This window comes from Aotus nancymaae, unplaced genomic scaffold (genome assembly GCF_030222135.1).
Source record: "Aotus nancymaae isolate 86718 unplaced genomic scaffold, 86718_ANA_hifiasm-v0.15.2.pri h1tg000033l, whole genome shotgun sequence".
Classification (NCBI taxonomy): domain Eukaryota; kingdom Metazoa; phylum Chordata; class Mammalia; order Primates; family Aotidae; genus Aotus; species Aotus nancymaae.
The window spans coordinates 23,262,072-23,334,160 of record NW_026988447.1 but is presented as its reverse complement, the minus strand read 5'-3'; the positions used below and the strand labels follow the sequence as shown (position 1 = coordinate 23,334,160).

The 72,089-nt window shown below is 37.3% G+C and overlaps 1 protein-coding gene across 2 annotated transcripts; it reads right to left on the bottom strand.

Annotated features, from left to right (window-relative positions):
• Positions 1–19,734: 19,734 nt before the first annotated feature.
• On the bottom strand, positions 19,735–48,388 carry GYPA (glycophorin A (MNS blood group)). Of its 2 annotated transcripts, XM_021666729.2 has the most exons (7): positions 48,152–48,385; positions 29,214–29,312; positions 28,434–28,529; positions 27,523–27,561; positions 25,154–25,239; positions 22,957–23,035; positions 19,735–20,573 (listed from the first exon to the last, which is right to left on the bottom strand). In XM_021666729.2, exons 1-7 carry the CDS (start codon positions 48,186–48,188, stop codon positions 20,557–20,559), a joined length of 453 nt encoding a protein of 150 aa, XP_021522404.1. In that variant the 5' UTR covers positions 48,189–48,385; the 3' UTR covers positions 19,735–20,556. The 2 variants fall into 2 exon arrangements, with proteins under 2 accessions (XP_021522404.1, XP_021522405.1); XM_021666730.2 differs by lacking the exon at positions 29,214–29,312 and having other exon boundaries at positions 48,152–48,388.
• Between the last annotated feature and the right edge of the window lie 23,701 nt (positions 48,389–72,089).

The following is a 72,089-nucleotide window of genomic DNA, read 5'->3' as shown; positions in this document are numbered from 1 at the left end:
AACATTCTCCATTCCTATCTTCCTCTCATAGAAAAGTAGATTACTACATTTATTCTAAATTTCTGTGTCTGTTGAGGGAGCCTTTACTTACTAATACTAAAAGACCAATCTGTATTTTCTTTTAGTACTTTCCTGTTTTTATTTTATATCTTAACCTTAATCATGTGAAATGTTTTATGTTGTAAAGAATGAGTAGTAGAGATCTCTTTTCTTTACTATCTGACAAGTTTTCTGAATACAGTGAAAAATTACCTGTTTTATTGATTTGAAGGCTGCTTTGTTCATGACACTAAATTATCACATGTATTTGAATTTACAGATAAATTCTGTTGTATTTTACTTATCTAAATATACATTTCTTTACCCAGAATGTTCTTTTAATTAGTGCTTAATATAGCTCTACATTATGATTATAATTCCTAGCTGAAGAAGTTCTCACTCATTATTCTTAATTTGTAATTTTTCTGGCTATTAACACAGATTTAGTCTTCTAGATGGGGGCTGTTCAACCTTGGCACTATTGGTATTTTGGACTGGATAAATAAAGGCATGAGTGGGATCCTTCTAGTTTCCTCTACTTACTTTTTATAGCTCTGCTTGGTGCCCTCAGGTGGGAATACTGTGCTAACTGCTCAGTATCTTCTTTCTTTTTAGCCCAAAGCAGATACTCTGCAGAGTTTCTTGTATGAGGTTGGGGTTGTTTCTTAATTTCAGAGTAGATTATTGTTTATTCTATGCTGCATTCTTTTTCTTCATTTAAGCAGATTTCAAATAGATGGAATTTGTAAACATTTTTTTAAGCCTCCATCTTCTCTAGACGTTTTAAATTTTTTAATTAAGAAATATTTAAATTACCATTTTTACTTATCTGTTTTTAATTGCTCTGCTATTTTTGGTATTTACAAGCGATTTATTATTTTATCATTTTTATTAGGTAAGAGACGCTAATGGCGAGTTTGAGGTTTGATAGGAGCTATTTTATTAGAAATAAATGAGGAACTATGGCAAGAATGGACAGTGATTTTTACTTTTTATTCAATTGTTTTGGCTTCTTACAGGCTCATGACACTTTCCTTAGAGGTTACCACAAACAACTAAAGTAAAATAACTGTATTTCTCTCCTTGCAGTTAAACTGCAAACAGTTCTTTTTACAAGAACTGTGATTGCCTCTAGCAAGCAGTCTCAAGTACTTGATATATAAACACAATATTGCCCCCTTTTTTTCTCACTTGAAGTTTGTAGAATAAACCACTAAAAATTTCATAGTATCTGAGGAGAATGGATCTCTCCAGATAATGTTTTCTTGGCTGGGGCCAATATAGGCAGCATGCAGTCAGTCCCCTCTACCTGCCATAGAACTTCATCTACGAAGCATTGCTTTCATCAGTCTTCACATGGTGGGATGACACTGGCAAAAGCTGAGGTCTTGCTACACATCTCTTTCAAAGTTTTCCTTCAATGCCATTTTGCTTTTAGTCATTTTTTTCTTTATATTTTCACAGCAGTCATTTATTTCGTTTCATTCTATTTGACTCATCCAAATGTTTAACTTGGTTTTATAAATGTAACTTTATTTTCAGCTTAACTGTAGATTCAATTTTCTTGTAGTTGCTGGTGTAAGGGAAAAAAAAATGTACCAGTCTTATATAATAAAGAAGTTCGGATGAGTGTGTGTGGGAGTGTGTGATATAGGAACAAGCAACCAGTATATAACAACATATGCCTGCCCTCTATGCTTTTAATACTTGTTAGAATTTTAGTTTCTATGAGTATCTCAAAGGTTCTGGAATATATACCAAATTTCCTTCTAAAAGATTGTTCCAAGTTACACTACCATAATAACAATAAGAATTCACTGCAGGCTTAGCACATTGGATATTATATTGAAATACCACTTTGTAGGTTTCATAGCTAATGAAGAAATTTTATATTGCTTTAATTTCCATTTTAAAAAGCAGTGAGGCTAAAAATGATGCAATTTGAAACATATGTGCATAAGTTGAATAGAAGTTTATTAGTCAGAAGGTGGAATGAATTTTGAACAAGTTAAATGTTTTGAAAACAGTATGAATGTACCGAATATTTTTGATTGCTCTAGCAAATTGTATAGGTCATAAGAAAATGCTCCAGCAAATTGTATAGGTCATAAGAAAATGTTTGAACCTTTCCAGACAGTCAGTCATTATATGAGTTTGTTCTCATGTTGCTATAAAGAACTGCCTAAGACTGGGTAATTTACAAAGAAAATAGGTTTTATTGACTCACAGTTCTGCATGGCTGAGAGAGCCTCAGGAAGCTTACAATCATGGCAGAGGGGGAAGCAAACACATCCTTCTTCACATGATGGCAGAAGTAAAGGGGATAACCCCTTATAAAACCATCAGATCTTGTGAGAATTTACTTACTATCATGAAAATAGCATAGGGGAAACCACCCCAATGATTCAATTACCTTCCACTGGGTTCCTCCCACAACAAATGGGGATTGTGGGAACTACAATTCAAGATGAGATTTGGGTAGGGACACAGCCAAACCACATCATTATGCCCCTGGCCCCTCCCAAATCTCATGTCCTCACATTTCAAAACACAATCATACCTTCCAACAGTCTCCCAAAATCTTAAGTCATTCTAGTATTAATTCAAAAGTCCAAGTCCAAAGTCTCATCTGAGACGGGGCAAGTCCCTTCCACCTATAAGCCTGTAAAATCAAAAGCGAGTTAGTTATGTCCTAGATATGATGGGAGTATAGGCATTTGTTAAATGCACCTATTCCAAATAGGAGAAATTGGCCAAAACACAGGGGCTACAGGCCCATGCAAGTTTGTAGTCCAGTGGGGCAGTAATTAAATCTTAAAACACCTAAATAATCTCTTTTGACTCCATGTCTCACATCCAGGTAATGCTGATGTATGAGGTAGGCTCCCACAGTCTTGGGAAGCTCCACCCCTGTGGCTTTGCATGGTACAGCTCCACTCCCAGCTGCTTTCACAAGCTGATGTTGAGTGTCTGTGGCATTTTTAGGCACAACAGTGCAAGTTGTCAGTGAATCTATTGTTCTGGGTCTGGAGGATGGTGGCCCTCTTCTCGCAGCTCCATTAGGCAGTGCCTCAGTGGGGACTCTGTGTGGAGTCTTTGACTGCACATTTCCTTTTGCACTGCCCTAGCAGAGGTTCTCCATGGGGGTTTCCTCATCTGCAGAAAACTTCTGCCTGGACATCCAGATGTTTCTATACATCCTCTATAATCTAGGTGGAGGTTCCTAAACCTCAATTCTTGACTTCTCTTTGCTCACAGGCTCAACAGCATATGGAAGCCACCAAGGCTTGGGGCTTGCACCCTCTGAAGCCACAGCCTGAACTGTACCTTGGGCCCTTTTAGCTGCAGCTGGAGCTGAACTAGCTGGGATACAGGGCACTGTGTCCCAAGGCTGCACAGAGCCAGGGGGTGCGGGGTCCCTAGGCCCATGAAATGATTTTTCCCTTCTAGACCTGTGATGGGAGGGGCTGTTGTGAAGGTCTCTGGCATGCTCTACAGACATTTTCCTCCTTGTCTTGGTGATTAACATTCAACACCTCATTACATATGCAAATTTCTGCAGCTGGCTTGAATTTCTCCCCAGAAAATGTTTTTTTATGTCCTATCTCATCACGAGGCTGAGAATTTTCCAAATTTTTACCCTCTGCTTTCTCTTGAATGCTTTGCTACTTAGAAATCTCTTCTACCAGATACCCTAAATTATCTCTCTCGAGTTCAAAGTTCCACAGATCTCTAGAGTAGGGGCATAATGCTGCCAGTCTCTTTGCTAAAGCATAACAAGAGTCACCTTTGCTCAGGTTCCCAACAAGTTCCTCATCTCCACTGAGACCACCTCAGCCTGGACTTCATTGTCCATATTACTATCAGAATTTTGGTCAAAGCCACTCAACAAGTCTCTAGGAAGTTCTAAACTTTCTCACATTTTCCTGTCTTCTTCTGAGCCCTCCAAACTGTTCCAATCACTTCTGCATTTTTGGGTATCTTTGTAGCAGCACCCCACTTCTGGTAACAACTTGCTTTATTAGTCTGTTCTCATGCTGCTACAAAGAAATGATCAATACTGTGTATTTATAAATTAATTGTTCTACAGTTCTGCATGGCTGGGAAGGTCTCAAGATACTTACAGTCATGGCCAAAGGGGAAGCAAACGTGTATTTCTTACACAGTGGGAGGAAGGAGAAGAATGAGAGCTGAGTGAAAGAGGAAGCTCTTTTATATAACTATGAGATCATGTGATAATTTACTCACTATCATGAGAATATCAAAGGGGAAACCACCCCAATGATTCAATTACCTCCCACTGGGTTCCTCCCATGATGCATGGGGATTATTGGAACTACAATTCAAGATGAGATTTGGGTGGGGACACAGCCAAACCATATCAGTCATTTCACATATTGAGTTATTTCTCTCTTCTATTCACTATTCCCCCGCAGAGAGGGGCCCATAATCACTGCCTTCAAGGAGTCTACATCCTGGTGTCTTTATGGTTATGGGTTGCATATAATAAACAGGTAAACCAATGTTACAGGATGTTGTGAGAATATTCCTATTCTTCCATACTTAGCCACTAGGACCACAGCTGAAACCAAGAGGCACTGAGTACCACCTCACACTAAAGAGAACTACTGAGTTTGTGCTCACTGTTGGGGCCAGACCTCTTTGCAAGGCTTTTTTAGGCTTTACACAATGTGACCCTCTACTAGCCTAGGCTTAAGGAGAGAAATGCAGAGGGAAAGAGATTCACTGGAGTCTCTTGTCAGTGACCTGGTGGTGAATATATTGTAACAGGTGAATCCCATTTCACCTAATGAAGAAAAGGAGAAGGAGGCTCTTCATTCTTAGAATCAAAGCAGGAACAGGAAAGGGAAAAGCTAGGAGAAAAGCTTTTAAAGACTAGAAATGCCTTCAAGAAGGTGAGAGAGACTAATACTTTGTTTACTGTTAGCAGGCTGTCCGGGAAGCCTTTTGCCAATATAACCCTATCCCTACATAAGTAGGGGGAAGGGAATTGTGGATGGACAGCAGAGCTCTAGGAAAGACAGCGATTGAGCAGCTGGACTCCATCCATTTTGTGGGTAAGGATCCTGGAGTATTCAAAGGATCAAACGGAATGTAACTGAAGAGTTATCTTGCTGATCTTACCCAGAAGGACATTCCCCTAGGCAAGGGGACTTGTAAGTATCCTGAGACCTTCTCAGTTATGCAAAATTGTAGATCAATTAAACCTCTTTCTTTTATAAATTACATAGGCTTGGGCAATTCTATATAGCAGCATGAAAACAGATTAATACAGAACAGATTAATACAATAAGAGGCATGGAATAAAGATTTGGTGATGAGAATTGAGCAAGAATAGAAAAGGCAGAGCTGGAGTTTAATCCCCACGTCACGGTAAGGCCCTCTGAAATTCTCCCTATGCCTTTGAGAGACTCAGCATTTAGATTGTGACTCCTTAAGTCCATTAGTGGCCAGTGTATGTAAGCTATGTCAGCAGCTACAGCTGTCAGGCCCAGGATTACACCATGAACAGTAAAGTAAAAAGATGTTCTTTTTCTGATCCCAATCCCAGAGGAACAAAAACCTAGAAAAAAAGAAGAAGGTAGCTATAGAGCTTTCATTTAGATATAAGATTGGCATTTTGAAATTTTAATAACAAAAAAGACTAGAAAGTTTTATATTTCCCCAAGATATTTCTAGGAAATAGGAATAAGGAACAGGAAAAGTGTATTCCATACAGTATAAGTGAATTTAAAAAAATTAGTATTTCTTTAGCCTACTGAATTGAGACTTGCCAATAACCAGATATACAAATAAAGAGGGTAGTTCTAGGAGCTGAGTGCCATGAAAAAAATACAGGAAAAAAATGAGAGAGAAATTAATGGGAAGGAGACTACAAGCTGCTTTGCCTTGGGTAGGCAGGGAAAATCTGTTTCATTTAATGAAATTTTACTGAGTTTTTCTGTGTTCTAGTCATTATTCTGGGCTCTGAAGATACAAAGTAGACAAAACAGATGAAAAATACAGTCACCAGAAATCTTTGAAGGTGTGAGACAGGAATAATATGGAAGCACTCAAGCAAAGATATGAAGCAGAAAAGGAGAGAAAATTAGAACCAAGTTCCTGAGAAAGGAGCAAGCTTAGTATGTTGGAGTTTTGGGAAAAGGTTCGTGGCTGCCACCTAATGACAGGAGAGAGTGGGAGATGGTTGAAGGGGGCGGGCCAGGTGAGCTGAGCATGTGGACAGGTTACATCTTCAGGATCATGCTAAGAAGTGGTGATTTATTCTGGTACAGTAAAAACCCTACTGGAGATTTTAAACAGGAGAAATACATAATCTAATTTATAGTTTAAAAAATAACTCTGTGATAGAGGGAATATAAAAAACAAGAGTAGAAACAGCGAGACAAGCTGTGGGGCTGTTACTATATTCCATGCCATCTCATCCATTCTTTTTAGTAAGAATAAATGAGGCTGGTCATCTTTTACTGATTCCTTTTTAAAATTTCAAAATACTCAGGGATGGGGATTCTTTAGAAAATTAAAATATTCAGCATTTTTATGCTTTGGTGGGCCTAGAAAAAATTTAAGAGACTTAGGCTAAGAAAGACTTGCATTAAACTGATTACTGTTGATTTAAAGGTCATAGTGTTGAGCTGAGAATGGAAATAATTTTCACCTGGTTGGCAATATTTGAAATCATTTCTCAACTTCAGTTTTGTCCAGTTGACTAATAAAGGTCTAAAATTTCCTTTATTTGCTTTTGTCAGAGCAAATTATGTTACAATACCACCACCTACGAGAGAGAAGAGTCATGAGAAGAGTCAAGGACAATCTATGAATAACTTAAGTGGAAGCTGACATTACATATTCTCTAATATATGATGCTCTGATAGCATTTGACAAGACCATTTGGAAGAGACCCAGACGGAGACAAGAATCCTAGTTAATATGCTCCTGCTCCACTGAGTGATGTTCATCGGCTGATAATGTGAACTCAAACTGAACTCTTGTCATAACATTTGGAAAGAGGGAAGTTTGAGAAATTGTATATTCTTCACTGTGAAATGATTGACCTGAGCAAGAAATCAATTCTAAGAATAACTCTAAGGGACAGATAAGTTCAGGACCAAGCTTGTAAAAATGAGAACCACTCAAAAAATCTCAAATTTTATTCCTAAACCTATCTGTGCTGAAGAACTTTTCGGATACTTCTTGCAGGACTGGAAATTCTTGCCTCTAATTTAAACAATGACAGTTCTCCATAAGCCACAACTGAATGTTCACTGGAACATGTTAGACATGCGACATAGTTGAAGAACTCATAGATTAGGATGACTGCTTGCATCAATTATAAAACCCCATGTAGACTAATGTAACTCTATCTGTTAGGGGTATGTGTGTTAGCAACTGTCTTGTTGCCACACACATATATATATATATCATGTTACACCATGAACAGTGTGTATATATATATATCTCTTTAATTTGGAAAATGTTAATGTCTTTTATTATTTTTCTCTTTAAAATGTAATACAGGTTTATTACAGAAAATTAAGAAGCTAGAAAAAATATAAAGAAAAAGACAATAATTAGCTATAATCCCACTGAGTGAAATTGAACTCTATACATATGCTGTGTATATGTATATGCCTGGCATCTCCCCCACCCCACAGCCCCCACTACCCACAGAAAGAAGTTTTAATGTAGAACTGTCTGTAATCTTTTAAATATGCAACAAACACCATTCCTTGTCATCAAATCTACCAGATTTTATCATAGTGTGACTGTAAAGTAATGCCTTGAGGTTTCTGAAATACGTTAGAATTTATACATTCAAAGCAGTTACCTTGAGAGGTAATAATATACATTTATTCAAATGCAGATGCTGATCACGTCAGATTTGTGACAATCTTCTTACTGTTCACTTAGGGGAGGCATACAGCACATGGCCAGAGTCTGCTTTACACCCTGTTTTTAGGATGGGAGAAAAGAGACCTCACCTTGAGAGGTAATAATATACATTTATTCAAATGCGGATGCTGATCACATCAGATTTGTGACAATCTTCTTACTGTTCACTTAGGGGAGGCATACAGCACATGGCCAGAACCTGCTTTACACCCTGTTTTTTAGGATGGGAGAAAAGAGACCTCAGAGTCTCCTCCTCCTGACTCCTGGCGTAAGGCAGTCAGAGTCCCTCACGGATTTCTGACCCAGCCATCTCAGTAGGATCTGCTGTGTCCTGGAGGTGATAATTGCTCTCTGGAGTTCATTTGGACGTCAGGCCCTTCTCTATGTGCTCCTACCTGTGTGCCTGTGATTCTCTTTACTGTTGAGAAGGGACCTTAACTCCAAGCAGGTGAACTGTAATTAAGATCAATGGATACTAAAGTAAGCCTATCAAACATCTGGTTTTTGACAAAAATTTGAATAGAACTTGGTCCTTCCCCTCAAAGATCTCACAGTATAATAAACTTATCGTTGCTTTTTTAAACACAGTGCAATTTCAGCAGTCAGGCACCTTGGGTACTTGACTGAATCTTGTTCCTTTCCAATATATTTCACACGAGACTTCATGTTATCCTGCACAACTACTAGTGAGAGTCCAGGCTGAAGTCTTTATTCTGCTTCTGCATATTCTCTGCTGCTGGCTTTGTTCAGACCCTTGTTTCTTCTCATCTATCCTACTGTAATGAGCTTTACATTTTAAACATAGGTTGGAATAACAAATCATGACTGTAATACATGCAAATAGTTTGTATTTTATTTTACTTGTATTTGGAAGTAGAGAATACAGTAATGGTGAGGCACGGGAATAACCAAGGGTTGGGGCATAAGCAAGAGAACAGCAGGTGCAGCCATTTCTAGGCAAGATTGGGCCATGCAGGCCACATCTTCACTCCTGTGATAAGAAGACAGAAGTTTCCACTTTTGTCTCTGCTTGACCGTGAGCTAAGCCTCCACTTCAGCCTCTGATTGGTTGCAGCCCAATCCTTCATTGGGTATAACCAATTGGGGGCTTCTAAAGGGCACCTAGGGGTGTTGCCAAGTCCTTTTGGCTTTATAAAAACCCTAATTGGGGCTGGGAAAGTGGCTCACACCTGTGATCTCAGCACTTTGGAAGGCTGAGGTGGGTGGATTACCCGAGGTCAGGAGTTTCAGACCAGCCTGGCCAACGTGGCAAAACCCCGTCTCTACTAAAAATACAAAAAAAAAAAAAAAAAAAGAAAACATTAGATGAGCATGGCGATGGGCGCCTGTAATCCCAGCTACTCAGGAGGCTGAGATAGGAGAATTGCTTGATGCCGGGAGGCAGAGGTTGCAGTGAGCCGAGATTGTGCCATTGCACTCCAGCCTGGGCAACAAAGTGGGACCCTGTCTCAAAAAAACCAAGAAACAAAAAACCCTGATTGGAGTGGCTTTGAACCCCTTGCTTAAGCCCACTCCCACTCTGTGAATAGCCTTCAATAGATCTGTGCTTTCATTACTCCATTCTTCTGTTGCTTTGTCTTTCATTGCTTTGTTCCGTTACTTTGTGCAATTTGTTCAGTTCTTTGTTCAACACGCCAAGAACCTGGACAACTCTACTGGGTAACAATGGTTACCAGAGATGCTGGGGTAGGGGACATGGGGAAAGGAAACTTGTGAATATTTTTAAAATCAAAATTGTAAGGAATTATGATAAAAATTATTAACAGTGAACATTAATCACTAACATTATACCAAGTACCATTCTCGATGATTTCTAAGTATTAACTCAATTGTCACTATTGCTCTTTGAGAAGGTACTAGTGTTATCATTGCTCCATTTTACAAATAAGAAGCGCCCCAGAGAGATTAACTTAACATTCACAACGAGTAAGTGGCAGAACTTGGATTCACACACATGTACTCTGGCCAAAAGAAACTGTGTTTTTAACCACTATGATACTCTGCAACAGTTTTCTCTTCCAACCTCTAGTCACTGTTCCTCTTATGCCCTAGAAGCTAACACTCACACAGGCAGTCTTGGTGTTTTCCAGGTAGTTCATTCAACCTTGGGGGGAAACTTTATTGTTCAAATCACCTTTTTTGCCCCTTTGTACTTCATCAGTCAATATTCTTTCATTTGCTTTTAGTTTCCCAAATCTTTATTGAAATTACTCACCTATTGTTATTCTCACTTCTGTATGTATTTGAGATGGAAGATAGCTCTGTCACCAGGCTGGAGTGCAGTAGCACTATCTTGGCTCACTGCAACCTCTGCCTCCCAGGTTCAAGCAATTCCCCTGCCTCAGCCTCCAGAGTAGCTAGGATTACAGGCAGGTGCCACCATACCCAGCCGATTTTTTTTTTTTTTTTGGCTAGGGTGGTCTCGATCTCCTGACTTCATGATTCACCCACTTTGGTCTCCCAGAGTGCTGGGATTACAGGCATGAGTCACCATGCCCAGCCTCCATATGCTTTAACATATGTTTCTAGTGTATGCTTCACATTTCCCTGAGTCTGAGTGCCTCTCTCTAATTGCTAACCCTTTAAGTCCTCTTGAAACCCATAGCTGAATATGATCTCCCTTCCTCAGCTCAACTGCTAGAGGACTGGTGGTACCTAACCAGTGGTGTGTATCATGTTTTCTCTTTTGTTATAATAATACCTATTTTTTTCTCTTTTTTTGAGACAGGGTCTCACTGGGTGGCCCAGGCTGGAGTTCAGTGGTGTAATCTCACCTTACTGTAATCCCCAACTCTGGGGCTCAGGTGATCTTCCCACCTCAGCCTCCCACATAGCTAGGATCACAGGCATGCCCCATCACACCTTGCTAATTTTTGTATTTGTAGTAGAGGCAGGTTTTGCCATGTTGCCCAACCTGGTCTGAACTCCTTGGCTCAATAGGCCCTCCTGCCTTGGCCTCCCAAGATACTTCTTACGAGTATTAGGAGATCCTTTTTGTGGGGTAAAAGGAACATGAAGTTTGAAATCAGGTGTCATAACAAAATCCTGATATATATGGCATTAAGTTAGTATTTGGGTGTTAGGAGACAAAGAATTAGATAATAAATGCTATAAAGCAGCCCATTTATGCTATGCTGAAGTAAGTTATTTAGTAAGTTTTGTCTACAATAACTTGGAAAAAATGCTACGTGTCTTCTACATCTGTAGTTTAGGACAGCTTAGAAAGAGCCCATATTTTATTGTTTGCTGACTGCTACTGCTTTTAGTAATATTGTAAGAAAAAATGAGTTCAGGAAAGTATTGGCTGATTTTCAAAAAGAAATAAAAGATATCAAAGTGTTAGAAAAGCCAAATACTTCTAGTCCTAAAACTGTAGGAGATAAGACTGAAAAAGGCTTAAAGGTAAAATACATATCAATGTTTCTCATTAACCGAAGGAACTCAGCCCTATGGCTAAGATCACAACAAGAATATAGCTTTCATCTTCGCCCATTATTTCACATGCCTCAAAGACCCTGCCATTAAGTTAAAGGCAAGTGCTCAAAAAAAGAAGACATTTAAAACTGTATCTCTGAAATAATTTTTGGGTATAGTTAGGCAAATAGAGCTCAGTGAAAGCAAATTGACTAGAAATCACAGGTTTCTAAAAGAATTGTATTGCCAAAGTAACTATGAGGCTGGCTTGAAAAGCCTTTGCCTATTTCCTCTATAAAACAAACCTAGCACCATAACACAATGTGTTGGAAAATCTGAACAGCTTGCAGAGAGGGCACACTTCTGGCCATAGGATTAAATGACCAAGGAAGAAACTTTCAAAGGGCAAAGGCAAGAGCCATGGTTAACAAAGGGAATTTCTTCTACTTCCTGGAAAGGACTCTTCACAGTGTTTGCCCAGTAGATTCTCTTATTGCTATGGACCTATGACTGATGTGGGTTTCACATTCATCTCTCTTTTGAATGGTCATTTTTATTGCCCATATCTTAACCCAGCTCTACCAATGTGTTTTGGGTATGGTAGTGGGCAGGTTACTTTACTTTTCTTAGTTTACGGGTTGTTTGGCCATGGGAAACTGCATTTCAACCTAGGGAGAAAACTGTACATCCCCAAAAAAACTACATGCTATCAGCTTAGATACATAAATGATGATATAAAGGATAATCACTTTCCCCACTGGCCTAGTGTAATATTCCTATACCATTAACTGAGAAACAAATAAACTTCTTGTATGAAAGCAAAATTATACTTTGAGTCTTAAATTACCTAGTTAACACTATATACAATCAATTAGGTGGGATAAAGTAGCAATAATCTCAGGCTGTGAAAATACTCAAACTCAAATGGGTAGCAACAAACAGGCTGGGTAGGTGTGGAATCAGGAGCATGTCAAAGCTTGAGGATACAGCAAAGTATTTGCTTACAAGAAGAGGGCTAGCCAAGTGGGCAGAAACCAGACAGACGAGTTAGGTTTCGGATCCAGTTTTCAATCCTGATAGAGGAATTACAGGAAAAGTCATTCTTATAAACGCAAAAATCAACATTGGTCACTTTGCTTCAAGAAACCTTGAGTTATCAAGAAAACCATTTTTACTTCCCCTTTCACTTTCTCAAGGATCTGTCTGCAGAATCCTTGGGAAAAAACTCTAGGTTTGTCTTAGTTTTGATTTCAGGAGGAGTAAACTCATCTATGTAATAACCACTTCGGTGGACTCTAGTCTACACACAGTGAAGGAGCGAGACATGAAGATGCTCTGTCATTGTCTCAGTCAAGGCTTTCATGGAACACTGGAAGTAAGAGAAGAGTGAACAAATTGCATGATACTTGAGGTCATGCGGTGTACCTGTATCAAACAAGAATAAGGGAAGAAAGCTGAGAACCTGGATCTCCCATATATTAGAATTTTTGTAAAATCCTTGAGGTGAGTACACAAAAGCAAATTCTTAAAGGTTTTCCAAAAAACAGTTTATTACATGGTTATCATATTTCAGAGGATTCTGTTTGGCTTTAGAAGTGAAGAGCTATATGTGTCAGAGGATGTGAACAACTTACAGGTCCTCTATCTTTTGCTCAAATGGTCCCAGTGAGAGGTGAGGGCTTCATTTGCTTTTATTTTAGGTTTTCTTCATAAGCTGTATTAGTCCATTCTCATGCTGCTATAAAGAACTGCCTGAGATGGGGTGGTTTATAAAGGAAATAGGTTTAATTGATTTACAATTCTGCATGGCTGGGGAGGCTTCAGGAAACCTACAATCATGGTGGAAGTCACCTCTTCACAGGGTGGTAGGAGAGAGAATGAGTGTCAAGCGAAGGGGTAAGCCCCGTGTAAAACCATCAGATCTTGTGAGAACTCACTATCACGAGAACAGCATGAGCAGCATGAGGTAACTATCTTCATGATTAAATTATCGCCCACAGGGTCCCTTTCACGACAAATGGAGATTACAGGAACTAAAATTCAAGATGAGATTTGAGTGAGGACATAGCCAAACCACATCATAAGTCCTGGTGGGAACCATGGTCATTACTATATAAGATGGCTATTACCATTCTAGAAATAGACTCTTTCCTAGAGTGACTTACTTTGACGGAGAAGCAACAGAGGCACAATTTTCTGCCTTCTGTGGCTGAGAGCACACTCTCCTGTCACTTCCTCAGGTGTTAAAATGGAGAAGTAGACTGATTTTTCAAACTCGGATTTGAACGATGAATTTAAATGTATTGATCTGATGAAGGATTATATACACACTTGCTCCTAATATTATGCCAAACTGGCATATTCAACATATATATTTATTTATTTTATTTATTTATTTATTTATTTTTATACTTTAAGTTCTGGGATACATGTGTAGAATGTACAGGTTTGTTACATAGGTATACATGTGCCGTCGTGGTTTGCTGCATCTATCAACCCGTCATCTAGGTGTTAAGCCCCATTTATATTTTTATTGAGGTAAAATATACACATATAATTTGCCATCTTTACCATTTTGCATATACACCTCAGTGGTAATAAACACAATTGTTTTCTTTATTTTCATTCCATCATCCCCTCCCCCCCCTCCTTCCCACTACCAATCTACTTTTTGTCTTCATGAAGTCCACATGTTTAACTCTCACATATGAGTGAGAATATGTGACATTTGTCTAATATATTTTAATATAAAAAAAGTTTTAGAAACACTTCACATTCAAAAAGTGGGATCACATTTTTTCCGAGGTGTATGGACTAAGTTATCTTATTGTTGAGTTAGGAAACAGAGATACTTCTGGCTTTCCTTCTTTTTGAAACATTTATCCTTCAGCTTTCAAGGCTTATTTTTGCAGAGTCACAGCACATTTTAAGCACACCCCAAAAAACATATGTTTCATGAGATATGGACATGAGGCAATACCAAGATGTCTCTGGTCTTCAGTTTTGAAGTAGAGCTCTAGCTTAGAAATATTCATCAGGAACCAGAAATGTTAGTACTGCATTGTAAGTCAGTAGCGCTAGTTTTATAACAAAAACAAGAAGAAAGAAACTACTGAGTGTTGAAGTTTTTTCGGGGCTTTAAAATTTATGCACTATATGTATATATATATATATATATATATATATTAGTTCAGAATAACTACTATGTTTTCTATTTTTTATTAAAAATTCATTTATACACACATTTTCACTTGTAAATAAAGTCTACATGTACTTTTAAATTGGCTACATAATAGTCTATTTGGTTAATATGCTAATATGTAAATTATGACATAGACATTACTAAGTTAGTAAACATTCGAGTTATTTTCTTTTTGCTGTTTTTAGATGCTATTAATATGTAAAGTCATTAAAAATAATAATTTACACATTTTTTTGTAATTTTACTGGAGCACATTCTTCAAAATAGAAATATTGGGCCAGAAATATATAGACAAGTTTGTGAATTTTGGAATACATTGCTCTATTGCCTTTAAGTCAATTTACAGTTACTAATAATGTGTAAGTCTTTTTTCCCATTATGCCTTATCTATGTCATTAACAAATGCTTTTGCTACATTAATACTTCTATCTGTATAATGGTTGTATTAAGTAAACAGACTTATAGAATTCAGTTAAAAATAAATTGAGTCATCTCTCCTGTGTCCTTTTAAACGTCTTCTGTAGAACTAGTCAGTCCTTGCATTGTTCCTCTGCCCAAACACCCCATCACTCTTCTGGTCACCATTAGTTAATACAAATGGCTCCCCAGTTTGTAATTAAAATATCTCTTCCAATGCAATAATCAACATTTCCATTCTTATTTAAAATTAATGTTTTTATTCCTTCTTTTCCCTGGATTTAAAAAAGGAATGATGTGGTCAACTTCTCCCTCACCCAAAACTGGAGCCTTTATTCCTTTTCTTCCATCTTGCTACTCAAAATTTTCAAACCCTCTGGCATTGGAACATGGGAAGGAAAAAAATAGGTGAAGGAGTAGGAAAGTTCTGACTAGACCAATATTTCACAATGATCCCACATTTTCTCTTGGCAGAGATTTACATTTGAACCTTTCTCTTATAGGTGCTCTTGTGGGTTCTTCAGAATTTTCCCATCCATGTCTGTTTCAGTTGTTTGCCTACATCCTTCTTCCATCCTTCATGGGTAAACAAAGTATTAAATGTCTGGCAACACTTCTACTTTCTTTCTTTTAAAAGCTATTGACCTCTCTAGGAAGTTATTTCCAACATGACCAAAGATAACCCACAGGAACAATTTTTTTTTCCAGTTGGTGTGTAAAGAGCCCACAAGAAACTCATTTTTCTATTGCCTCTTAAAACTCTAGGAATGCTTGTCATCCTCAGCTTTCCAATCTCTTCTTAATATACTTTCAGGGCAGGATTGGGACCATCATTTTGCTCTTTGGTTTTCTCAAGTGAGAGTCAGAATTCTCTAACATTCCAAGGACACATTTAAGTTCTCCCAAGACCTTCTAGAGCTCTTGACAAAGTGAAGAGAGGAAAACCTCCTCACCTCTCCTCCTTAGGAGAGGTCTTGAAGACAGACAAACAGCTCTCTTCTCTACACTCCCTTTTGTCCAGTCACCAACTCCTTACACTTTTATACCTTTGCTGTTGGCAAGAGTTGTAGAATTGTGCAATTTTTAGACATTTCCTTTGTCAATTCTGTATTAAGTCTTACATGTCAACCTAGAATGCAGTTTTTATTGGATATAAGGTGTCAGCCCAATCAGCTATTTTAATTTTCTATTACTTTAGCTAAGACTCTTTCTATCATAAATGACAAAAAGCCGAATTTCAAAAACTGGCTTAAGCAAAGAAGGGACTTATTGGCTCCCATAACTGAGAAGAGGTCATGTTTGCTTAGACACAGCTGGATGCACAGCTCTTCAGGACCTAGCTCACTTTTCCATTTTTCTTCCATTCCTCTCCCTCTCTTCTCCAGCTGTCCTTCATGTGATGACTTTATGTTCAGACAGGGTGTGCTGATGCATCAAACCTAGCCTGCTTTCCGTCTTCCACATGGTCTACATCACTTTTCAGTGTTCAAATTTGGAACCATAAGTGTATTAAATTTCACAATCAGTCAGATGATGAACGCTCTCACCTTCCCTTTCCCATGGTTCCCTGGCCTGGCTGTGATACCTGTGCACAAGTATTTTGTACCATTCTCACCCCAGGCTGCTCAGCCAGTTGTCAATTTTAAGATCCCCCAGGCTATGGTCACACTTTTGACATTTTAAGTGTAGATTTAAGAAGAAATATTATCATACTTTTTAATAAGTAATTTCTTTTTATGGGTAATTAGGAAATAAATATATTTTAAAAAATGAATAATCATAACTCAGGGTACAAAACTATAACTGTATTTTCTCTATAATTGGATTTATTTTCTTTATTTTCTTTTTTCTTTTTTTGAGTTGGAGTCTTGCTCTGGCACACAGGCTGGAGTGCAGTGGCGTGATCTCGGCTCATAGCCACCTCCGCCTCCCAGGCTCAAGTGATTTTGCTGCCTCAGCCTCCTGAATAGCTAGGATTTCAGGCTTGCACCATCATGACCAGCTAATTTTTGTATTTTTAGTAGAAACAGTGTTTTACCATGTTGGCCAGGCTGGTCTTGAACTCCTGACATCAGGTGATCCACCCACCTCAGCTTCCCAGACTGCTGGGATACAGGCATGAGTCAACGGACCTCACTGGATTTATTTCTATTTTCAAAACCTACCTGTTGTGCCTTTTGCAGACAAGTAATATAGTACCTTATAGGTAAACTACTAAAACACAACTGTGCTTATCCTTTTATTTTTCTTCCTCTCATATTAATTATGGCTTAATACTAAGCTCCACAGCTATATACAAATTCAGTACAGCACGTTTACATTCTTTAAAGATAAATTAGGACTAGTTCTAAAAAGCTGCTTATTTGTCCATACAAAAGCAGATGGTGTATATAATCATGTGTGAGTCATCTTTTGCTGTAATATTCCTCTTTCCATCAAAAAGCATTTGTACTCTTCCTCCTTATGTGTTAATCTTGGTTTAGTTTCTACGCAAAATTAAAAAGAAAAAAATCCAGGGGCTTTAGTCTGAGGGAAACTGTTGTGGAGAATATCACTCTACACATTACATCAACGTGTAAATAATAAACCAGACACTCTTCAGATTTAAGATCATACGGGAGAGAATTGCAAAAGTTGCACGTGACTGACACGAGGATTATCTCTCATTACATGAGAGATGTAGTAATTTTTTCCCTTTGAACTGATATTAATAGTTTCTTCATGTTTTACTTTTTTTGTATAAATATATAAGTATACATAAATATATAAATCTTGTGACATTTCTGCAAGGCAGTTATTCTCATCGTCATATTTCAGATGATTTCAGATAAAGAAACAAAAGTTGTGTTCAAATGCTGGCTCCAAACCCGGTTCTCTTTTCACATTACCCCAGACCAAACCTTCAAGATGTCACTGTGTATCATACCATTTTAAATATTAATATAGGCTTCATCGAGACCATCCTGGTCAACATGGTGAAACCCCGTCTCTACTAAAAATACAAAAAATTAGCTGGGCATAGTGGCGCGTGCCTGTAATCCCAGCTACTCAGGAGGCTGAGGCAGGATAATTGCCTGAACCCAGGAGGCGGAGGTTGCGGTGAGCCGAGATCGCGCCATTGCACTCCAGCCTGGGTAACCAGAGCGAAACTCCATCTAAAAAAAAAAAAAAAAAAAAAAAATATATATATATATATATATATAGGCTTCATGAAATAAGAAGCAAATTTTGTTACGCCTCTTAGGAGTTACAAAAGTGCATTAAACTTCTTCCTCTTAATGAATCATATTTAAGTAGGTTGTGGAATTCAGATCATAGTAGTGCTACAAAATATGTATAAGTGCTGTGAGGATTCAGAGGGCATGTTTAGATCTAGATGCCAAAAGGGGGTTAGCAGTTGGCAGTGCACATGCCCCCTAAATACCGCCTAGGGCATAAATGCATTAGAGCTGGTTGAGAGGCCTATGTATTTTAAATCTAAATTTAGATTTAAATAAATCTAAAAAATTTTTTTAGATAACATTTGGCTTTTAGGAGTTTCTTCGGAGAAATTTGCTGCATTTGATAGTATAAATGTTTAGAATAAATCAGAGGGCTATTATTCAATCACTGTATATCAATATCACCAAAATACCCCTTTCCCCATGTCATTGTTTGGCTCTCCATTCAGAGTTGCTTTCAGAGTTGTTTTTGTTGCAAAAAAGGGTCATTCTTTCTTCACCATGTCTCTCAGTTTTCTGCATTTATTTTCTCCGTCGTTTAGACCTTTTGCTCACAACTACACAAGCAAACACTCAGGGCTGAAGAGTAAAATTCCATAATCAGAATCACCAAACCCTCCCATCCCAGCCCCAATTTCAAGAAATCCAACATGAGCCATCCATGGAGTCATGGTATCTTCACAGGAAAGATTTCATAAAAGGGAAATGGTCATTTCTTCTCTGACAAATATAAAATTTAACTATGAAAAGTTCATTGCTATGGTTTGAATGTCACCTCTGGAAACTTTGTTGAAATTTAATTGCCATTGTAACAGTGTTGGGAAGGACCTTTAAAGTCATGGTTAGGTCATGAGGGCTCCATTCTCATAAATGGACTAATGCCTTATAGCGGGAGTGGGCTTCTGATAAAAGGATGTGTTTGGCTTCATTTCCTCTCTCTTCATCTTAAACTTTTGCTTGCCTTTCTGCTTTGTTATCATGCAGTAAGAAGGTCCTTAACAGATACAAGGCAGATGTCAGTGCCATGCCCTTGGCCTTCCCAGCCTCCAAAACTAGGAAGAAAATTAATTTCTTCTCTTTATAAATTACCCAGTCTGTGGTATTCTGTTATAATAGCAGAAAATGGACTAAGACATTCATATATAGAAATACAGAGAAATTGCTTGGAAAAGTTAAGGAGTTTACAGTAATTTGTACTTTAATTATTCACTAAATTCTGTAGCTCTGGTTAAGATGGCACATTCACTCTGATCTCTTCTGGTCTTTGACTTGTAAATTACTTTAGCGAAAAGGTTAGTCTCATGCTCTCTTGTTTCAACACGTTGTTTTTATTAAAAATGTAAATTTAAAATTACCTTGGCATTTGGGTCATTAATTGGATTAAATTAACCTAATAATCTTCTTAAAATTACTTTTAAAAAACGTATCAAGAATTGTTCTCTTCTTAGTCTCATTTTTCATTTTAAGTAGTCAATTTAGTACAAAAACACTCTCTGAAGATACAAATAGGCTAAAATTTGATTTTTTAATTTATTAAAAAATAAATTTCAGTTGCCAGGCCTGAAAATATAGAAAAAATTTACTTTATTATCACACAACAAAGTCATATAGATTTTTATTAGTTTGGAAATAAAGTATCACAGGAAGGTTTTTTTTTTTTTAAGTTTCACTATAAATGAGTGACAGCTGTGTAGTCACAGACCTTAGTCTCTATATCTAGAAATTTCTTTTAAAATTTATTAAGCTTTATTAGTGTGAACAAAATATCATCATCATTCATGTAATAGTATATCATCATCATCATCATCATCATTCATGTAATAATATTATATCTTACCTGTTCAGCAATGAAGGAAATAAATGATAGGACTTTAGTGTCCCATTCATTTATTTAAAACAATGAAACCAGACTCAAAAGTTTACAATAGGAAGAAAACCTAAACTTCATTTAGGTATTTCAAGCTTTCATTTGACAGCACCATTATTACAATACAATAGAATAGATTAAGTTAGTATTAAACAAATGTAAATGAATTCAACTAAAGTTTTGGATCAGAATTCTCAATCAATTCTAAAAATTATGCTAATATACAAAAGCAAAGATGCAAGGAAACATTTGTTCTTTATCTGGAAATATTAATGAGCAGAGTATTTTTTTCCATCATTGAGTCACTGGAACTCATTATAATGAAAATTGCATTCTGAAATTGTACAATTTAGGTAGGTACATAATTTATTGCAGTGTCCAATTCACATGTTAATTTTTCACTTGACTGAAGTCTTATGTCTTCTTGTGTTCTTTCCACATTTGGTTCGGTGAACAGATTCTCATTGATCAACTTTCTCTAGAAGGATTATAGTACAAAAAATACAAGACCAAAATATGAGACATAGTTATGTTAAACACAACAGGAAATTAATGCACAGCATAAATTTTAGAATTCTACGTTCTTACAGAGTTGTCCTTGAACATAATTACTAGGAAACAAAAGGAATTTCCTTACTGATTAGCTCTATTGAAGTTTTGTGTAAAAAAAAATAGAGAATTTCTTAGCATATCTATTACATCTATTCTAAAAGCTTTAGGTAAAGAATAAATATAATTGCTCTGTTCCTAGTTTCTACAGAGATAAGAAACTAACAGCCAAACTTGTATAGAGGCAAAATATAATGTGAAGCAAGTAAACGATAAGTTGAATGACATACACATGTTAATATTTAAGGCATGTTTCTAAGTCTGTCATGTGTTTTTTAAGAATGACTTCTTTCCCACCCTCCGCCAATGAAATCTGCACAAAAGCTTATGGCCATGTTCCTCTCTGATTCTGAGGTGTGAAAGAAGGGTACTTTCACACCCATCTTTTAAGACTAATCTCAGGTGATTTCATCTCCAGAAGCCTTGGATACCTGTCCCAGTCTCTGGGACAAGTGGAGCTGTTGCTGCCACTACTGTAGAATGTGTTCACTGGAATGACATTCTGTTTTTTTCCATTAGTCTCTCAGCTTCTAAAGGATGAAGACTCATATTGGTATATCTAATGTGAGTGTGGTGCCTACCCCACTGTATGCATTTAGCAAATGTTTGTTGCACTTAACTGAATTAAACTACAAGGACATCTTAATGCACTGTGGTATATTAAATTGGCCCAAAGATTTGAGATGCCCAAGATTGTATGAAAAAAAAATGACAGGGGAAACACTAAACACTAAATTTGTTACTAGAATAAATAAGTGGCTAAAAGCGTATAGAAATTTAAGTTTAAAAAATAGATTTTCAGTTGTAATTGTTCTATTTAAAAAACTGCATCAAGACTTTTTTTTTTTTTTTGGAACCAGGTAGAATGCAAATAAAATGAATATTTTGCAGATACTTGTTCCAGCTGCCAGTCCAATAACAAGATCACCTTAGTAAATGAAGTGACTCTGGTATATGACTCAAAACTTTTGTTGTTTCAAGTATCTGCGGATTGGATTTTATTAATCCTTTTAGCTGAGAATCATATCTATGCCATTCATTTTCACACAGCAGGAACTTCTTAGGACTAAAACCTTGTGTAACAGTCATTGTTAAGCTTTAAGAATTCACATGATAGTGTGATGTGGCAAATCCTGCATATAACCTGTGTAGCTGTGATGGATCTTTAAAACTCTCTCTGTTCTATGACTCCAAAGTCTAGAAAACCTAGACTGGTCCAGGGTTAAAATTAAAATCCAGAAACGTACCTGACCTCTGATCTATCAGAAAATTATGGGAGAAAAATCAATTGATTTTGTAGAAGGCAGAATAAAATCTCCTTTACTTAAGGAATAAAGCTCATTCCAGAGACTTATTCTTGGTGGCTATCTCCCAAAATAGATGTCATTTGGGTTTATGTTTTAGACAAAGTTCAATAGGAACGATATACTTTCTTAGTTCATACCAGGGGCCATAGTGAATAAAACAAATGTAATTGGCTAGTTATTTAGACCAACAGTAGAGGCAGCAGCCATTACTCAGCTCTTAGGAATTGGTCTCATGCTGATATGAAGGCTCTCAGCATTTTGGGAGTTTACGTTTTTTTCCCCAAAGGAATACTAACATCTGATTTTTTTTTAATGTAAAAACTTCCCACTTTTAAAGGTTGACAATAAATGTTCTCTTCAAAAAGCACTATGTGGTAATACTGTTCTGGATAAACAAAATGTATCCATGACCTTTCACATGCTTTGTACCTACTTAGCAGCTGGGAGTGGAGATGAAAGCATGTGCTAGCTGGCTTGCTATATTGATAACAGCTAACAGGTGTGAGGACTTATGATGACCAAGAACAGTTTTCAAAGCTTTACCAGTTGTAGCTCATTTAATTCTCATTAAAATTAAACTCTGTGAGGTTGACACTATCACTATCTCTATATTAAGTGAGGTTAGTAGCTTGCTGAAGGTTACACAGTTAGTAAGTGTTGGAGCATGGATTCAAATCCAAATCTGATTTTAGATCTGAGGCTATTGCACATACTGACCATAGAGTTTCCTATACACATAACCAAACAAAACACTTTGTGTCTAAAGGAGAATCTCACTACGCTGCAGACAAACTCTTACATTTCTAAAACATCAAAGAGGTAGAATTAATGAAATAGAATAGAAATGAATCATAGCTGGTTTCCCCCTCCCTCAAATCAGAAAGAAGTAACCCTCTAGTTAGTTTTCTTTCCTAAAAGGCAAAAGGTGCAAACATTAACACCAACCTGGATTTTCTATTTCAACAGAGCTTAAAGGCACATCTGTGTCAGGTGAGGAGGGAGGTTGTACATCGAATGAGCTTTTCTATGAAGAAATACCAGAAAAATATTAATGTCACAGTTTTCTAACCTTAAGACAGTAAAAAGTAAAATGTCTCAGCTTAAAAATATTTTTTTCTAATTTTTTTCTTTTGATTGAAATCCCCTTTGCAGAGATTTTGTGGTTGTTGTTACTAGTTGCTATTTGATGGGTATTTATAAGCATTGATTTCAACTTGTATTTGTGTTCCTCTATGGTATTTGGTATTTCAGTAGGGAAAATATTACCCCAAACACTGACACTTACCTATTTCCCTTCGGTAATAAATAGTGAAAGTGAAAATAAAAATAAAGTGTGTGATCTCTGGATCTTGTTGACCAGAACCAAAGTCATCCATAAACATTTAGAAAATTATCCGAACTTTGCCAACTAAATATTTCCTTGACTTTTTCGGGTTTTAGAACATTGACCAAGAGAGAAAACAACTTTGCCATATAGGCCCATGTAAGAAGATGATTTTTCTCTTTTATACTCCAGGCAAGAGACGTTATCTCATACTAAAGTCCTTACCAAATCTCTCATGCAAGAGTAGTCATTCTCAGTTACTTTTCTTTGATTAACAAAAAGTATTATTTAAGGAAGATATATTTACATGGAATAATGAAAATCAGTCATAGGATTGGATGGTTGTAGAAGTTAACTGTTAGAAGCAGTTAAAAAAGAAAAGAGGCAAAGGAACTTTATGTAGATTTACTATCATTCTCTTTCTGATGGTCCCACAATTGCAGTGTTGTTACCCCTCTCAGTTAGCCTTTTTAAAAGAATTATATAGTGGTTATGGTCTCAAAAATCACAGAGAGATTAATCATAGGGATGAATAAAACATAACTGTATCAATCTCCTGTGACTCAGTACTTCTGATCTAAGATTACAGAGACAGCGACAGCATCATAAACACACACACACACACACACACACACACGCACATTGTATCTTAAATGTCATGAATAGAAAGTGATAGCAAAAGTTATACACTTCAACAAGCTGTGTTGTATGGATTTAAAAATAGCATTAGTGGGCTGGGAGTGGTGGCTCGTGCCTGTAATCCCAGCACTTTGGAGGCCATGGCAGGTGGATCACTTGAGGCCAGGAGTTCGAGACCAGCCTGGTCAACACAGTGAAACCCCATCTCTACTATTAAAAAAATACAAAAATTAGCCAGGCATTGTGTCCCACACCTGTAGTCTCAGCTACTATGGAGGCTGAAGCATGAGAATCATTTAAACCTGGGAGGTGGAGGCTGTAGTGAGCAGAGATTGCGCCATTGCACTTGAGCCTGGGTGACAGAGGAAAATTCTGTCTCAAAAAAAAAAAAAAGAAAAAAAATATATATACATTTTAAAAGCCCTAGTGATTCAAAAAAAATCACTGATTTTAAGAATTCATGGGTGGAAATTTGAAAAATTTGTTTCAGACTATGTGAGAATAAAAAAAAAGCCAAAGTTTTATTTTGTTTATTTATTTTTATTTATTTATGTATTTATTGAGACAGGGTCTCATTCTGTTGCCCAGGCTGGAGTGCAGTGGCATGATCACAGCTCACTGCAGCCTTGATTTCCCGGGCTCAAGTGATCCTCCCATTTCAGCCTCCTGAGTAGCTGATACCACAGATGTGCACCACCCCACCTTTCTAATTTTCATTTTTTTGGTATAGGTTGGGTTTCACCTTGTTTCCCAGGCTGGTCTCAAACTCCTGGGTTTAAGTAATCCTCTGACCTTGGCCTCCCCCAAAGTTTTAAACATATGTAAATATTTTCTTTTAAATAATTAATATGCAAATAGAGTAAATACTATAAGTAGAATCTTAGTATTTCCTCAATATCCATCAAAATATATAAACGTAAGTTAGACAAAAAACTAGGGAGAGATCTTTCATTGGGAAAATGGGGGATAGAGTTATATTTAGAGGCTCCCTTTAATTGGGCAAATGCAAAAGACAAAATTCTGCTAGAGTAATGCAGTGACTTCTATGTGTCCAGTTGAAAAAGATGGAGTTTAATGCAGTTCTGTTTCTCTTTTTAGTTTAATTGAACTCAGAGGAATAAACTCTCCTAGAACTAGTCACATTGGTACTTAGAGCAAAATTAAAAACTGAATTCTCACCTTTCTCAGCCGGCGAATACAATAAGAAATAAAGAGGATCATTCCAACAACAGTAGCCATCACCCCCAAAATAATGAGTGTTATCACTACAGGAGATAAAGAGAGTAGCAAAATTATGAGAGTCTGAAATAAATGACCACATAGCAATCAAAAAATAAGACAGATAAAATCAGGGTAACATCATCTGGTCTTTTAATTGAGAGTATATTAGTATACTATTATGTATACTTTATCTTTTTAAAAATTGTGTGCTTTACAGTAACCTGGGAAACTGGGACTGTGAGTGATAAATCTTTTGTCCCAGTTTGCACAACTAGCTGATGACAGAACTAAGACCTGAGGGTTCTGATTCCAGACCCAGTGTTCTTCACTGGTGTAAACGTAGATTAGAACTCAGTGGACATTCTACTCAGGAAAAAACCCCACAAATTCTTTCTTTCTTTCTTTTTCTTTCTTTCCTTTCTTTCCCTCCTTCCTTCCTTCCTTTCTTTCCCTCCTTCCTTCCTTCCTTCCTTCCTTCCTTCCTTCCTTCCTTCCTTCCTTCTTTCTTTCTTTCTTTTTTTTTTTTTTGAGATGGAGTTTCACTCTTGTTGCCCAGGCTGGAGTGCAGTAGACAAGAGTGATGAGCGATCTCGGCTCACTACAACCTCTGCCTCCTGTCTCCTGCCTCAGCCTTCCTAGTAGCTGGGATTGCAGGTACCCGCTACCATGCCCAGCTAATTTTTTGTGGTTTTAGTAGAGATGGGATTTCACTATGTTGGCCAGGCTGGTCTCGAACTCCTGACCTCAGGCAATCCACCCTCCTTAGCCTCCCAAAGTGCTGGGATTACAGGTGTGAGCCACTGTGCCCGGCTCACAAATTCTTTCATAGTTTCGATGTTATGAAGAAAGTATGTCTTGACGTACAAAAGATCATTGAACAAATCATAGAATCCTAATTTTGGAAACAAATTGGTATAAACAGTTTACGAATAAAGAAAAGAAGCCTAATAAGGTTAACTTAGCCTTGGTCAGACAACTAGTTAAAAGTAGAATTATAACTATAATGCAGGTAGTCTGTATTCTAAGCTTGCATTACTTCCACAGTATTCTTAGGCATAGTCGCCGATACAGTCACTAAAAATATTTACACCATGTTTGTATTGCTTCCAGATGAAGTAAATAGAATGGAAGTTTAGACATAAAGGTAAAATGGCTCATTTATTTGGCTAATTCATATTTAAAAGCCCCATTATTGATAAAAAGTAAAAGTAGCATTTCCTCTTGCTGGTGTTTCCCAGCCTTCTTGACCACTTAGCTTAAATGCATGTGATAGTGATGAATTTCTATGATACACTTTTTACCTTGTAAGCTATGGACACAGCTGAGTGTGAAGGGAGGGTTAGAATGCTGAATAGCAAATGAGCACACACAGTGATACCAAGTGAGGGGGAAGAAATGTCCCTTCAACAGAGGTGGTCAAGATGGCCCCTAAGTGGTCACATTGGCCAAAAATGAATCACGGCTGAGATTTACCCTTTAAATACAGTGCCAGTTAATTAGATGATTTTAAATGCCTTACTCTTTACAGGAGGGAAGAGGGAAATTCATTTGTTTTATTATAAGCTCTTATGAGACCTTTCTCAAATACTCAGGGTTGGTTAGAAAGGCAAAACATCTAACTTACAAGGAAAACTACCATCAGATTATGTATTGCTATTTCCAAAATGTTTTTATTTATTTTTGTTTACTTATTTATTTGTGTTTGAGACAAGGTCTTACTCGGTCACCAAGGCTAGATAGAGTACAGTAGCACAATCATAGCTCACTGCAGCCTCAAACTCCCAGGCTCAGGCAATCGATCCCCCCACCTCAGCCAGCCTCCCAAGTAGCTGGGACTACAGGCGCATGCCCCATCCCAGCTAATTTTTGCATTTTTGGTAGAGATGGATTTTACCATATTGTCCAGGCTGTTCTCAAACTCCTGGGTTCAAGCAATTAACCAGGCTATGTCTCCTAAAGTTCTGGGACAATAGCCACTGCCCCTGGCCCCCAAAATGTTTTTAAAAATAAGAAATGCCTATTTTAATTTTAAAAAGAGAACATTTTCTTTGCCTTTACAATTTTGTGTGAATAAAGTTAACAACATATGCTCTTTTTTTGTTTTTGTTTTTGTCTTGAGATGGAGTCTCGCTCTGTCAGCAGGCTGGAGTGCAGTGGCGCGATCTCGGCTCACTGCAACATCCCACCTCGGCCTCCCAAAGTCCTGGGATTACAGGCGTGTGCCAGCTCTTCTATTTTAACCTTGACATATTTTCTTAGGTGTTTGAAACAAACAATACATAGTTTTAAATGGAATGACTGTTATTCTTTGTCAAATATTAACATACCTGGTTCAGAGAAATCATGCACAAGTTGTTGCCTTTCTCCTATAAAGCAAAATTTCAAATAAATAAGGCATGTGAAAAAAAAATCATTTTGGAATTAAACTGTTTTGTGGGTTTCCTTTTCTTAATCAGATTTTGAGAGTTATTGGTCAACTTTCAGCATCTAGCTAGTAAGATTTATCTACTTTTAACTACCCAGCAAGTATTCACGGATGAGAAATTAGTAAATTGTCTCATAACTGAGGGGAAAGGGATGAGAAAGTATTGGAAGAATCACTTCTTGACTTTCACAAGAAGCAATGCATTTTTAAAAATGTAAAAATGATGAGAAGAAAGGAGGCATAGGGAGCCATCGCTCCACATAGATGCCAGTCTCATGCAAAGAGGGCTCACGTGGCTATCAATTTTCCAAATTTATACCATAGCCACTGTCTGAATCTAAACTCTTATTGTGTCTCATTTGAGCTTTTGCCAGTAGTCTCTCTGGATTCCATGTCAGTAGCAATTTATAGTATGGTTGCCTTACTGCTCCACCTGTGCTAACCTTCCCTGTCATCCACATCTTACTTTTTTCTCTGTCTCCATTTGACATTTTATGTCATGAAGCCCTCTTACTACCGAAACCACACAATTTTCTGGAATTTAATTTTTACAAATTACATAGTATACCACGTTGTATCACATAATCGAGGACTAAGGTATAGTTTTTCATTCTTTAGGTTTTATGTGTAAAGGTTAATTGGGGTTTGCCTTCTCTTTCTTTGTCAAGGTGATAGTTATGGTTGGTAGATGGGCTTTGAAGTAAAACACATGGGTTTTCAGTCATGAAAGTTTGAGAACTTTCATGAGTTACAGTTCACGTAGAGTTCAATCACAAGTGACTCCAGAGCAACTATTTAAACCTAAGAACATACCGTTTTTCTGTTCTGGACGTAAATGGTTTCTACCAGAAGATTCTGAAACTCCATCAGCAACAGCAGTGATTGGGTTCATGCTCTGTTTGTGCTTATCTGCATAAAAGAGAAGTTGAGAAAAGGATCAAGAATGAGGTAACCGAGTGAACATAAAACGTATCATGAAAGACAAATTCTCCCACATCCCTCCCAGCAGCAGCTCCAGAATTTCTTCTTCTCCCCTGAAAACTAACAAGAGAGACCGCCGCCTGACTACTCTCATCTCTGCACCCAGCCTTGCTTATCATTTATCAGTCACCAAGAATGTGTGAGGCTCTGAGCTAAGCACTTTTAAATACATCTTGCTTAGCCTTTAGAGAAACGCTGTTAGATAAGTACTGTGTTATTGTCCCCATTTTAAAGTTAAGGGGATAGAAACTTTGCAGCGCAACTCACCCTGAGTCAGCAGCTGGGATGGAGCTGAGCCCAGGTCTGAGCTGAACTTGGTTTGCCCACAGACCCTCCGTGCCACTGCACTATTAGATCACCTTTATCTGGCCATGACTATTTCATGGTCACATACATCATTTCTGTGCTTTGCCACACTGTTTTAATTTCTTTAACTCACAGTATTACTTCTGTGAGATATTCCAGAGGCAAGGATTCCTCCATAGCAGAGGCTGTGTCTACTTAGCTCCCATTTCTCAGTGTCTGTCAGTTTCCCTGCCATAACAGGTCGCTTAAAGTAGGGTTGCATCACAACAATGATTTCGGAGCCACCATTTAAAAATAAAAACAAACCGGGTATCACTGATGAGAGGTAATTCTCTGTGGGCAAGAGAGATCCTGGAGCTTTCGTTTCCATATGAGGGGTAATTGATGATGCTATGCTCACAAATTCTGTATAAAATAGAAGTTGAGAAAGGGATTAAGAATGAGGTGACTGAGTGGACCATCTCAAAAGACAAATTTCATCACATCCCTCCAGGCCCTGAGCTAAGTGCTTTATAAATGTCTTATTTAATCTTTAGAGAATTGCTATGTGGTAGGTATTGTATTATTGGCCTTATTTTAAAATTAAGGGGCCAGAAGCCCCTCCAGAATTTCTGCATAGCAGAGGGTTACAGATAGAGAAAGTGTACCTTTGTTTTTTCATCTGAACAATAATAAAACATGCCTCAAAATGTCAATGTGAGAACTAAATTAGTTTAAATATGTGTGTGCCTGTGGTATGTGTGTGTATGTGATATGCATGTGTATGTATGTGTTAGTAGTACTTGGCACATATAGGGCATTACATATACATTGGCTATTACTGTTATCGTGCTTGTAAAGGGGTAGCTTGAAGCTGCATTTGGGAAACTGTCTGTGCTAAGAAAGGTGGAAGCACATAATAATTATATGGAACAAAAGTGATTTCCCATATCTCAGTGTCTCCATCTGCTAGGGACAACCTTACTACTTCAATAAAAACTGAAACAAAAATAAAACACTATTAAATTTAATGTGCTTATAGTTCAACAGATATTGAGTCAATTCTAAGTTTCCCCTCCCACACTTTTTTTTCTTCTTTCAAAAATAGATGCTCAGAGTTGTGATGGAATTATAGGCAACGCTGGCTCCAGCCTAAGATACTGACTGAAGAGCCAGATAGCCAGGCAATGGAATGAATTCTAGGTCACCACTGCTCTCTAGTATAAACACATGCGTGCAAACATGAGACATAAGAACACCTCCCCCCACTCTCTCTTGCTCCAACCATGTAAGAATGCTTACTTTCCCTTTGTCTTTGCCATGGTTGTTTCCTGAGGCCTCCCCAGAAGCAGAAGTGCTATGCTTTTTGTATAGCCTGCAGAACCATGAGCCAATTAAACTTCTTTTCTTTACAAATTACCCAGTCTCACTTCTTTCTTTTTTTTCTTTATACTTTAAGTTCTAGGATACATGTGCAGATCATGCAGGATTGTTACATAGGTATACACATGCTATGGTGGTTTGCTGCATCCATCCCCCCATCATCTACATTAAGTATTTCTCCTATTATCCCTCCCCAATCCCCCCACCCCCTGCTATTCCTCCCCTAGCTCTCCTGCGCCCCAACAGGTCCTGGTGTGTGATGTTCCCCTCTGTGTGTACATGTGTTCTCATTGCTCAACACCCACTTATGAGTGAGAACATGCAGTATTTAGTTTTCTATTCTTGTGTCAGTTTGTTGAGATTGATGATTTCCAGCTTTATCCGTCTCCCTGCAAAGGATATGAACTCATCCTTTTTTATGCCTGCATAGTATTCCATGGTGTATATGTGCCACATTTTCCTTGTCCAGTCTATCATCGATGGGCATTTAGGTTGGTTCCACGTCTTTGCTATTGTAAACAGTGCTGCAATGAACATATGTGTGCATGTGTCTTTATAATAGAATGATTTATAATCCTTTGGGTATATACTCAGTAATGGGATTGCTGGGTCAAATGGTATTTCTATTTCTAGATCCTTGAGGAATTACCACTCTGTCTTCTACAATGGTTGAACTAATGTACATTCCCACCAACAGTGTAAAAGCCTTCCTATTTCTCCACATTCTCTCCAGCATCTGTTGTCTCCAGATTTTTTAATGATCGCCATTCTAACTGGGATGAAATGGTATCTCAGTGTGGTTTCAATTTGCATTTCTCTAACAACCAGTGATGATGAGCATTTTTTCATATGTTTGTTGGCTGCACAAATATCTTTTTTTGAAAAGTATCTGTTCATATTCTTTGCCCACTTTTTGATGGGTTGTTTTTTTCTTGTAAATTTGCTTTAGTTCTTTGTAGATTCTGGATTATTAGCCCTTTGTCAGATGGGTAGATTGCAAAAATTTTTTCCCATTTTGTTGGTTGCCAGTTCCCTCTAATGATAGTTTTCTTTTGCTGTGCAGAAGCTCTTAAGTTTAATTAGATCCCATCAGTTATTTCTTCATAGTAATGTGAGAACAAACTAACACAATGGGTTTTCACATTGCATCTGAATGTGAACATAATAAATTAAGCAAGCCAAATGACAAAATAGCACATGCAGAATGAATGCAAGCATCTGGAAAAATGAGCATTAGTAGAAGAGCAATAAAATATTTTCAACATTCCGATAGTAAGCATTCTTTTACTAACAGAAGAAAAAAGCCAAAAAAAAACTTACACAAAACTTAGTCTGTAAATATTTATCAATTTTAAGGTAAAACATATGATTGAGGGAGGCCTTCCAGTAGTTTTGACTACAAATACTCATATTCCTCCAAGTTTCCTAACTGTTCAGCAGGAAGTTAGGGACTGCCTGAGTCAGAATTCCAAGGGTTCGGGTAGGGAGGTGTGTTCAGTCTATGGGAGGGTGCTGCACTTTGCTTTGTGAACATCTGCAAGACTCTGCATGGTCCAGTCCTGTCTGCCTCCCATCTTTATTGCTTCTCTCTACCCTTTCCTCTTGGGACTCCAGCCATTCCACACATCTCTTCGCTCTGTGAATGCGCCATACCATTTTCCATGTCCTAACCTTTGTGCCAGCTCCTCCCTTCATCTGAAATATTTGCTTCCCTATCTTTGCTTAACTACTGGCTTTTCAAGCCTCAGTTCAATGCCACTTCCTTTAGGAGGTCTTTGCTGGCCTCCCTAACAAGATTTAGACTAAAAGCTCTCTGATATCCCTGGTGCTTAACATGGTGTTGTAAAATCTTATGACTGTTTAGAATCCAGATATGCATTCCTTAGACCTTGATGCTTACTGGGGACCTTGGGTGTTTATTAATTTGTTCAATCATTAACAAAAGTTTTTTTTTTTTTTTTTTTGGATGTGTACTGTGGGCTATGTACTAGAAATACAATGATAAATAACTCATAATAATTCATGGTCTTTCCCTTCAGGGAAATTCCAATTCAGTAAGAAGGACAATTATGTAACCTAAGTATAATAAGTATTTTAGGATGGTGGTGGAAGTGGGGGCACAAAGGAGACAGTGGTCAATTCCACTTGGAGGAGGTAGAAAGAACTCATGGAGGTGTTCTTTCAATTTATCTTGAAAGAAGTCTAGGATTTTACCAGGCAGGCTGTGTGGTACCAGGAATGCCTTGGAATTTAGGACATCATTACAAGTTAGAAAAACTGCAAGTTATCTATGTGGCTGCCACACAAGGTGTGAGAAGGAGAGGAACAGAAAACTGGGTGAACAGCAAATGGGAGGCTAAGAGGTGGCGAAGCACCAAATGTTATGGGCCACGTTCTAGAATTTGGACTTCATCTTTAAGGCAGTGGAAAGACAATGAGGGGTTTGAAGCAGTTTTTTATTTAGGGAAAATCACTGTCAGTAGTATGGAGGATAACTTGGGGGACAAAAACACGCCAGAGCTTTGCAGTAGAGGGTCCCAGCTTGTGTTCAAGAGTGGCCAAGATAAGCACTCCCTTTGCAAACTGGCCACTCCTGCTCACAGAGTGTCCTTATCACTTCTTAACATTCCTTTGGTGGAGAAGGCCTGTAGCCTGAGGCTTTAAAGGGGGCAGAAAATTGTAGCAGGTTGTAAAAAAATTATGGCAAAGAACCAAGAATGGGAGCTAACATCTTTTAAAATTGGCACTTTAGTTCTTTTCATTTTAAATGGAGTCAGATGAGGTTAAAAGTATTTTAAATTTATAGGCAAAGTATATGTAACTTTTTTAGAAAAATGAAAACGTGCTTAGGGAGAGAGAGCTCATTTAGATAACTTTTGAGCTTTATCAAAACAATTTGAACACTCTAGCAAATAGGTAGGCTTCTTTCTTCTTTAATAGGTACTCCTCACATAGAAAGAGCACTTGGTGGAAATTTTGTTCTGAAGTCAAGGCTGAAACCCCAGAGATCAAAAACCGTACCCAAGTTTACAAAGCTGGACTCAGACCTTAATGCTGGCTTTAAAATTTGTCCTACGTTAGACCATAATGCCTCTCTTTCCAGCTGGATCTACATGCCTCCACGCTGGCTTTTAACAAGGCTCTGAACCATTGTCACAACTTGGGAATTTCTAGCATTGTGGGTAACACATTGACACAATTTCTTCAATGTAAAATTGTATATTCTTTATCCAAGTACCATCTGAGCCTGTTACGTCCTATTTGTACCTTTAAAAAATTGATTGATGGCCGAATTGATTTCAGACTGAAATTTGCCACTTATGTTCTTAGAAATATTTGCTTTAATTCTCCAGAATCAGTTGCTTTGATACAACTTCTTATAGTCACCTAAGTCAACATAGTAAGAAAATAAACATATAAATGCCCTAAAGTTTGATTAAAAAATGTGTTTAACATCATTTCCTCAACAATCTAACAATAGTAGCTGACCTATAATGACCTTTTTCATAGTTCGTTTCTCTTCCATTTTTGGAAGAAATGGAACAAAGAGAGCAAAACAAAGTCGTCCCCTTAAAATATTGCTTCATGGGAATATTTTCCATTTCTGGAAAAAAAGATGACCTTATACGCCTTTCAATAGGAATTAATATCCATGCTTGCTTAGTTGTAAGAGGAAGGCACAAAGACTTTATTGGAAGTCTATAATTTACAAAACAGTGTTATCTTGAAAGAACAATAGTTCCCATAAAAAATGAGCTTTTCTGTTTTCTACTATTAATTACATTTTAAATAATTTTTTTAGTTATTCCAGAGTAGAATCACATGGGGGCAATTCAAATAATTTTATCAATAGCTTCAAATTAAATAAACCAGCACATGGCTGAAAAAAAAAATCACCTACCTAGAAGGAGAAACAAAAGAAACATCCTCAAATGCTAAAGTTTCTTTCAAATTCAAGGAAAGGAAACCAAATTTTCACAATACACTCCCTTAATATCACCAAGAAGTTTCAAAAGTACACTTGATAGCAACAGCTCACATAACTACTTGGTTCTCCTAGATTCCTAACTAACCAGCTAATAGACATCCGTGGACATATTCAATTCTGCAAAGCTGCAAAATATATGCAAAAAGATGGTTTTTGAATAGGACTTTTTACTATAGCATATTTAGTTCAGTAAACTGGGTAGAAAAAATGCAAACTTGTAACCTTTGAACAACAAACATTAGTTTGCCAAAACTGCTTAAGGACTGGATTAAGAGAAGGCTCTCCTGTTATTTTTATCTCTTTGGCCTCAGAGCTCTCAGCTTTCTGTAGCTAAATTAGCTTCCAAAAATCTACTTGTGTCATTCCTAGATTAAAGGTCAGTTTCAGTATTGTCCTGTTGAATTCAGAAGGTACATTTAAGCTAGAAAACCACTTGAAGAACATCTAATCCAACTTGCCAACTTTACAGATAAGAAATTTGGTATCATAAAAATTAAATGATTAACTCAGATGGGCATATCTGATAAGGAGCAGAATGGAGACTTACTTCTGCTGACCCCCAATATTATTCTCACCTCCCAGATCTCACTGCCTGGTTGAGATCTTTTTGGAAAGATTTCTCTTGATACTTCAGTGTATTAGTCAGCAAGCATTGCGGCACTTTGTACACACAAAAAAGGGCAACTAAATTCCAGAGCTCCCTGGACATCCTAAAAGCTAGAATTTTAATAATAGTCACGTAGGTTTCATTTTGATAGTTTTTCCACACTAATTTATTGTATTACTTAGATTACATCTCTTAGCCCTCAGTGTCCTTATGCCATAGCCACTAAGAGAAATTGTGTTTTGTTCTAGCAATACTGAAATGAGAGTCATTTTCTTAATCCCTTCACATCTTCTAGCAGGAACACACCCAGTTTATACCTGAAAAATTCCACTTCTCTCTCCAAGTGAAGCATATTTACCTTGGGGTGTTATGAAAGATGGATGTGTCCAGCACGTGACTACCCAGGAATGGACTGGCCTTTGCCAACACTGCACATTTTCTTAGCTGCATGAGCCTCTGAAAAACATATTCTCAAACATTACCCTATGCCTGCTTGCAAATGAATCACTGGATGAACCTTGATGGATGGGTAGAGTTTTAGGTGAAGATGCAGAGGAGGAGGGATATAGAAATAGCAGGGGCTAACATATGGAGAAAGGAGAATATAACGTGCCTTCATGTGAAGAGGCTAAGGGCAGCTAGCAGGCAAAAGCTGGGAAATCTCTCAGATTGAAGAGTTTCATGTTCAAGTGGCAAATTAGTGCAAAATAAAATAGGTAGGTTTGGGCATATTAGCAAGGCCTCAAACTCCTAGTTTAAATTTATGTTCTTCAGTTCTCAGACACTGAAATGGCATTTGCTATGGTACTTATTACAAAGTAAAGATCTGTGACCTAAATTGAATTGTGTAATTTAGGTCTGGGAAGGGTGGAATGAATTGGTATACTTTCTAGAAAATGAAATATTCAAAATTTGTATTTGAATCGTCTCGCAGCTTATACTTATATAATACCTGATAAGTTCCAGAACATTTCACCTCTCTTGTCTCTTATTCCCATGTGTTGGGTGAGAGACCCTGGACTTCTGTCACTGTTCCCATTGTACCAAGGAGGTGGGGTGACTTGGGGGCACAGGACAGGTTAGGAATACAACTGGAAATAGAGAGCCAGCCTCCTAGCTCTCTGCTCTATGCTTTATTCACCAGACCACTCAGCTTTCCCAAATAACTGACATTTCTAACATGAAATGCTATTAGAAACATAAAAGTAAAAGGTGATATAGGACAAGTACCCTGCAGTTTTGCTGTATGCAAACGTCCAGTGGCTGAGCCCCTGTGAAGATGTGATAAAGTCAGCCACGCAGCTGCTGGTTTCGGTTTTGGTTCCCTCCTGACTTGCAGCTGAAAGAAGCCTTATCTTGCATAAGCAAACTCTTACAAGGGCACACCCTGCATACAAATGCCTTAAATAGTTTCCAAGTCTGAAAACTAAATTTTCTAACTGCTACAGTTTTTTGGCATTGCAATGACCATGAAAACTGCTTGATAAATGCATCTGTAGAAGTTAGGCTCAGCTAATTTGCGGTAAAATTGGGACAAGAACTCATATCCTCTGACTTCCAACTCATTGCCTTTTCTGCTGGATCTCATTGTCTTGGACAGAATGAACGTATAAATCGGAATCTTGCCTGTGCTAAAAGCTGTTTGAAGAAGAGTGTTCCCATGAAGCAGTATTTCAAGGGAATGATTTTGTTTTGCTCTTGAACCAAAGGCTTGACAAGTTCAATCTTGGTCAAGTTGTGATAATATGGTTAGATACCCATACTGTCTGTGGCCATTCATTTTTCTTTTTTCTTTATTAAGCCAAAGCAGCCAATTACAATTTAGAAGAATTGAACTCAAGGATAAAGTGCTTTGTGTGATAACATCTGAGTCTACTGTTTTGGATGGCCTATTCTCAATACTTTTTGTTCGAACTCTTCAGCCAATGACTCTGAAGAAAAGCACAGCTTATTAACCGGCTCAGTGAGTGTGCGAGGTGCCAAATGGAATGATCCAGTTTCTGCTCATCTTCCGACTGGCATGCTTTGGCCGTCCCCATACAGCCAACTGGTCACGCTTCTGCCTTTCCTAACTTGGTAGAGAAGGGTACTTTATCTATTCTACCTCGAAGGTGTTGTGGCCTAGGAGGACTGTGCTTCCCTCCAGGAAGCCTAAACTTTTTAGCTTGTCTCTGCACTGTCCAGCCTCTGGTCATCCACACTGTCTCAAACCATCACTGAGATGGAGAGAAAAATCAGTCACTCTGTCATCCCGGCCAGTGCACATTCTTCAGCCTGGACAGATGGAAAGCAAGATGAATTTCTGTCCACTGTCCCAGTGGGAAAGGAGAGGAGAGTTCTATTCCTGGCTTTGCCACCAAATGGTTGGGGGAATCTGTGCAAGTCTGTGAAATTATCGGAGCCTCAGTTTTCTGGCCTCTAAGATGAGAGTACTGGAATAGATGTCTCTCTTTTTAAACTTAAAAAAAAATTTTTTTGCCTTTTTTTTGAGATGGGGTCTCACCATATTGCCCATACTAGCCTCAAACTCCTAGCCTCAAGCAATTCTCCTGGCTCATTCTCCTGAGCAGCTGGGACTATAGGTTCATGCCACCATACCCGGCCTGGAATAGATGTGTTCTAAGATGCTTCACCATTCATGAATCATGGAAATCTGTATGTATGAGATAATAGTATTTGTAGTTAACATTTACTGTACACTTACTTCATTCTGCACATCTCTCTAATCATTTTTAAAACAACTAGTGGAGGACCTATGGTTGTATGTTATTCTTTGTGGCGGAGAAAAAAACATCAGAAACATTGTCTAACTTGCCCAAGCTCACACAGCTGCTAAGTGGCAGACCTGGCTTTTGATTCAGATCTATGTCACTACAGAACTGTCTGCCAAGATCTACTGTGATCTATGCAGCAGAAGGAGAATGAGAGCATCAAATAAGTGTCATTGAGAGAAGATTAAATTCTCACCAAACTATAATGCAACTAACTCTCAAGCAAGCCTTCACTTCAGCAAATCAGGGATAAATGAAAAGATAGAAAAATTATAATTTACCTTGTTCATAGTCTGAGGGTAGGAATGTTATACCTCTAACATAGAATTGTAGGGTGGCCTGCAGTGGCAAATCTACATTAAGGAAGGGCAGATGGTTCTGGTTGTTAACAGTTTGTTAACTTGAATCTTAAGTTTTTCCAGCCAAGCATATTCCAATCTGGTCACTCCTGTCCACTAAAGAATCCTCAGAACAAAAGGGATTTCACGTACTTTACCTGTGCCTGCTTTAGTGTAAGATATTGGTATTTCTGTAGCTGAACTTCACACACATTAAATTTGGGCTTAAGGAAGTTGGGCTGGATGAAAAGAATTTTAATTAAAAACAAAAACTTTATCCCAAAGTTCTCACACCACTGGTACTTTCTTTCGCTGGTTGAACAATAAAAAATTGCAGAAATGAAACTAGTTCAGTAGTTCTCATCCTTGACTGCATGATAGAATCCTCTGTGGTATCCAGGCATTGGAATATCCATTGTTATGTGCTGTCACATATCCATTCTTATGTGCTGTCAGCAGTGAGAACAACTGCTCCAGTGGTAATATAGATTAATATATGTAAACTTCATTTTCCTGAGTTTTGAGGTCCGTTCTTAGATTTTCTGTGCTTCTAGTGTTACCTTTATGTATAACTTGAACAGCTACCGAATGGGATATTAGCCTGAACAACTTTAGAAATAACACCATTTGCCATCTTAAATGTTAGTGTCTCTTACAGTTTTGTTTAAGAGCCACAGTCCCCCTCACTTCCTTCCTCAAATTGCATTTAATTTTACTTTAATCACTTCCCAAGGATAAACTCATCAGTGTGTGAAATAGACAGAGCTGAACTGTATGGTGGAAGCCAGCCTGGGTTTTGGCCTGGAGCCTCACATCCTGTGCCCACCACCACCTGGCAGCAGTTTCAAAAAGCTCCACAGGAATTTAGATTGGAAATCTTTAGTCTAAAACCTGTTTTCCACATTGTCTGTTGAGATCCCTTAGCGCAAGTATTAATAAACTTCCTATGTAAAGGGAGAGATAGTAACTACTTTAGGCTTTGTGGGTCATCTATTATAAATATTCAACTTTGTCACTGTGCAAAAGGAGCCAGAGACAATATGTAAACTAAAGCATAAATAAATATGACTATGTTCTAATAATGATTTGTGGACAGTAGAATTTGAATTTCATATAAAGATTTGTGGATAGTAGAATTTGAATTTCATATAATATTAACATATTATTATTCTTCTTTTGATTTTTTAAGCACTTAAAAAAGTAAAAATCATTCTTAACTTGTAAGCTATACAAGGACTGGCCGTTCGCAGGCTATAGTTTGCTTGGCTCCTTTATTAGTAGAATCATTGGATATGAAACCTAGTTATCAGGGCTCCACAGATTCTCTGAGACAATTCCAACATGCAGTGAAGATGGTGCATTCCTCTACTAATGGGCCATGAAATCAGTCTACTGGGTTGTCACTGGCATTAAAAAATTAAGTTGTAGTCTAGGTGTGGTGGCTCATGCCTGTAATACCAGTGCTTTGGGTGGCCAAGGCAGGAGGATCATTTGAGGCCAGGAGCTCGAGACCAAGCTGGGCAGCATAACAAGACCCCATCTTTACAAATAAAATAACAAAAAAGTTAGTCAGGTGTGGTTGTACGCATCTGAAGTCTCAGCTACACGAAAGGCAGAAGCTGGAGAATCACTTGAATTTAGCAGTTGGAGACTGACGTAAGCTATGATTGTGCCACTGTATTCCAGCTTAGGCCACAGAGCAAAAGTTTGTCTCTAAAAAAAAATTAAGTTGTATAAAATAGAAGAGAATATATCAAAGTACATCACACATAATAAGGGAAGGTATTATTTTGTGGAATCTTATTTCAGATACATGTGTGTGTGAGTGTGTGCTGTGAGCTGTAATGTACATTAACTATGTCTCAATAATACTTGATTATGTTTTGAGACTGATGCACCTGGCTATACCCTATCTGAATACCTGGCTGCCAGAGGGGCTGAGGGAATCAATAGCCTGAAATGCACTCAAGATCTGCACAAGCCATTGACCAGTGGCTCATGTACACCTTTATCCAGCTTAACTAAGTCCAGAAAGCACTGAGACTTTCTATGTGGGCCATGCCACCAAAACGAGAATTCCGAGAGAGAATGCTTTCAAAAACATAAAGTTAGCTAATGGGACAATTACAAGTAAGCTATGTACCTTTAGAAACACTTAAGAGGATAAAGGCAAATAAAACATAGTATATATATATCAAAAGAACAGAAACAAGGAATCATATAATAAAATACTAAATAAAGATGACAGAAATAAGATACTGTCAGTTATGAACTAATAAATGTATATGGATTACATTGTATTAGAAGACAAAGATATTAGATAGAGTCAAAAGAGATAGGATGGGTACCGTGTCTCATGCCTGTAATCCCAGCACTTTGGGAGGCCAAGGCGGGCAGATTGCTGGAGCTCAGGAGTTCAAGACCAGCCTAGACAACACAGTGAAACCCCATCTCTACTAAAATACAAAAAAATTAGGCAGGCATGGTGGCTCTAGCTACTTGGGAGGTTGAGGCAGGAGAAATGCTTGAACCCAGGAGGCGGAGGTTGCAGTGAGCCAAGATCATGCCACTGCATTTCAGCCTGGGCGACAGAACGAGACTCTGTCTCCAGTATATTAAATAAATAAACAAACAGGAATAACAATATTAATATTAAGTGAAGTAGAGTTAAGAGCAAAGATATTACAGAAAACGAAAAAAATTAACTTGTGTCATTAAGCAGTATATTTCACAATGATTCTTAAGTAATTATGGACCATTATAGCCCAATAACATAGCAACAAGAAATATAAAGCAGAATAAGAAATTGGCAAAAATACAATAACAGTGAGAAATTTTGCATTTTCTCCAATTGTGATAGATCAATAAAGCAAAAACCAAACACTGAAAGGATCTAAAATATATCTGCTTGCAAGCACAAGCTATTGATTTATGTGGTTTTTTGCTAACGAATCAGTGAGGACAGATTTTATTATGCATTCCCACATTCCCATACACTCATTTTGAAAGGACATTTCCTGATACAATGTTTTTGAGCTCTGAATCTAACAGAATAGTTAAGGAAAGGTGACTAGGGAAGAAATTTTGTGGTCTTTTTCCTAGCAAAATGCAATTTCAGTGCCATGGTCTATCTTCTCAGCTGCCTCAAATAGCTGTACTATTCATGTTTTTTTGTTTTGCATTTATTTCCTTTTATTTTGACTTTTAGAATATAATTACGACTGGGAAATAGATGATAACATCAAAAGGAGGCCTCCAGAATTTAAATAGAAATTTCTATCTCCCATATGAAAAGGAGTAAAAGGCTAACATAACAGCCATACGGTTAGAGTTCCTTAGCTGCACCACAGGAGGAAGACAGACCATCAACCTTCATTAAAGTCTTCACCTTGATGAAAGCACAATCAGGACGCTGGGTGACAATGTTGTAAGAGTAAGGGAGCCAATCCTGGAGTATCACTAGGTATGGTACGGGCAACATAACGTATTCTCTAAGTGCACAGATTCAGCAGCACGACTGCCTAAGTTCAAACTAATTTCTTTAACAAATACCTGAGACCAGGCAAAATTTACTTAATCTTTATATTTTTGTTCCATCATTATACAATGGGCCGGTAGTCTCTACCTTATAGAGTTATTGAACAGATTAATTAAGTTAAAAATGCATGTATTTTTTTTTTGGCAAGAATGGAAAAACTAATCCTAAAATTTCTATGAAATTGTTTGGCCAAAACAATCTTGAAAAACAAGAACAAAGTTTGGTGAATCACACTTCATGATTTAAAAAGTTACAACCAAGTAACAGCAATAAAACTGTGATTTTGCCCCAAGAGTAGATATGTTCTTCAGATCGAACTGAGAGTGCAGAAATAAACTCATATATCTATTGCCAATTAACTTTCAAGAAGGGTGTCAAGACCATTCAATGAGAAAAGGATAGTCTGGAACAACTGCAAAATAATAAATGTGGACTCTTATCACATAGACAAATTAACTGGTAATAAACCAAAGACCTAAATATAAGAGAACTACAAAAGTCTCAGAAGAAATGATAGGGAGAAATTTTTATGACCTTAAATTTGTCAATTATTTCTAGATATGATATAAGAGAATAAGCAACAAAAGAAAAAAAATAAATTGGACTTGAAAATGAAAATCATTTGTGCATCAAAAGACTATCAAAAGTAAAATCAAATATCTACAGAGTGAAGGAAGATATTTGCAAATAGTATATCTGATAAGACTATATCCAGGATACAGAAAGAACTCTTACAATTTAGCAACAAAAAATAAAAATAAATTTTAAAATGAGTAAAGGACTAGAACCGACACTTCTCTAAACATATGCAAAATGCAAATTACCAACAACCACATGAGAAGATGCTCAGCAGCATTAGTTATTACGTAAATGTAACAAACCACAGTGAAAAACCATTTCATACGCTCTGAAGTGAATGGCTAAAATTTTAAAAATGGAAAAGCACAATTTCTGGCAAGAATATGGAGAAACTGGCACCTCATACACCCTGGTGAAAATGTGAAAAGGAGCAGCTCCTGTGGAAAAGAGTAGCAATTTCTTAATAAGTTAAACATAAAATTACTGTGACCCAGCAATTCTACTCCTTTACATCGAGTATTAAAAATGGGTTCAAACAAAACAAGTACAGGAATATTAATAGTAGTTGAAAGGTGGAAACAACCCAAATTTTAATCAAATGATGGATGGATAAGTAAAATGTAATATACCAACACAATGGAATAGTATTTATTATAAAAGAAATGAAATACTGATATATGCTACAATATGGATGAACTTTAGACACATTATGTATTTTTTTCAGCATTTATTTATATTTTCTTTTTACTTTAAGTTCTGGGGTACATATGCAGGTCTTGCAAGATTGTTATATAGGTATACACATGCCATGGTGGTTTGCTGTGTCCATCCTCACTCCATCACCTACATTAGGTATTTCTCCTAATGTTATCCCTCCCCAATCTCCCCACCCCCTGCTATCCCTTGCCTAGCCCCCAACCCCACCAACAGACCCCAGTGTGTGATGTTCCTCTCCCTGTGTCCATGTGTTCTCATTGTTCAACACCCACTTATGAGTGAGAACATGTGGTAAACACATTATCTTAAGTGAAAGAAGCCATACGCAAAAGGCTACCTATTGGATGATTCCATTTATATGAAATATCTAAAATAGGTAAATCTGTAGAGGTAGAAAACACATCAGTGGTTGCCAGGGGCTGGGGGAATTGGAAGTGGCTGCTAATGGGCAAGACGTTTCCTTTTGGAGTGACGAAAATGTTTTGGAACTAGATAATGGTGATGGGTGTGCATCATTTTGAATACATTAAATGCTACCGATTGTACACTTTCAAATGGTTCAAATGGTAAATTTTAGATTATGTGTATTTTACTATAATTTTAAAAATTAAATGAATGTAAATGATTTAGAACAGTACGTGGCACAGAGTAAACGCTGTATCAGTGTTGGTTGTTATTATTCAGAACCTACCTATGTACAGAACCTAACCTGCTATACATAAATCTAGGGGTAGAAATACCAAAGTTGATTCAATAACTATTTATAGAACTTTGTACATGACAAACAAAGAGGACCTCATTTTTTCCAGTGCTTACATATAATAATTTGGGTTAGACAGAAATTCTTAATAAATATCCCAAATAAATTGTATAGGTCATAGTCTATTAGTAACATACAAAAATTAAAGACTTCTTAGAAAGCAGAGATTATGTTTGTTCAGTTTGCTTTATAAAACATTTAAAAACTTGGTCTGATTATATTATATGGTTCTCTTAGCAGAAAGTTTAGAAAGTATTTAAAATCATAAAAAAAACCTTATGATCACAACACCCAGAGATAAACCCAGAATATTTATTCTCAATATGTTTGCTTTAGTTTTAGTTTAGTTCATTTATCCCAGAAAACTATACAATAGGTACTTACTAAAGATGTGGATATGATAATAATGGGTGGAAATCTACGATGTAAAAATGTAGGTCCAACCTGATTTTGTCAGTACCATATAAGTAGGATTGTGAATTTTTTGGGCAGAAGATACTACATTTGCAGTTGGTGTCAAATGTAATCTAAAAAGATAACTTGGGGGAAATTCCTCAAAAGTTTACTTCTCAAACAGGCTCGTAGATGTTTTGAATAGTTTTCTAGAAACCAAGATGAAAATAAATTTATCACAAGAATGTTAGGCTAATTTTCCTATTTTAAAATCACTACAAAGCAACTTTGAGATACCATCCCTACTTTCTCCTCTCTTCAGGCTTTTTCTGCAAAGGAGTTCACAGTGGGGTGTCCATTTCTTTCTAAAAACCCTATTTCACACCATGCTAAAGATATTTACAGGTTTGGTGACTAGTCCAGCTCATCTCAGGCTGAATTTTGGGGGTTCAATGGGGTTTACAGATGAAAAATGATTGTTTTGTATTGTAACCACCTACTCAGTGCTTCATTGAATAGGCACAAGAAAACTGAGGCCCTCTGGGGTTAAATGACTTTTCATGGCTAAACTAGTCTGCCACAAAATTCTGGTCTTTTGTCATTTGTCATTTTGAGTAGTTGATATTGACTGCTGACTATGTGGCTGACAATGTGTGGGACACATAAGTGAAGACAAAGGTTTTGCTTTTAAAGAATTTATAGTCCTGTATTCCCTGGCATACAGTTCCTGTAACTCTTTCCTCTATTAATTAAATAGACAGCTAGCAAGCCTCTCTTCTTGGATCCCTGAAAAAAAAAAAAAAAAAAAAAGAGCTGCCTTGTTTCTTCATTTAGTCATTCTAAATATGTACTTTTCAGACTGATTTACCTGCGGGGATATGAATCAGACGCACAGGATAATCATGATCTGTCTTCGCCGAGCACTCACTGGGTCTGACCAGATGAAAACAAATATTTCCTCTTTCCTTTCCTCCTTCTTTTCCTCCCACCTCTTCCCTTCCCTTCTCTCTCCTCCATTCCTGCCCTCCTCTCTTCCTCCCTCCTCTCTTCTTTTTTCTTTCTTTTTTTTTTCGAGACAGAGTTTCGCTTCCTCTCCCTCTCTGCTTGTTTCTTTTTCTCCCTGCCTTCACTTCCTTCTTTGCTTATTCAACCAATATCCTACTATAAATACTAATCAGGAACTGTGCTAGATTCTGGGGATACACGAATGAATAAAGTAGGCATGATGATATCATATCAGTCCCCTTGTTTCCTCCAATTAAATTAGTACATTATGACCCAGAATGCAAATTTTGTTTGACTTTTTAAGTAAAACCAAAAAACTTTTGGGGACTCCTGGTTTATGCCATAATTTTCTAGTTGAAGTGATATAGTGCTGTATTTACAAATTGGTTCTTAGCTTCAGAATCTGATTTTCAAATGAAAGCTCCAGCTTTTCCTTGAAAACACTAACTAACCTCCTGTCTCAGAATTTTGGCCCTTGCTCTTCCCTCTGCCTTCCATCCTCTTTCCCCAGAATTTTTGGGAAAATTTGGCTCTGTCTCTTTGTTCCACGTTTAGCATAAATGCCATCCCTCAGAAAATAATTTCCTGCTACCCTTTTTAAAGCAGTTTTTGGCATTCATGTTTATTGTCTTACCTGGTTTTATTTCTTTGTATTATTTTTGACTGTCTGTTTTGTCCTATTTTAATAAGAGTGTTGTTCTGTGTATTCCCTGTGTTCCCTCCCACCATCCACTGCACCCGTCCCGCAGGGATCCTCCATGGGAGCCCATTCGTCTTCCGGCTCTGGGCTCAGTGTCTGGTTCACAGTCTGACATGTAATGACTGAATCGTGAAATAAGTGCAGGAATTCAGGGAAGAATCAAGTCATATTAGAAAAAATGGATTCTCCATTTGGAAGAAGACCTCCGATAAGTTTAGGATAGAAATATTGGCTTTATTCTTAAGATTCCTGGAGAAAACAAAGCAATCATCTTTTTTTATAGAGAAAAAATAAAAAGGCCACTCGCGGTGGCTCACGCCTGTAATCCCAGCAGTTGGGGAGACCGAGGCGGACAGATCACGAGGTCAAGGGATAGAGACCAGCCTGGCCAACGTGGTGAAAATACAACAATTAGCCGGGCGTGGTGGCGCACGCCTGTAATCTCAGCTACTCGGGTGGCTGAGGCAGGCGAGTCACTTGAACCTGGGAGGCGGAGATTGCAGTGAGCCGAGATCGCGCCACTGCACTGCAGCCTGGCGGCAGAGCAAGACTATGTCTAAGAAGAAGAAGAAGAAAAAAAGGCTTCAAGGCTTCTCCATGTTTACTTTTCAGCTAATGAGTATGGGGGGAAAACTTACTCTTACCCCTTTCTGTTATACTATAAAGTAGCCACATCAAGAGAGTTTCCTAGGAGGGTTTCTGAAACTAAGATAACAGCTTGAGTACTGGAGACCACTGTAGCCTTCAGGGTCATCTGGTCCCAGTGACCCCTACATCAAGTGCCAGTTAAGGCTTTAATCCACTATCTGCTTGAGTAGTTGTAGAAACTAAAGAAAAAATTATTTCTTTTCCAGGAACCCTTTTCAAATTTGGGTCACCTTAAGTCACACAGAGCTTTCCCAAATACTGAGCACACACCCCAGTAGAGTATGCAGTGTCTAGTTTTGGTTGAGTTATGCCAAGTTTGGTTTGCTCCAAGGAGCAACACAAAGAATACGTCTTCTTTTTTCTGTGTAGCAGCACTACAAATATATGACTATATATACAAATATTACACCACATCCCTATCATTTGTTTTCTTTTCTTCAAACTAAATATTTTCATACTTTTCTGGTAAACAAATCAGAGTAGCTATATTTGTCTTCTTCTTTTTTTTTTTTTTTTGCTGTAATTTTCTCTTCTCTCTGACTTTTCAGAAATCACCAATCACATACATAGGTTTGTTCCCTAATCTATAATTATCGATAGCTACTACTTATTTTAATGCTTATATATTTTTATTAATCATGATACTTAATTCTTAGCATAGAAAATGCATAGTAAGCTTAACATTTTACTTTGTTTCAGGCATCAGGAAGTGTATTCCATTAAATACTTGGTTTGGTCTTTATGCTATTACTTTGAGGTAAGTATCAACATTGCCTGCATTTTACAGATGAGGGCACATAAAAAAATGTGGGCACATAATTTGCCTTCATGTTCCCCAGCCTTGAGAAGTAAAACTCGATTTGAATCCAGTTTTGTCTGTTCCTCATGCCTGTTCTCTTAACTCTGACGCTATTTTATCCTCTCCTAGGGTATCTTAGAAAATGCTGATCTCTCTTCCCTATATGCTATAGGGTGTTTAGTAGATCCTTGACACTTGCTGTAACTTAGGGTACAGTAATGTCTAATAGACTCAGAATGTTTGAAGTAACTGCCTGCCCCTTATTTGTGTGCTGGGCAGTAATTTTGCTAACACATGAACACTCACTAGAGAGGGTGTTTAACTGTAACATTCTCAGAAAGAGGCCAAACTCATGTTAACGTAATACACTAAATTAATAATTAAATTTAAATGAAGCTAAATTAAATTCAAATTATTGAATGAATATAATTTAATAATAACCCTATGATATTTCTTTATTTTAATGGATTTAGATTTCTTCAAAAATTCACAAGACACCTGAGCCAGTAAGAGTTGTTTTGTTTTTTTTTCTTCCAGAGTCACACTTCAGTAACGGACCCACAGAGGGGTGAACAGCTCCCCACGGTTTCAGTGTTCATACTTTTGGTTTCTCACCATTTGGCAGAAGTAGAAAATTATACTTTTGGAAAACTCAAAGCCATATAGCTACCAACACCTTCATTAATAACTCTTTAGTTTGGAAATGAATCTCCTTATGACTCAAACAAAGCAATACATTGATTCACACAGAGGTATTTCTCATAGCATTTGGTACAATTCTTTTACTTCTGGCTAGACTTAGAATTGAAGTAAGCTTCTCATACTAGAAAACTGGATTCAGCCATAAATACTGGGCTTCTTGTGCCATTTCCCCCACATTGGCAGCTGAGTTCCAGTAAAATCCATCCACCAGACTGGAATAGGAAATACTACTCATTTATTCATTTAAATAAGATAGAACTAAAATAGGGTCATTTCTATTTTATTCTATGATCTCATATCCAATGAAACAGGACCAAGCTAAAATAAAATCACTTACCTGACAGTAGTAATACAAAGATTATTTTTCCATACATCCTGAGATCATGAGCTGGCTCCCCAAGTCAGTGTAAAAAAACCACCAAGGACAACTGCAAGCGTTGGTGTCTGGCCTGAGCCTGCTAGCTGTTATCTTCCAGGTCCACCTTCCTGAGGCCATCATCAGCTAATAGGCAGGGGAAGCATTTTAAATGATGCAAAGTTGTTAAGCGCCTGTTAATAAAGATACACGGGTATCTTCTTAACTGGGGCTATGAAAGTGGTAAGTACAATTTTCACTGCAAGGAACGGGCTGCTATTTGTGATATTAACTTTGCATAAGTAAAGTGGGTATGACAAGGGGATAGACAAGAGCCACCCAATTGGACAAAGAACCGGACTGCGAAGCTCTGAGGCCAGGGCATGTGCCAGGCTGACGTACCTGTTATGGAGCTATGGACCTTCTCATTTCTATGTCGAGATCCTGTGGTCCAAATGAAAGCGACTTCCGATATGTGAAATAAACATAATTGAGAAATTTAAAGCATTTGAGTGTTCTGTGGTTCTGAAAGACTCCCAAACTCATGGTGTGTCACACAGCAATGTAAGAGACATGAGACGCAAGAAATCTTTCATTGAAAATACAGTTTGAACTGAATAGCTAGTGCCTGGACAGCTGTGAAACCAGTGAGCCGTTTCTCTCTGAAATAAGCATAAGTAAGTATAAGTGAATACCAAGACAATAACGGCAAAGAGTCAGAAACAAAACCCAACAGACCCAAAACCTTACTGCTAAAGCAGGTTAAAGTGAAGGGTATGGAAATCTGAGGAAGCTCAGTTTTAAAGGGAGGCAGAACAAAAAATATAAATTAGATCTGAAATGATTCAACAGATGGTGATTAGAAACTCCATCTAAATCATCTTACTTCCTGTAAGATTTTTGTGAAAGTCTTTTCTGCCTGACCCAGAAAATCAATTTGCTATGTGAACAATCTGCCACAAATATCATACTTATATTTTTACCCAAACTGTGGTTTTTAAAAAAATCATTTATGAAGCCAATGTTTGCAGCTTCAGGAATCTGGGCCACAGAGAAAAAAAAAATATTTACTGGAGAAAAGATGGAGATAAGTATCAGCAGAGCATCCCAGAGAGGGAGGAGCCTGAGACTGAGGGACTAGGGGATGGAGGGAGCAGAGATGCAGACTTGGGGGAGACGGAAGAATGAATGACACGGAGAGGGTAATCTGAGCAGCAGGACAAGAATCCAGAATGCCTCTTAAGGCCCTGCCAATTCATGACAAACAACTGCAGCAAAATTTATAACAAAGTTAAAATTAAACAATACGTAATCAATCAATACCTTCCACAAACTCAGTGTTTGTTATGGCTGGATATCACGTTGTGTTGCAGGAATTGTGCTCAAGAGTCAGTCACATAAAAGAAACGTTGATATTTATATAAGCAGTAAGAATTATTTCACGTGATTTTGTATTGACGAAGGGAGAGCAATTAGCATGAGTCTTTAAAATGCTGTTTATGAATATGGGTAAATAAATGTCACTACTCTTACAATGGACTATTAGAGCAACAATTAAAGTCACATTTTCAAAAACAGTTAAAGTTATGGAGACTCAGGATAAAATGGATAAGTGGAAAACAGCAAGATCTCAAAACTGTATATATACAAATACAATCCTATTTGATTCCTTTTTCCTCTGGGCTGTGCTACCGTCACCTGGAATACACCTACTCCTTCTTTAGGTGGCCTCCAGTTCTGCTTAGGATCTCAATTGAATAGTACTTCCTCCACGAAGCCTTCCCTGACTTACTGTCTCGGTCAGGTGCCCCTGCTCTATACTCATATGGTGCCATCTTCTCTCCTTATCATAGGACTTATTACACTTCATTGCAATCATTGTGTTACCACTGAATTACAGTTTCTAAGTGGGCACACCCTGACTATGGCTATCTTATTTACCAATGAGCGCTTGGGGCACACTTGACAATAAATATTTCTCAAATCAATACATGACAAATGAATGTTGCAGTGCAGAGGAAAGCAACTTCTCATGGGCAGTCCTGGGGTGTATGGGCTGATCATTTTTTAAATATACTTCAGGTAACCTATGTCATATCCTAGCTTCAGGTTCCTTCCAGTATGGAGGTCCCTTGCTAAGGCAGGAAGGGGAAAGGAAAAGGAAACAGCCTAAAATTCAGCTTTCATACCTTCCTCAGCCTGGACTGGTCACAGTTTGAGAGCGCTTTCTCCTCCATGACTGCCCATTTTCCTTGTCTGCAGAATCGCATTGTTAACAATTCTCTAAACTCCTATACTGCTGACACAGGCCTGTTTATTAACACCTGTCTCAGGTTGTTCTGAACGATCCTTTACTTTGTATTGGTGGGTCCTGTCTCTGTTGTTCTGTTTCCAGCAACTGGCACGATGCCCTACAGAGGCTGGGGGGCAGTAAACTCCAGCCATCAGGGCTGGGGACTAGATGACATAGGTAGCCACAGGAAAGAAATGAATGCTTTGCTTTCGGTCACCTGAGGACCAATCAGCTTTTAGTAACCTGGGGAAGGGGAACTGGCCTTGGGATAAGAACAGGTTTGCAGCTTTCTTCAGGCGGACGGGTTGTCACTATCGGACCCTATTAAAGTAAGGTAAAACCTGGAGGGTCCTCAGTGGGGAAATTAGAGGTCAGATTCAGCATCTCACACAGGGTTTGAGGAAGCAGAGCTATACGGTGCCCTCTAGTGGCTTGTCTGCACAATAAAAGGAAAAATGTGAGCCCTGAAAATGCAACAGAAAAAAAATATACAACAGATTACCTTTTTCTCTTTCAGGCATTCCCTAATCGTCTTTAAATTTTTAAAAAATATTTTGACTGAAACACACATTCAGGATTATCATAAAATTCTACCTATGAGCTATATCATGCAATTATTAGACAAATCCACATCTTTTTAGAATTTTGATTCTTTGCATAAAATAAAACAAGTACTTTAGAGACATTTGATCAAACATAGAAAATTTGTCCAATTTTCTTGATACTATATGTCTTTGGGCTATTTTGTTTTTCTTTTTTCTTTTTAATTGCCTGAGTCGTTTCTATGATGTGGTTAAGAAGGATGAAGTTCAATGTTATAATCTAGGAAAGTCAACTTGGGTCGAACAACACAAACCTTGCTTGTTTACTTGCAACAGTTCTCTGTCATGAACCATAATGTTTCATGACAGAGAACCATTCACTTGTTTATGACAGGAAACCATTCATTTTTGTCAATTACTTATCTCTCAATCATTTCAGGCTCAGATGATTCCTGAAGATGGTTGCATGCTAGTCTGATGTGCCAGTGGTGAAGTCTGCTTTTCAGGTTTTGCATGGAGGAGTGGAGAACGGGGGAGGGATGGGAAAGTTGAGGCACAGTGGTTTGTACTGCTAGCCTCTTTGGTACCTCATCACCTTAGAATTGTCCAGTCTGCTTTGCCAGAGTAGTCTAAGAATTTACCTGACCTTTGTTAGTTTAGCATCATTCCAGAATTAAAATTTTTTTAAGAAACTATAAGGTAAGACAAATCTAACACTCAATATAACCCTGTTAGAGAGGCAGAACAGATATTAGCATTCTTATTTTACGTATAAACAAACTACAGAATGGAAAAGGGATCATTAAGGTATTACTTGATTTGATTTGCCTTAAGTGTTTTTTAAACATATGGATTTAGCTGCCGACATTTAAAAAGAAGGTATACTTTAATTGAAAATCAGAACGGGATTTAATTAAAAATTTGGCTCCTCTTACAGGAAGATCTGGCAAGAGTTAGCATGCATTTCTACATTGTTACAATCCATGGGCGCTAAGGACTGGCTGTCTCTTGGGACAAAGAGGTTTTCTTGAGTCTGGTAAGTCCTCCACCTGATACTTGCTTCCATTTCTTAGACCGGGTTCTACTTTGGTAAGGCCTCAAAATCTCAGTGTCTTGCAGCAACACTGGTTCATTTTCTGCTCACATTACATTTGGTCTATGATGGTGACAAGTTCCAGGATCTAGACTGAAGGAGCCACCCCCATTGGGAATACACTGTTCTTGTTGCAAAGGGGAAAAATAGAGTCAAATAAGAAATGGTTTTTAATGCTTCCTCTGGGACACAGTATGTGTTTTTTTTTTTCTCACGTTCTATTGGTCAATGTAAATCACTGGCCAAACTGACCTCAATGGGACAAGGAAATATAATTCTTCCAAATGGAAGTCTTGTAAGTCATATGGCAATGATGAAGATATACAAAACACTTACAGGAAGGGCACTAATAATTGAGAGCAAAAACACAACTCATCACATTCATTTACGCTCTTCCTAAGCTTTTGGCATTTGGGTTTGGAAACCAAGTTTATTTGGGAGACTTCTTCAACGCCTTCTAGTGGTGACATTTCTTTAATCCAGTTTTGAGTTTCCTTTCTTTAAAATAATAATGAGATGTGATGTGTGTTGAATAAACCCCAGAAGTGAGAAACTCTCATCATTACAATGGTGATGCAGGCAGTGAAAAACTGTTCCCAGTTGCCTCTAAGTCCATTGTGCTATCCTGCTGGAATCAGGTATCGTGCATAATATTTCTGCTGAGAACTGATAGGTCCAACTTGTTCTATATCCATCTATTAATTCAACAAATGATTTGCGAGCACCTACTAGGCATTGTGCCAAGTGTTGAAGACACAGCCTTCAGTAACTCAAGTTCCCCTTCAGGAACTGACAGCTTAATTGGGAGACAAATAAATTAAGAAGGCAATTAAATTACGGAGCGTCAAGTAGATGATAGTAGTAAGCAAAGGATGTTATAAGAGTACATAAGAGGGGTACCTAACTCATACTTGGGGTTGTGGAAAGGCTTTCCAGAGCAAGCAATGAGACCTAAAGGATGAGTAGAGAAGTCACGAGAGAAGTAAGAACATCTTAAGCAGAGAAAAAAGCATGAGCAATGGTCTTATATCAAGAAAGAGAGTGAAAGACTACATAGTGTAGTAGTTTTCAAAACTGTTTGAAATTTTAATCTCACATTTGTTCTTTTCAGTGTCTAGGATATCAATTCATTCTGCCCTTTACCTTCGTGAACATGAATTTAACCCTGCTTCTCTATATGAATACTGGAGGAAGTATATTGATAAAAATAAGGAACAAATATATAGTAATTTCTAAGATTTATTTTTATTAAAATGTAACACTCACAAACTGTAAGTATATAACTCATTTATTATACACACACACACACACGAGTATATGTGTGAAACCATCACTCAAATCAAGACACAGAACGTTTCAGACATATTCCAGAGATCATGGTGGATGGGAGGAGGACTAGATTGCAGCTCCCACTTGGACAGAGAAAGCAGCATGTGGAGGGTTGCATCATGAACTGCAGGAATAAATGAGGAAGGCTGAGAGAACCCACAGACTCTCTGAAGGAAGCGGATTGTTCCTGCGGCGCCCAAAAGACACCCTGAATACTGTGAGTGCCCAAACTGCAAACCGTGGAAGTGGGGAAGGGGGACAGTCAGCGCCTGAACACACACAGTCACTGAGGAACACAAAGGTCTAGATCACAGGAGAAGATTCTGACCTTACCTGGAGCTGAGTCAATTTAAACAGCCAACTGAAATACAGGGATAGAGAAAGGAGCGGGAAAAGCCCTGTGGGCTCACTGTGTTCCCTAGCAAGCCATTTCTGCCTTGCCTTACAGGAGTCCTTGAGGAGGGCTGCCAGAGGCACTGGGAAAAGGCCACAGAGAGAAGGAGACCTCCAGCTGAACTTTGTAACAATTTGAATAGATCGAGAAGTCTCCTGGCCAGGACTTGGGGGAGGACGTGAATCCTGTGTGCAGACTCCACACTGTGGAGGGGGTGGGGTTGTGTAGGGGAAGCATGAAAGCCCTACTTGCTTTGGGAGTTGGGAGGCAGGTAGCCCGAAGCAGATTCTCAGCCCTGCTCATCCACTGCCTGGAAACAGACTCAGAGCTGTTGTAGGGGGTATGGTGGGAGTAAGAACAGCCCTTTGGGTTACATGGGAGCTGCGTGAGGCCTGTGACTGCCAGCTTTCCCCAACTTTCCTGACAACCTGCATGACACAGTAGAGGCAGCCATAACTCTCCTAGGAACATAACTCCATTGATCAGGGAACCACATTCCCATCCCCCACAGCAGCTGCAGCAAGACCTGCCCAAGCAGAGTCCAAGTTTAGACACTCCTAGCTCTGCCTAACCTAACGGTGTTTTTCTACCCACCCTGGTAGCTGAAAACAAAGGGTATATACTCTTGGGAATTCTAGGGCCCTGCCTACCACCTGTTCCTCCCCATACTAAAACAGCTGATGCGCTTGTGAAAGTACCACCTCCTGGCAGGAGGCCATAGTACATTAAACAACCAAATGTAAGGACCCTCACAGAGTCCATTTCGTCCCTCTGCCACTTCCACTGAAGCAGGTGCTGATCCCCATGGCTGAGAGACTCACAGATGGTTCACATCACAGGACTCTGTGCAGACAACCTTCAGTACCACCCCAGAGCCTGGTAGACTTGCTGCGTGACTAGATCCAGAAGAGAGAGAACAATCACTACACCTCTGCTCTCAGCAAGCCACATCCCTAGGAAAAAGGGGAGAGTACTACATTAAGGGAACACCCTGCGGGACAAAAGAATCTGAACAACAGCCTTGAGCCCGAGACCTTCCCTCCGACAGAGCCTACCCAAATAAGAAGGAACCAGAAAGCCAACTGGTAATATGAGAAAATAAGTTTTTTTAACAACCCCCAAAAAATCACACTAGCTCACCAGCAATGGATCCAAACCAAGAAGAAATCCCTGATTTACTTGAAAAAGAATTCAGAAGGTTAGTTATTAAGCTAATCAGGGAGGCAGCAGAGAAAGGTGAAACCCAATTTAGGAAAAAAAATGATACAAGAAATCAGGGGAGAAAATTTTAATGAAATAGGTAGCATAAATAAACAATCAAAACTTCAGGAAACAATGTATGCACTTATAGAATTGCAAAATGCTCTGGAAAGTCTCAGCAACAGATTCGAACAAGCAAAAGAAAGAACTTCAGAGCTCAAAGAAAAGGATTTCAAATTAACCCAAACCAACAAAGACAAAGAAAAAAAGAATAAGAAAATACAACCAAAGTTTCCAAGAAATCTGGGATTATGTTAAACAACCCACCCAAGAATAATCAGCGATCTTGAGGAAGAAGAGAAATCTAAAAGTCTGGAAAACATATTTGGGGCAATAATCAAGGAAAACTTCCCGACCTTGCTAGAGTCCTAGACATCCGAATACAAAAAGCTCAAAGAACACCTGGGAAATTCATTGCAAAAAGATCCTCACCTAGGCTCACTGTCGTCAGTTATCTAAAGTTAAGATGAGGGAAAGAATCTTAAGAGTTGTGAGGCAAAAACACCAGGTAACCTATAAAGGAAAACCTATCAGAATAACAGCAGATTTTTCATCAGAAACTATAAGCTAGAAGGGATTTCGGCCCTATCTTCAGCCTCCTTAAATAAAATAATTATCAGTCAAGAATTTTGTATCTACTGAAACTAAGCTTCAGAAATGAAGGAAAGTTACAGGCTTTTTCAGACAGACAAATGCTGAAAGAATTTGCTACTACCAAGCCAGCACTAGAGGAACTGTTAAAAGAAGCTGTAAATCTTGAAACAAGTTCTGGAACCACGTTAAAACAGAGTCTCTCTAAAGCATAAATACTACAGGACCTATAAAACAAAAATAATTAAAAAACCCAACAAGGTATAACAAATAGCACAATGAATAGAATGATATCTCACATCTCAATACTAGCATTGAATACAAATGGCCTAAATGCTCCACTTAAAAAATACAGAATTGAAGAATGGATAAGAATTCATAAACCAGCTATCTGCTGCCTTCATAAGAGTTACTTAACATGTAAGGACTCACATAAACTTAAGGCAAAGGGGTAGAAAAAGACATTCCATGCAAATGGAACCAGAAGCAAGTAGGAATAGCCATTCTTACATCAGACAAAACAAACTTTAAAGCAACAGCAGTTAAAAAAGACAAAAAGGACATTATATAATGGTAAAAGGCCTTGTCCAACAGGAAAATATCACAAGCCTAAACACATATGCACCTAACACTGGAGCTCTAAATTTATAAAACAATTGTTAATAAAGCTGAGAAATGAGAGACAGCAACACAATAATAGTGGGGGACTTCAATACTCCACTGACAGCAGTAGACAGGTCATCAAGCCAGAAAGTCAACAACGAAACAATGGATCTAAGCTATACCCCGAAACAAATGGACTTAACAGATATTTACAAAGCATTCTATCCAACAACCACAGAATATACATTTTATTCATCAGCACATGGAACTTTCTTCACGATAGACCATATGATAGGCCACAAAAATGAGCCTCAATAAACTTAAGAAAATTGAAATTCTATCAAGCACTCTCTCAGACTACAGTGGAATAAAAGTGAAAATCAACTCCAAAAGGAAACTTCAAAACCATGAGAATACATGGAAATTAAGTAACCTGCTCCTGAATGATCAGACTCCTCCAGAAAGCTCCTAGAATTAATAAGGAAGTCAGGAAAGTTTTCAGATACAAAACTAATGTACACAAATCAGTATCCCTCCTAATACACCAACAGCAACCAAGCTGAGAATCAAATCTAGAACTCAATCCTGTTTACAATAGCTGCCAAAAATAAAAAATAAAATGCTTATGAATATACCTAATCAAGGAGGTGAAAGACCTCTACAAGGAAACTACAAAACACTGCTGAAAGAAATCATAGATGACACAAACAAACGGAAACACATCCCATGTTCATGAATGGGTAGAATCAATATTGTGAAAGTGACCATACTGCCAAATGCAATCTACAAATTCAATGCAATTCCTATCAAAATACCAACATCATTCTTCACAGAACTAGGAAAAACAGTTCTAAAATTCTTATGGAATCAGAAAAAGCCTGTACAGCCAAAGTAAAACTAAGCAAAAAGAACAAATTTGGAGGCATCAAACTACCTGATTTCAAGCTATACTATAAGGACATAGTCACCAAAACAGCATGATATTGGTATGAAAATCGGCACATAGCGCAATGGAATAGAATAGAGAACCCAGAAGTAAACCCTAATACATAAAGTCGACTGATCTTTGACAAAACAAACAAAATCATAATGTGGGGAAAGGACACCCTATTCAACAAATGATACTGGGCTAATTGGCAGGCCACATGTAAAAGAATGAAATTGGATCTTCATCTCTCATCTTATACAAAAATCAACTCAAGATGAATCAAGGACTTAAATCTAAGACCTGAAACTATAAAAACTCTGGAAGATAACATTGGAAAAACCCTTCTAGACATTGGCTTAGGCAAGGATTTCATGACCAAGAACCCAAAAGCAAATGCAATAAAAGCAAAAAACAAAAAATAGCTGGGACTTAATTAAACTAAAGAGCTTTTACACAGAAAAAAAGGAACAGTCAGCAGAGTAAGCAGACAACCCGGAGTGGGAGGACATCTTCACAATCTATACATCTGACAAAGGGCTAATATTCAGACTCTACAACAAACTCAAGTTAGCAAGAAAAAAAAAACAAGCAATTCCATCAAAAAGTGACAAAGGACATAAACAGACAATTCTCAAAAGAAGATATACAAATGGCCAACAAACATGTAAAAAATGTTCAACATCACTAATGATCAGGGAAATGCAAATCAAAACCACAATGTGATACCACCTTACTCCTGCAAGAATGGACATAATAAAAAAATAAAAAAACAATGGATGCTGGCATGGATGCAGTATATAGGGAACACTTCTACACTGCTGGTAGGAATGGAAACTAGTACAACCACTATGGAAAACTGTGTGGAGATTTCCTTAAAGAACTAAAAGTAGAGTTACCATTTGATCCAGCAATCTCACCACTGGGTGTCTACCCAGCAGAAAAGAAGTCATTATATGAAAAAGATACTTGCACATGCATGTATATAGTAGCACAATTCACAATTGCAAAAACCTTGAACCAATCCAATTGCCCATCAATCAATGAGTGGATAAAGAAACTTTGGTATATGTATATGATGGAATACTACTCAGCCATAAAAAGGAGTGAATTAATGGCATTCATAGAAACCTCGATGAGATGGGAGACTATTATTCTAAATGAAGTAACTCGGGAATGGAAAACCAAACATTGTGTGTTCTCACTCATAAGTGGGAGCTAAGCTATGAGGATGCAAAGGCATAAGAATGACAAAATGGACTTTGGGGACTCAGGGGAAAAGGGTGGGAGGGGGGAGAGGGATAAAAGACTATAAATTATGTGCAGTGTATACTGCGTGGGTGATGGTTGCACCAAAATCTCACATATCAACACTAAAGTACTTACTCATGTAACCAAATACCACCTGTTCACCGATAACCTAGGGAAATAAAAAATTAAAAAATTAAATAAAGGAAATAGAACATTTTCAATACTCTCAGTAATTTCTCTCTTGATCCTTCCCAGTTAATAACTATCTCTGCATTGACATAATCACTACTCTGACTTCTAATACCATTAATTCGTTTAGTCTGTTCCTGAACTTCATATGAACCAAATGATACATTATGAACTCTTTTGTGTTTGGCTTTCTCCCCACACTCAACATGAAGTCTGAATCCTTCATTCAGGTTGCTTTAGCATAGAAAGCAGAATTTTCTTTTGTATTACTTTGGTTATCTGGCTGACTCAGCAAGCTTTATTGAAAAGACCATCTTTTGCCCACTGAATTGCTATGAAAGCTTTGTCACAAATCAGGTGGCCTTGTAATATGTGGATCTTTTCTGAACTCTGTTCTGTCCACTTTTACATTCCTCTTTTGTGCCAGTACCATACTGTTCTGATTTCATATCTTTGTTGTAGAGTAAGACTTCTTTCACCTTTCTTTTCTCAAGGTAGCCTTTGATAATTTTACATCTTTGGGTGGTGGGGGAGGTAGAGATGCCCTTTCACATACTAGTTTTAGAATCAGGTTATCAATTTCCACCAAAAGAATTTCCTAGAATTGCACTGAATCTTTAAATCTTTTGGGGAAGAATTGAAACCATAACATTACATTCTCCAGTCCATGAACACAGTATCTTCCTCTATTTAGTTTGGTCTTGTTTAGTTTCTGTCATCAATGTTTGGTAATTGTTTATGTAAAAGTTTTGCTCATTATTTGTTAGACTTATGCTATTGTATGTGGCTTGTTAACTTTAAATTTTCAGTTGTTTATTTTTATATAGAAACACAATGTTTTCATTTTGATTTTATATCTGTTATCTTGCTGAAATTCACATTAATTCTAATAGTTTTTATGGATTATTTTGTATATTCAATGTGCATAATCCTGTTATTCTGTAAATAATGCTAGGCTTACATTTTATGTATGCATGTGCACACACACCCACACCCCCTGCCCCCTGCCACACACACTTGCTGGTTTTGCCCTGGCTAGAACCTCCAGTAAAGTGTTTAATAAAGCGATGGTAGTAGACAAAATTTATCAAAGAAGACAGTTGTATTTCTAATTATGAGAAAGGTTATCATGAAAGGTTGTTAAATTTTATAAAGTGCTTTTCCTGCAGCTATTGCAATTATCATATGATTTTCCTCTTTTTTTCAGTAAATGTAATAATTTACATAAATTTATTTTTGAGTTTTATTTTTTATTTTTATTATTGTTTTCTGGAAAAGATTGAGATGAGGTATTTTTGAATTTTAAAATGACATTTTATTCTAGGATAAAGCCAATTTAGACATAATGTATTGTCAGTTTTTATATATAGTCAGATTTAATATGCAGATATTTTAAAGATTTCTAAATGTACATGTATAAGAGCTAATGTCCCGTTATTTCTCTTTTTTACACTTTCTTTTCAGGTTTTGTTAGCAAGGTTATATTGTATTCATAAAATAGAAAGCTTTTTCTACAATCTGAGTTTGCGTAAGATTAAAATTAATTATTTCTTAAATGTTGAAAAACTTTACAATAAAATCATCTAGCTGAAGTTTTTTTGTAAGAAACGTTTTAATTTCTTTAAATTATGAATTCAACTGGATTTCACAGATACAATTTCTTTATCAAAGTACAATTCAGCTTTTATTTTAGGTTCAGGGGTACCTGTGCTGGTTTGTTACATGTGTAAACTCATGTTACAGGGGTTTGTTGTACAGATTGTTTGTCACACAGGTACTAAGCCCATGACCCAATAGTTATCTTTTTTGCTCTTCTCGTCCCCCCGCCTTCCACCCACAAGAAGGCCCCAGTGGATGTTGTTCCCTTCTTTGTATTCATGAGTTCTCATCATTTAGCTTCCACTTTTAAGTCAGAACATGTGGTATTTGGTTTTCTGTTCATGCATTAGTTTGTTAAGGTCAATGCCCTCTAGCTACATCCATGTCCCTGCAAAGGACGTGATCTTGTTCTTTTTTATGGCTGCATAGTATTCCATGGCATATATGGAATTTTCTTTATCCAATCCACCATTGATGGGTATTTAGGTTGTTCATGTCTTTGCTATTGTGAATAGTGCAGCAATGAACATACATGTGCATGCACGTTTATGTTAAAATGATTTATATTCCTCTGGGTATATACCTAGTAATAGGATTGCTGGGTTGAATGATAGTTATTTTTTTTAGTTTTTTGAGGAATCACCACACTGCCTTCCATAATGGTTGAACTAATTTACATTCCCACCACAGTGTATAAATGTTCCCTTTTCTCTACAACCTTGCCAGCATCTGTTATTTTTTGACTTTTCAGTAATAGCCATTCTGACTGACATGGGATGGCATCTTATTGTGGTTTTTGTTTGCATTTCTCTAATAATCAATGATGTTCAGCTTTCTTTTCATGTGGTTGGTGGTCACATGTATGTCTTCTTTTGAAAAGTGTCTGGTCATGTCCTTTGCCCACTTTTTAATGGGGTTACTTGTATTTTTCTTGTAAATTTGTTTAAGTTTCTTATAGATACTGGAAATTAGACCTTTGTCAGATGTATAGTTTGCAGAATCTTCTTCCATTCCGTAGGTTGTCTGTCTGTTTACTATGTTGATAGTGTCTTTTGCTGTGAAGAAGCTCTTCAGTGTAATTAGATTCCATTTACCAATTTTTGCTTTTGTTGTGATTGCTTTTGGCATGAAATCTTTGCTTGTTCCTATGTTCAGAATGGTATTGCCTAGGTTTTCTTCCAGGGTTTTCATAGTTTTGGGCTTTCCATTTGAGTCTTTAATGTATCTTGAATTGATTTTTATATATGGTGTAACGAAGGGGTCTGGTTTTAATCTTCAGCATATAGCTAGCCAGTTATCCCAACACCACTTATTGAATAGGGTGTCCTTTTCCCATTGCTTGTTTTTGTCAGCTTTGTCAAAGATGATGTTTGTGGGTGTGTAGCCTTATTTCTGTGCTCTATTTTCTATTCCGTTGGTTTAAACATCTGTTTTTGTACCAGTACCATGCTGTTTTGGTTACTGTTGCCCTGTAGTATAGTTTAAGTCAGGTAGTGTGATGCCTGCAGCTTTGTTCATTTTGCTTAGGATTGCCTTGGCTAGTTGGGCTTTTTTTTTTTTTTTTTTTTTAGCTCCATATACATTTCAAAATAGTTTTTTTTTCTTTTAGTTCTGTGAAGAATGTCACTGGCAGTTTGATAGGAATAGCATTGAATCTGTAAATTGCTTTAGACAGAATGGCCATTTTAATAATATTAATTCTTTATATCCATAAGCATGTAATGTTTTTTCCATTTGTTTGTGTTATTTATGAGTCCCTTGTGCAGTGTTTTGTAATTCTTATTGTAGAGATCTTCCATGTCCATGGTTACCTGTATTTCTGGGTATTTTATTCTTTTTGTGGCAACTGTGATTTGGCTCTTAGCTGGGCTGTTGTTGGTATAAAGGAATGCTAGTGATTTGGGGGCATCGATTTTGTATCCTAAAACTTTGCCAAAGTTGTTTATCAGATCTAGGAGCTTTTCAGCTGAGACTATGAAATTTTCTAAATACAGAATCACACCTTCTGCAAACAGGGATAGTTTGACTTCCTATCTTCCTATTTGGATGCCCTTTATTTCCTTCTCTTGCCTTGTTGCTCTGGCCAGGACTTCCAATACTATATCAAACAGGAGTGGTGACAGTGGGCACCCTTACATGTGCTGGTTTTAAAGGGGAATGCTTCCAGCTTTCGCTCATTCATTATGATGTTGCTGTGGGTTTGTCATAGATGGTTCTTACTATTTTTAGGTATGTTTCTTCAATACCTAGTATACTGAGAGTTTTTAACATGAAGTGGTGTTGAATTTTATTTAGTATCAAAAGTCTTTTTTGGATTTATTGAGATAATCGTTATTTTTGTCTTTAATTCTGTGTGGTGAATAATTATTAATTTGCGTATGTTGACCAAACTTTGCATCCCAGAGATAAAGCCTAGTTGATTGTGATGGATTAGCTTTTCGATGTGCTGCTGTATTTGGTTTGTAAGTATTTTGTTGAGGATATTTGCATCATTATTCATCAATGATACTGGCCTGAGGTTTTATCTTTTTTATTTTTATTTTTTTTATTGCATTTTAGGTTTTGGGGTACATGTGAAGAACATGCAAGATTGTTGCATAGGTACACACATGGCAATGTGATTTGCTGCCTTCCTCCCCTTCACCTATATCTGGTCTTTCTTCTCATGCTATCTCTCCCCAACTCCCTACTCCCTGCTGTCCCTCCCTTATTTCCTCCCAACAGACCCCAGTGTGTGATGCTTCCCTCCCTGTGTCCATGTGTTCTCATTGTTCAACACCCGCCTGTGAGTGAGAACATGCAGTGTTTGATTTTCTGTTCTTGTGTCAGTTTGCTGAGAATGATGGTTTCCAGGTTCATCCATGTCCCTACAAAGGACACGAACTCGTTTTTGATGGCTGCATAATATTTCATGGTGTATATGTGCCACATTTTCCCTGTCCAGTCTATCATCGATGGGCATTTGGGTTGGTTCCAGGTCTTTGCTATTGTAAACTGTGCTGCAATGAACATTCTTGTGCATGTGTCCTTATAGTATAACGATTTATAAACCTTTGGATATATACTCAGTAATGGGATTGCTGGGTCAAATGGAATTCCTATTTCTAGATCCTTGAGGAATCGCCACACTGTCTTCCACAATGGTTGAACTAATTTACACTCCCACCAACAGTGTAAAAGTGTTCCTATTTCTCCACATCCTCTCCAGCATCTGTTGTCTCCAGATTTTTTAATGATCACCATTCTAAATGGCATGAGATGGTATCTCAATGTGGTTTTGATTTGCATTTCTCTAATGACCAGTGATGATGAGCATTTTTTCATGTTTGTTGGCCTTATGTATGTCTTCTTTTGTAAAGTGTCTGTTCATATCCTTCACCCACTTTTGAATGGGCTTGTTTTTTTCTTGTAAATCTGTTTTAGTTCTTTGTAAATTCTGGATATCAGCCCTTTATCAGATGGGTAGACTGCAAAATTCTTTTCCCATTCTGTTGGTTGCTGATTCACTCTAATGACTGTTTCTTTTGCTGTGCAGAAGCTGTGGAGTTTCATTAGGTCCCATTTGTCTATTTTGGCTTTTGTTGCCAATGCTTTTGGTGTTTTGGTCATGAAGTCCTTGCCTACGCCTATGTCCTGAATGGTTTGGGCTAGATTTTCTTCTATGGTTTTTCTGGTGTTAGGTCTTATGTTTAAGTCTTTAATCCATCTGGAGTTAATTTTAGTGTAAGATGTCAGGAAGGGGTCCAGGTTTTGGTATCAGGATGATGCTAGCCTTATAGAACTAGTTGGAGAAGTATTCTTTTTCCTGAACATTTTGAAGTAGTTTCAGTAGGAATGGAGCCAGATCTTCTTTGCACATCTGGTAAAATTAGGCTGCAAATACAACTGGTTCTGGGATTTTTCTTTGTTTGTTTGGAAGGCTATCTATTACTGATTCGGTTTTGAAGCTTGTTATTGGTCTGTTCAGGGAATCAGTTACTATCTGGTTCAGTCTTGGGAGGGTGTATGCATCCAGGAATTAACCCATCTCTTTTAGGTTTTCTAGTTTGTGTGCATAGAAGTGTTCATAATAGTCTCTGATGATTGTTTATATTTCTGTGGGGTCAGTGATTATATCCGCCTTGTCATTTCTGATTGTGTTTATTTGAATCTTCTCTCTTTTCTTCATTAGTCTAACTAGCGGTCTATTTTATTACTTTTTTCATAAAACAAGATCTTGGATTCACTGATCTCTTGAATTTTTTTTTGTGTGTGTCTCTATCTCCTTCAGTTCAGCTCTGATTTTGGCTATTTCTTGTCTTCTGCTAGCTTTGAGTTTGGTTTGATCTTGGTTCTCTAGTTCTTTTAGTTGTGATGTTAGATTGTTAATTCGAGCTTTTTCTAATTTTGCAGTGTGGGCATTTAGTGCTATAAATTTCTCTCTTAATGCTGCCTTACGTATGTTTCAGAGATTCTAGTATGTTATATCTTTGTTCTAATTTCCTTCAAAGAACTTCTTGATCTTTGCCTTAATTTCATTATTCACCCAAAAGCCATTCAGAAGCAGGTTAATTTCCATGAAATTGCATAGTTTTGAGTGATTTTTTAGTTTTGACTTCTATTATTATTGCATTGTAGTATGAGAATGTGTTTGGTATGATTTTGGTTCTTTTGTAATTGCTGAGAACTGTTTTATTTCTGATTGTATGGTCAATTTTAGAGTTTGTACCATGTGGTGATTAGAAGAAAGTCTATGCTGTTGTTTTGGGGTGGAGAGTTCTGTAGAGGTGTATCAGATCCACTTAATCCAATGTTAAGTTTAGGTCCTGAATATCTTTGTTAATTTTCTGCCTCAATGATCTGTCTACTACTGTCTGTGGAGTGCTGAAGCCTCCCACTACTGTTGTGTGAGAGTCTAAGTGTCTTTATAGGTCTCTAAGAACTTGCTTTATGAATGTGGGTGCTCCTCTATTGGGTGTATGTATATTTAGGATAGTTAGCTCTTCTTGATGAATTGATCCCTTTACCATTATGTAATGCCCTTCTTTGTTTTTTTTTTTCTTTCTTTGTTTTTTTGATTTAAAGTTTGTTTTGTCAGAAACTGGGATGCAATCTTTGCTTTTTTTTTTTTTTGCTTGTTTCTCATTTGCTTAGTATATTTTCCTCCATCCCATTATTTTGAGCCTATGGGTGTCATTGTGTGTGAGATGGTTCTCTTGAAAACAGCATACCATTGGGTCTTGCATTTTTATCCAGCTTGCCACTCTGTGCCTCTTTTTTTTTTATTGCATTTTAGGTTTTGGGGTACATGTGAAAAACATGCAAGATTGTTGCATAGGTACACACATGGCAGTGTGATGTGCTGCCTTCCTCCCCATCACCTATATCTGGCATTTCTCCCCATGCTATCTCTCCTCAACTCCCCACCCCCCACTGTCCCTCCCCTATTTCCCCCTGACAGACCCTAGTGTGTGATGCTCCCCTCCCTGTGTCCATGGAGCATTTAGCTTGTTTACATTCAAGTATTAATATGTGGATTTGATCTTATCAACATGGTTTTAGTTGGGTATCATGCCAGCTTGTATGTTTGCTCAGTGTACTTCAGTGTGTTTCTGTATTGGCTGATAATGGTTTTTCTTTCCATATTTAGTGCTCCTTTCAAAATCTCTTGTTAGGTGAGTCTGGTAGTAAAAAAAGCTCCCTCAACATTTGCTTATCTGAAAAATATCCTATTTCTCTTTCACTGAGGAAGTGTAGTTTTACTGAATATAAAATTCTTGGTTGAAGAGTTTTAAGATAATGTTGAATATAGGCTCCAATATATTCTAGCTTTAAGGGTTTCTTCTGATAAGTTCACTGTTAACTGGATAGGGTTTCCTTTATAGGTGACCTGTCCTTTCTCTCTAGTTGTCTTTAACATTTTTCATTTCATTTTGACCTTGGAAAATCTGTTGGTTATGTTTCTTGGGGATAATCTAGTATAGAATCATACAAGGGTTCTCTGTATTTCCTGAATGTGACTGTTAGCCTCTCTAGCTAGATTGGGGAAGTTCTCATGGATGATATCGTGAAATATGTTTTCCAAGTTGCTTGCTTTCTCCCTATTCCTTTCAGAGATGCCAATGATTCATATATTTGGCCTCTTTACATAATCCCATATTTCTCAGAGGTTTTGTTTATTCCTTTTTATTCTTTTTTTCTTTATTTTTGTCTGACTAGCTTATTTCAGAGAGCTAGTCTTCAAGTTCCAAGATCCTTTCCTCAACTTGGTCCATTTTGCTGTTAATATTTTGGATTGCATTGTGAAATTCTTATAGTGTGTTTTTCAGCCCTATCAGATGTGTTAGGCTCTTTTTTTTATACTGGCTATTTTGTCTGTCAGCTCCTGCATCATTGTATAGTTATTCTTTGTTTCCTTGGATTGGCTTTTGTCATTCTCCTGAATCTCAGTAGTCTTCATTCCTATCCACTGTCTGAATTCTACTTCTGTCATTTCAACTAACTCAGCCTGGTTAAGAACCCTTGTTGGAGAATTAGTGTATTTGGAGGACATAGATACTTTGGCCATTTGAGTTTCCAGAGTTCTTGTGTTGATTCTTTCTCATCTCTATATGTGGGTGTTCTGCTAACTGCTGAGCTGCCTCTGATTAAAGTGGTGAGATGGGGGCAGCGTGGTTGTGCTAGTGTCCCAGGTCAGGTGGCCCTGATCAGTGAGAAGTGATGTCTGGGAACTGTGTGGAGAATAGCCAATTTTTTTGTGAGTTAGGTGCTCTGTGCTGGGTGGATGCATATCCCCTGGTCTCCATGGACTTCCAGAGCCACCTAGCGACTTTTCTGTAGGGCTACTGCAGTATGCTGGGGTCTGCTCTAGCCCCTAGTCACCTCAACTTTCCAGCATCTGTCGACAGCCTGAACATACCAGTTGGGGTGATTGTAGCCTTTCTTTGGGGGATTCTGCCCAATGAAGAGAAATGGGGTCCAGGACCCATGTGAAAAAGCAGTCTAGCTACTCCACAGAACTGCTGCATTGTGCTGGAGTACAGCTCCAGTCCTTAGTTGTCTCAGACTCCCACTTCCTTGAGTCAGGAAGGAGGTTCCCCTGACTCTGTATTGCTCCCTGTTGGGCAGTCATTGAGCCTTGCTTTTCTCTTTTCTCCATGGGTTGAGTTATTCCTCTTGAATTCCAATGACTATACCTGGATGTTTCAATTGAAGGTGCTATGTTTACTTACCCCTTCTAGTTCTCTCTGTGAGAGTGACACACACTAGCTGCTTCTAGTTGGCCAATCTGGCCAGCCTCTCCTTGCTACATTTTTAATGTTATCAAATCTCTACTGATATCTCATTTTTCACTCCTGACATTGGTAATTGGTATTTTCTCTCATGCTTCCTCAATAATTTTTAATACTTTTGAAGAATCAACTTTGGATTTTAATGCTTTCCTCTATTGAGCATCTGTTTTCTACTTTATTTATCTCTGCTATATCTATACTATTTTTAAACTTTTTTTCCTCTGGATTTAATTTGGTGGGACTTTTCCTAGTTTGTTAAGATGGAAGATTACATAATATTTTTCCTACTTTCTTCTTTACTCATGTGAATTTAAAGCTATATATTTTCATGAAGTAATATTTAAGATGCATCTGACATTTTTAAATCATATTTTTATTATAATCCAGTTCAAAATATTTTATAATTTTCTATTTTTCTGACCTATGGGTTATTTAGAAGGATATTATTTACTTAACAACCATTTAGGGATTTTCTATTTATCTTTTTGTTATTGATTTCTAATTAAATTTCATAGTTGTCAGTTGTCTGTATTGTTTTAATTCTTTGTATTTGTTGAGTTACCACTTATACTCCAGCATGCAGTTGACTTTTCAAATATTTCATGTGTGGTTACAATGAATGTGTGTTTTGCCATTTGTTGGCCATAATGTTCTATATATGTCAATTAGATCAACTTAACTAATCATGTTTTTATTGATATTTCATCTGTTTTTTTAATCAGTCACTGAAAGAAGTGTGCTAAATATTCAGTTGTGACTGAATACCTGTTTTTTTTCTTTAATTCTGCTATTTTTTCTTTATACATTTTAAAACTATGTTATTATTTGCATATGCATTCAGGATTGTTATATTTTACTATTGAATTGCCCTTTTTATTTGAATGAAATGTTACTTTTGTCTCAACTCCTGCTTCTTGCATTAAACTCTCTTTAGTGTAATATTAAGATAGCTTTCTTTTGATTAATATTTTTATACTGCATCATTTTTCATTCTCTTACTCTCAACCAGTTTTTTTAATAATTAAAGTGTGTCTCTTACAAACAGTATAAAAGTGGATATTTTAATTTAGTCTGGCACACTCTGTCTTTTAATTGGAGTCACTATTTACATTTAATGAATTAACTTCATAGTTGTATTTAAGTGTACCATCTTTCCCGATTGCTTTACATTTCTTCCATTGTTCTTTGCTTATTTATAATTTCCTGCCTTATTTTACATAAATCAAGAATTTTGTGCTTTATTTAAGCAGACATATATTTTTTAGACTGATTTATTATAGTCTACCTTAAGTTGGTAGCTTTACCAATTCCTGAATAATGCAAGAGACATACCACATACTGCCTCCTTTTTTCCCTGTCATTTGCACAATTATTATTATTATTGCATATGTGATGCATTTTATTTTGTGTAGGGCTTGAGGGAACATAACTGTTAAATATTTATCAAGCAACTCTCATTTTCCAAAGTGCTTAAAATACCACACATGGGCTCTGAAGTAAACCTGGGTTCAGACTTTTACTCTGCTTGTGGCCAAAGGTACTTTTGGCAGATTACTAAATTTCTCTGAGCTTTCAGCTTCCTCAACTGATTAAACATAGGGAAGAAAATCTAAGTATGGAATGATTACATGATTAAAATAAATAACATAATATTTTTAATTCTCTGTATTTTAAGTATCATAAAACATGATTAGCAGTAGTTTAAAATTCTTGTTTATTTATACACATATTTACACTTAGCTTTCTCTATGACCTTTCCAATCCCATGTTTTCATCTGGGATCCTTTTGTTTCAGCATGTATAGTGTGTGTGTGTGTGTGTGTGTGTGTGTTTGCATTTCTGGTAGTACTGGTAGTTCTAGTAGTACTGAGGAAAAATTTACTTGTATGAACTTATGTTTATATTAAAATGGCTTTCTTTAATTTTCTTTCTTTCTTTCTTTCTTTTTTTGAAGCCTATTCTAATTGTGTATAGATGTCCAGGTTTTCAGGGATTTTTTTTTTTTTTTTTTTTTTTTTGACACTCTGAAGATACTGTTTTTAATCTTCTGGCTTTAATAATTTTTTTTGAAGTCAGTCATCAGTCTTATCGATCCTTCAGTAAAGATAATGTGTTTTTGTCCTTTGACTGCTTTTAAGATTTTCTCTGTTTTAGATTTTTGTGAGTTTGATTATGATGTATCTGCTTGTCATTTTCTTTGATATTTTCTTAGTTTCTTAAGTTTTGGGTTCATACTTTTTGCAGTTTTGGAAAAATCTTGATTGTCCTTTCAAATATTGTCTCTCTTTTTTTTCCTGGAACTTCAATTACGCATATATTAGACCTTTCGGCTGTTACTCACATTTTTTACATTTTTCTTTTCCTTACTGTGCTTCATCTTGGCTACTATCTAATTACTTTTAACAACCTTATCTACTGTGTCTAGATTGCTGTGAAACCTATATTATTAGTTCTTTGATGCTTATATTAAATTTTTCAATTCAGAATATACATTTGATTTTATGTAAGTTTCAATTTATATTTGAAATTCTACTTATATTTAAATGTGACCTCAAACTATAAGAATCATAGAAGAAAATTTAGGAAACACTGTGCTGGACATTGTCCTTGGAAAATAGTTTATGATTAAGTTCTGAAAAACAATTGCAAGAAAAACAAAAATTGACAAGTGGGACCTAATTAAACAAAAGAGCTTCTGTACGGCAAAATAAACTATCAATGGAGTAAACAGACAACCTACAGAATGGGAGAATATATTTCCAAATATGTATCTGACAAAGGTCTAATATCCAGATCTGTATGAAACTTAACAATTGAACAAGCAACAAACAAATAACCTCATTAAAAATGGGCGAAAGACAGACACTTCTCAAAAGAAGATGTACAAGCAAACACCAAACATGTACAAAAATGTTCCACTTCACTCATCATTAGAGAAATTCAAATCAGAACCACAATGAGATATCATCTCACACCAGTCAGAATAGCTATTATTAAAAAGTCAAAAGATAACAGATGCTGGCAAGACTGCAGAGAAAAGAGAATGCTTATACATTGTTGGTGGGAATGTAAATTATTATACTTTTACATCAACCTAACAGTTCAGGTCCTGTGGAAAGCAGTTTGGATATTTCTCAAAGAACGTAGAACTACCATTCAATCCAACAATCCTATTACTAGGTATATACCCAATGGAAAATAAATCATTCTACTAAGAAGATACATGCACTTTTATATTCATTACAGCACTATTAGCAATAACAAAGACATGGACTCCACCTAAGTGCCCGTCAATGATAGATTAAATAAAGAAAATGTGGTACATATATACCATGGAATACTACACAACTATAAAAAAATAACAAAATCATGTTTTTTTTTTTTTTGTTTTTTGTTTTTGCAGCAACATGGATTCAATCAGAGACTGTTAAGTGAACTAATGTAGGAACAGAAAACCAAATACCACATGTTCTCACTTATAAGTAGAAACTAAATGTTGTATACTCACAGACATAAAGATGGCAAGAACAGAAACTAGAGTCTACTAGAAGGGGGAGAAAGAGAAGAAGGCAAGGGCTTAAGAATAAAGTATTGAATACTATGTTCAATACCTGGGTAATGGGATGAATCATATCTCAAACCTCAGCATGATTCAATATACCCATGTAACAAACCTGCACCTGTACCCCCTAAATCTAAAATAAAAGTTGAAATTATTAAAAAAAAGAAATTCTAGTAATTTTATTTATTCTATGCACCTTACTCTGCTTTATTGAATATACTAATCATAATTATTTTAAATTATTTGTCTGTTGGTTCCAATATATAGTTATCTGTAGTTCAGTTTTTATTTATGTTTTTATCAACAGAAAATATATGTAACAAAATGTTATCATTTAACATTTTAAGTGTATAGTTCAATAACATTAAGTGTATTCACACTCTAGTGTACAATCATAAACTTTCATTTTTAAAAATCTTAATTATTTGCCACATTTTCTGCCTCTTTGCATGCCTAATATTTTTCTTCCCATATGCAGAATCCTGACCTTAGCTGTTTAGTTTCCTAACTGTGCAGCTTCAGTGAAAATGTCTTCAGAAAGAGATTAATCATGCTTTATTTCAAGTCCTTCCCTCCGGTAGGGTTTTGCTGTTTTCCCCAATTTAGCTTTTCAGCCTACTGCGCCATTCTAAAACTCGGCAAGTGTCCTGTGGGGAAAACAGGCTTTGCAGTTGGGGCTCTGTTCTGAACCTGTTATGCCAGCCCCGATTAACCACTAAAAGCTCTAACAGTTTTAATATCTCCTCCCCACTTCCATAGTATTTTCTTGCTTATAATCTACGTAGCTCTCACAGAAGAAATCAGCAAATAGCCAAATTTCCCTAGAGAAATGAAAGCTCCCCCATGTGACTATGTAACTCTCTGCTACCTCTCATGCCTAAATGTGATTACGATGCCAATAACTGACTTTTCTGGTGATATTCTCACCCTTCTTCCAAATATGCCAAAGTCAGAGGAGCAGTTGTATAGCTTGTTTCAAATAATCAATTAGCAAATAACCAAGGGTCATTTTTAGTGA

Coding starts and splice junctions, on each gene's coding strand:
- GYPA (XM_021666729.2), bottom strand. CDS start 48,188: ATGTATGGAAAAATAATCTTTGTATTACTACTGTCAG. Junction 25,240..27,522: donor GCATGATTTCTCTGAACCAG/GTATGTTAATAT, acceptor TATCTCCTGTAG/TGATAACACTCATTATTTTG. Junction 23,036..25,153: donor GTATTCGCCGGCTGAGAAAG/GTGAGAATTCAG, acceptor ATTTCTTCATAG/AAAAGCTCATTCGATGTACA.